Source organism: Odocoileus virginianus, chromosome 28 (assembly GCF_023699985.2).
Source record: "Odocoileus virginianus isolate 20LAN1187 ecotype Illinois chromosome 28, Ovbor_1.2, whole genome shotgun sequence".
NCBI lineage: Eukaryota > Metazoa > Chordata > Mammalia > Artiodactyla > Cervidae > Odocoileus > Odocoileus virginianus.
In genome coordinates, this window is record NC_069701.1 from 20053045 (window position 1) to 20125133 (window position 72089).

The window sequence follows — 72089 nt, forward strand, 5'->3', positions numbered from 1 at the left end:
ATCGATTATAGGCATGTGATTGAAGATGTTGATCACTATTATATCACTGAAAAATCCTCTTACTGAGAACCCTTAATGTATAGCTCCAGAAAAACTTATCTCAGATCTCAGTGCTGGGTAAAACATACTGCTGATAAATTATACAGTCTTATGTCTATAGTGAATGTTAAACCTTGCCTTGTTTAAGTCTGTGCTTCAGCTGCTAGGAAACTTTGAATCAAATAAACGACATTTTTCTAGCAATGACATAGAATTCTACAGCATATATTTTGGGAGCAACTCTTCTTTATTTCTTACTCTAATTTTTCTGTCACCTCTCTTTGTCTCATATTTATGTCACCCAGTGACATCACATGTACTTGTGTAAACTGACAATTTGGAACAGATTGGATGTCACCAATGTACACCACAAGTGGATAATTTTTAAAAGTATGTTTTGCTTTAAATTCATGAACTGAATATGAGCTAAACAAAACTCTAGGTGTCAGACCTGAGTATTATGTTTCATCTTTAAATGCCAAATACCCTTCATCTGTAATCACTCCTCGGAGGTGTCTTTCACAGTTCAGTGAAGCACCCAGGGGTCATGGCAAGTGACCTGTGAATTTACATCCCCATAAATAATAACTCACAAATAGGCTATGTCTCCAGTTCTCACCCTAAGCACAGGGGAGCCTTGCATGGGTTAAATTAACCAGCCGGGAGAACATGTGAGCTGAACATATGGTGAAGTGTTTTGAGGTTTAGAAAAACAAGTTTCTGGTACAAACAGAGTCTGGCCTCTGAGACCCCACTGTCAGCAGGAAAAAAGATCTCCTTTTCTACCAGAATAAAAAGAGAGAGAGCTTTCAATTATTTCACCTCTGTAGCTGTACACAATGAAATGGGAGGAGAAATCGCACTTTCATAGAGAGGAAAACAACTGCCCTAAGTTCCTCAGGGAAGTCAGAGAAGGCTGTAGAAAGCATGTGAAAAGTAGTTTACAGCTCTGATTGGAAGTGGAAAGGGAAGAAATCGGAAGTGAAGCACCACAGATTAAAATTAAATCTGCGGTCCCAACCAGCTCTCTGGTCTCCACGCTGGCAGACCATCCTCCACGCTGCTCTAATTGTGCCACTTCAGACCTAATGAGTTGGGTTTGGGACGTACGGAGGCCTGTAAATGAAACCGTTTATCATTGTAACACTCTTATTAGATATTTGATTGAGCACTTGTTTTGAAAGCTTAGGAATAAAACAGAGAAATTGGCATTGAAGTACCATCTTTTGTATTTAGAAAAAAAAATGAGAAAATATGCTTGCCCTAGGAAATAGTGAATTGTTAGTGACCTTGTTTGGCTGACTCTTTAATTTGTCTTTAGGAAGATTTGAAGTTGGGAATTAATTTTTATTTTGTTAGACAGGATTGACATTTTAGTTTGGTTCTTGGTTGGTTCCAGCATGTGAGAAATATGGGCAGTTTCCTTTAAGGGCTGGGCAATTAGGCAAATATCTTATTTTCTCTACCTATTACCAATGCTATAGAGTTGTGGTGATAATTAAATGATATAATATGAGAAAACTACTTAGGTCAGTGTCTGGTGCATGGCAAACACTTCTCGTGTGGTAGCTGGTACTATTCTTGTGCTGACAGCACTCATGCTCAACCTTCTGGAAGTGGAATAGAAAATCAGCACGTGTTTGATATCATGACATCATTCTACAACCTTCCAAATGAATAATTAAAGGAAGGCAAATTAAAACAAGGAAGTACAATGCTTGTAACACTGACAAAGAATTAATCATTTGCTGGTACTTAGTATTACTGAAAGTAAAGATACTTTTTTTAATATTTATAAGTAAGATGCTTACTGAAACTTTTTTGGAGGACAACTTGGCAATATCTGTCAAAATAGTCAATGCACATACACCTAAACCTAGAGATTCCAGTTTTAGAAATATTGTTTGAGAAATTTTATGCAAAAGTAATTTGCACAATGCCAAAAACAAGTTATAGAACAATACATATAAAAAGCATGAATTATATTAATTTTTCTGTAGTATGCACATATATAAATCATTATAACCATCATATTAACAAGTTAAAAAGTAAAAACTATATGATAATATTAATAGATTCAGAAAAAGCACTTGACAAAATTCAATATCCATCAGTGATAAATAAAAAAATCTCAGCATATCAGAAATAAAAACATGCTCAACCTGATAAAATATATCTGTGAAAACCCATAACTAACATCACAACTATGGTGAATATTTTCTAAGTTTAGAAAAAAAGACAAGAATGTCATCTCTCAACTTTTATTCAGTATCAGATTAGAAGACTTATAGAAGATACAAAATTGTATTATATCCAGTTTACACTAATGTTTACATAGAAAACCCTATGGAACCCACCAAAAATGTTACCAGAATTGCTAGGTGAGTTTATAAATATCATGAGTACAAGAAATATAGAAATATATACATATGTACTTGCATTTTAACAGGTAAATCAATTGTATTTCTCTCTACTAGCAAAAAACAGAAATTTTACTGAAAAACAATAGCAATACAAATATGAAATACTTCTAAATATATTTAACAAAGTAAGTGTTTTTATCTGTGAGCTGAAAACTATGAAATATAGCTGAGAGAAATTAAACAAAATCTAAAAAAATATTATCAGACCTGTAGACTCAAGGTCATTAAGATATATGTTCTGTCCAAATTGACATAAACAATTCAAATTAAAATCTCTATTGACTTTTTGGGTAGAAATTCATAAGCTAACTAAAATGTATATGAAAATGTAAAGGACATAAAGAAACAAAGATAAGTTTGAAAAAGAATAAAGTTGGAAGACTTGCACTACCTGATTTTAAGACTTGATACAAAACTTCTGTAATCAAGGTAGTGTAGTATTAATGTAAACATAGAATATACATTGTGGGCCAAGACAGTCCAGAATTATGCCCCCTCAAATATCCTCTATTGATTTTCAACAGGCACCAAGATAATTCAAAACATAGTCTTTTCTAATTGTGCTGGAAAAATTGGATATCCATGCACACAAAAAATGACCTTCATTATTACTCTATAAGACATACAAAGATTAGCTTGGCTAAGAAAGCTAAATGTAAGCATCATACTTACAAGGACTTCCCTGGTGCTCTAGTGGTTGGTACTTCACCTTCCAATGTGAAAGGTGTAGGTTCAGTCCCTCATTGGGGAGCTGAGATCACACACACTTCGTGCTCAAAAAACCAAGAAATGAACAGCAGAGGCAGTGTTGCGGCAAATTCAATAAAGACTCTAAAGAAAGAAGATGGTCCACACCAAAATGATCTTATAATTAAAAGATCACACATATGAAACTAAGAGAAGAAAACCTATGTGATTCCAGGTTAGGCAAAGACATCTTATCTAGGACACAAAAAAGCAGTAAATAATAAATAAAATAGCTATAAATTAGATGCAATTAAAATTTAAAAATTATTCTTCAAAAGACATTGTGAGGAAAATCAAAAGGCAAGCCAGATTGTAATATTTGGAAAACGTATACCTGTCTGATAAAGGATTTGTATTCAAAATATATAAAGAACTTTTACCAATTAATAACAATAAAAAATAATCTGATTAAAACTGAACAGTTTTGAAGGAACCCTTCACGAAGGAGACACTGGAATAGCACATAAGCATATAAAAGATGAACAGTTATTAGTCATTAGAAAAGTGCAAAATAAAGCAAACATAATGAGACATCACTATATAGGCACAAGAAAAGCAAAATATTAAAGAGACTGACAACTCCAGCTTTGGCAAAGATATAGACCAACTGGACCTTTCATACATTGCTGTTGATGGAAAACATTTTGTAAGTTTCTCACTGACACACACTTACCAAATAAACCAGCAATTACATCTTTAGCTATTTGCCCCAAAGAAGTGAAAATGTATATACGCTAGTATTTGTGCTTAAATGTTCACACTAGTTTTATTTATAATAGCCAAAAACTGGACAGCATCCAAATGTCCATAAGATAATAGGTGGATAAACAAATTGTGGTATATCCATACAATGGAATAATATTTAATAAAAAGAAATGAACTGTTAGTATCAATACATGTAAAACTTGAATGTGCCTCAAGGATATTTTGCTGAGTGACAAAAAAGCCAGTTACAATAGACTACAAGTTGTATGATTTAATTCATTGAATTGTTAGAAAAGGTAAAACCAATAGAAATAGCAGATCCATGGTTTATAGAGACCAGCAGTATGAGACTGAAATTGATTGAAAAAGAATAGCAGGAGATCTTTTATAACAATGTAAATATGATTGTGCCAATGACTATATTAACTATGCATATTTATCAATATTCATAAAATGTTCACTTAACACTGGTGAATATTATTATATGTAAGTTAAATCTCAATAAAATTGATTCATTTTTTGGTAAGATTTTTTTGATATGGACCATTTTTAAGTTTTTATTGAATTTGTTACAATATTACTTCTATTTTATGTGCTTGTTTTTTGGCCACCAGGCATGTGGGATCTTAGCTTCCAGAACAAGGATTGAAGCTGCGTCCCTTGCACTGAAGCCAAAGTCTTAACCACTGGACCACAAGGGAAGTCCCCTTAATAAAGCTGATTTAAAATAAGGTAATTTAAAATGTTTTGATTGTGGAAAGATAATCAGGATATAGAAGGAAGTGTCAAAATCATTATGGAACAATGTGCACAAAATGATCTTTTTATTTTAAAAAATCTGCATGCATATGTATGTACCTTTCTAGAAGTATAAGCAGCTGAGCTATTTCAAATCTTAAAAGATGATGCTGTGAAAGTGCTGCACACAATATGCCAGCACATTTGGAAAACTCAGCAGTGGCCACAGGACTGGAGAAGGTCAGTTTTCATTTCAATCCCAAAGAAGGGCAATGCCAAAGAATGTTCAAACTACCACACAATTGCACTCATTTCACAAGCTAGCAAAGTAATGCTCAAAATTCTCCAAGCTAGGCTTCAAAACTACATGAACTGAGAACTTCCAGATGGACTTAGAAAAGGCAGAGGAACTAGAAATCAAATTGCCAATATCTGTCGGATCACAGAAAAAGCAAGAGAGTTCTAGAAAAACATTTACTTCTGCTTCATTTACTGTGCTTAAAGCCCTGACTGTGCGGATCACAATAAACTGGAAAATCCTTAAAGAAATGGGGATACCAGACCACCTTAATTGCCTCCTGAGAAATACGTATGCAGGTCAAGAAGCAACAATTAGAACAGGACATGAACAACGGACAGGTTCAAACTTGGGAAAGGAGTATTACAAGGCCGTATATTGTCACCTTGCTTATTTAACTTATATGCAGAGTACATCATGTGAAATGCTGGATGGAGTGGATGAAGTACAAGCTGGAATCAAGATTGCTGGGAGAAATATCAATAACCTCAGATATGCAGATAATACCACCCTTATGGCAGAAAGCAAAGAGGAACTAAAGAGCCTCTTGATGAAAATGAAAGAGGAGAGTGAAAAAGTTGGCTTAAAACTCAACATTCATGTAAATCCATGGCTAATTCATTTCAATGTATGACAAAAACCACTGCAATGTTGTAAAGTAATTAGCCTCCAACTAATAAAAATAAATTAAGAAAATAAAAAAAAAATAACTCAACATTCAAAAGATCATGGCACTGGTCCCATCACTTCATGGCAAATAGATGGGGAAACAATGGAAACTGACAGACTTTATTTTCTTGGGCTCCAAAATCACTGCAAATGGTGACTGCAGTCATGAAATGAAAAGACAAGACGCTTGCTTTTTGAAAGAAAAGCTATGACTAGTCAGCATATTAAAAAGTAAAGACATTGCTTTACCGACAAAGGCTCATATAATTAAAGCTATTGTTTTTCCAGTAGTCATGTCTGGATGTGAGAGTTGGACCTTAAAGAAAGCTGAGCACTGAAGAATTGATGCTTTTGAACAGTGGTGTTGGAGAATACCCTTGAGAGTCCCTTGGACTGCAAGGAGATCAAACCAGTCATTCTTTTTTGTCCCATTTTTTTTTATTATTTTTTTTTTTAATTTTTTTTATTTATTTATTTTTTTTTTAAATTTTTATTAGTTGGAGGCTAATTACTTTACATCATTACAGTAGTTTTTGTTATACATTGATATGAATTAGCCATGGATTCTTAAAGGAAGTTAGGTTCAGTTCAGTGCAGTTCAGTCGCTCAGTTGTGTCCGACTCTCTGCGACCCCATGAATCACAGCATGCCAGGCCTCCCTGTCCACCACCAACTCCTGGAGTCCACCCAAACCCATGTCCATCGATTCAGTGATGCCATCCAGCCATCTCATCCTCTCTTGTCCCCTTCTCCTCTTGCCCTCAATCTGTGCCAGCATCAGGGTCTTTTCAAATGAGTCAGTTCTTTGCATCAGGTGGCCAAAGTATTGGAGGTTCAGCTTCAACATCAGTCCTTCCAATGAACACCCAGGACTGATCTCCTTTAGGATGGACTAGTTGGATCTCCTAGCAGTCCAAGGGACTCTCAAGAGTCTTCTCCAACATCACAGTTCAAAAGCATCAATTCTTCGGCTCTCAGTTTCTTTATAGTCCAACTCTCACATCCATACATGACTACTGGAAAAACCATAGCCTTGACTAGATGGACCTTTGTTGGCAAAGTAATGTCTCTGCTTTTTAATATGCTGCCTAGGTTGGTCATAACTTTCCTTCCTAGGAGTAAGTGTCTTTTAATTTTATGGCTGCAATCACCTGCAGTGATTTTGGAGCCAGGAAAAATAGTCAGCCACTGTTTCTACTGTTTCCCCATCTATTTGCCATGAAGTGATGGGACCAGATGCCATGATCTTAGTTTTCTGAACCTTGAGCTTTAAGCCAACTTTTTCACTCTCCTCTTTCACTTTCATCAAGAGTCTCTTTAGTTCTTCTTCACTTTCTGCCATAAGGGTGGTGTCATCTGCATATCTGAGGTTGTTGATATTTCTCCCAGCAATCTTGATTCCAGATTGTGCTTCCTCCAGCCCAGCGTTTCTCATGATGTACTCTGCATATAAGTTAAATAAGCAGGGTGACAATATACAGCCTTGATGTATTCCTTTTCCTATTTGGAACCAGTCTGTTGTTCCATGTCCAGTTCTAACTGATGCTTCCCGACCTGCATACAGGTTTCTCAAGAGGCAGGTCAGGTGGTCTGGTATTCCCATCTCTTTCAGAATTTTCCACAGTTTATTGTGATCCACACAGTCAAAGATTTTGGCATAGTCAATAAAGCAGAAATAGATGTTTTTCTGGAACTCTCTTGCTTTTTCGATGATCCAGTGGATGTTGGCAATTTGATATCTTGTTCTTCTGCCTTTTCTAAAACCAGCTTGAACATCTGGAAGTTAGTCATGAATATTCATTGAAAGGACTGATGCTGAATTGAAGCTCCAATTCTTTGGCCATGTGATGCAAAGAGCTGACTCATTGGAAAAGACCCTGATGCTGGGAAAGATTGAAGGCAGGAGGAGAAGGGGGCAACAGAGGATGAGATGGTTGGATGGTATCACCAACTTGATGGACATGAGTTTGAACAAGGTCTGGGAGTTGGTAATGGACAGGGAAGTCTGGCATGCTGCAGTCCATGGGATTGCAAAGAGTTGGACACAGCTGTGTTATTGAACTGACCTAAAGCTAGAAGACATTTACTTCTGGTACAAACAACTAGCTTTTGAGGGTGGGGAAGGAGACCTTTAATTTCCTTTTTTCTCATTCTCTTCTGTACTCATTGAATTTCTTGTTACCATAACATACTTTACTTTAATGACAAAACGTATAAATTAATAGAAAAATCAACAATGAGTGACTGGTTTGAATATTAATGCCATATTTTTTCATTAAAAATTAGGAGATAGGGACTAAGTACATGGTGTGAAGTAGAGATCTCCCCAATAGTAATATTTAGTAATCATGAATTTTAGTTGTAGTTATATGTATGAATATAACTACAATTACTTATTTTAATGGCATTATGTTAACAATAGTGAATTATTGTTTGTACAATTTAAAAACCCTCTTGACACACACTTGGATGCTGCAAAAATAAGAATGGTGATCCCTGATTTTTGACAAGTCAAGCAAGTATTCACCATTAACAATACCCATTAACTTTGGCTTAATATACTAGTAACCTATCATTTTGGTATAAAGATTAAATCAGGAAAAAAGAAAAAGAAACACTTGTACTATAATTCTGATCATGACTGATAGCACTCTATTGTGAGATGCACTAAATATCCAATTTAAAATGTGGCCTCTAAATCAGCATTTCCAAGAGAATATTTCATGACCTAGTAAATCTCGGAAACACAATAAACAAAATTCAATGACAGACCTTAGAGATTTTAATAGACTTATGACCCTGAGAATTTTCAAAAGAAGTATATGAATTTTCCATACTTTCTTGACTTTTAAACCTCTCATTGGCCAATAATTTGAGTTAGCATTTTGCAATTATATTTTTAGTAAATACTGGGCTAAAATCAGTTCTCAAACATTGGGGAAATTAAAGAGTTGAAAACAATGGTCATTGACTTTTTTCAGGTAGGGTAACTTATTCTCTCCAGAAACATTTTGCTCATAGGTCAAGTATATTACTTAACCTATATTATTACCTTGTAAACAAGATATAGTGGAAAAAGCATGTTTTTGCCATAAAATAAATCTGGGTTTTAACCTGACTTCCATCGACAGATTTATTTGATGTCTTTTTGAGCCTCAGTTTCTTCATTTTTAAACGGGGAATGTAGTGCTGACAATCTCCACAGGTGGCGCTAGTGGTAAGAGCCCGCCTGCCAATGCAGAAGACATAAGGGACACAAGTTTGATCCCTGGGTCGGGAAGATTCTCTGGAGGAGGGCATGACAACCCATTTCAGTATTCTTGCCCGGAAAATCCCATGGACAGAGGAGCCTGGTGGGCTACAGTCTATAGGGTAGCAAAGAGTAGGGCAAACAAGTGACTTAGCACCCATTAAGTGCTGACAATGCAAGGACATAATGACATATTGCAAGCACCTATCATTGTGCCTGGATGTGGTTATTTTTTGCAAATAAAGATTCTCCTTATTTTACAGCCCATTTCTTCAGTAGATGGTAAACTCCATAAAGCAGGTACCAGCTCTCTAGTGGATTCATCCAGGTCTCTATTTTAGGCATTGGCACATAGCAGGAGCCCAATACACATTACTGCTGTTGTTCAGTCGTTCAGTCATGTCTCTTTGTGACCCCATGGATGGCAGCACACTAGGCTTCCTTGTCTTCCACTATCTTCCAGAGCTTGCTCAAACTCATGTCCTTTGAGTCAGTGATGCCCTACAACCGTCTCACCCTGTATCACCCCCTGTTCCTCATGCCATCAGTATTTCCCAGCATCAGGGTCTTTTCCAGTGAGTTGGCTGTTCGCATCAAGTGGCCAAAGTATTGGTTACATTAATTGGCTTGATGTAAATCGACTTTAAGTGTCAGATAAAAGACATGTGACAGCACCCAAATGTTATCCTTTCCTTTTTCCCCTCTCTCTTCTGCTTTCTTTCCTTTTTCTGACTCCAGCTTCTTCTTTTTTCTTCTTCATTGTTTTTGCCTCTTCTTTTTATTTTCTCCCCTTTTCTTTTCCATTCTGCAATCAATTTTTCTCTTTAGTACTTTTTCTGGGCTGGACTTTGTTGAATAATCTTTTCTTCTCTTCAAGAGGAGATAAAAATTAATGTTTTATAGTTTGTGTATGTGTGTGAAAATGAACACAACTACATAAAATTTTTCAGCTCATTGATTAATTCTTGTTTATTTTCTGTGTGACCCTTTAAAAACTTGAAATCTTCTGGAAAAGTTTAACTCCAATAAAACAAAGGAGCCTCATCCTGGTTGTACAACATGAAAATTAAACTATTATGCTGATTTTTTCTTAATGTTGACTGGCAATTTTGGCAAGGGGTCAACAAAAACAGCTTGCTTAAAAGATACAAATCTAGTTCTAAAAGAAGATCTGAATTCTCTTCTTTTTGAAACTCTATTTTTCTCCTCTTTACCAGAAGAATAGATTCTGCAGAACTCAAAGGGAGGACAAGTCCAAATAATTCTAATGGGAATTATTATCTCCCTGGTCTCTTGTCTGATGGTCGTGGCTTTAGATGATTAGTAACTCAATGGGAAATTCATTAGTTTTGGATCACAGCCCAATTCCCAGAAACATTTTATTTTCACCTTCACACCTTTTGAGAAAATTCTGCTCTCAGGTACCTGGGGTTTGGATCTGAGTGAAACTGTCATATCTTAATTATATTCAAAGCTACCCTCTTGACTTTTATTTCAGCTGTGACATTAGCCTTCACACTTGGATTGGCTTGAATTCTTCTGGCTTGAGAGTGAGAATTTCATGTGTTTTCTTTTCATCTGCAGACATCTGTATTCTGTTTAACTCAGGATTGTAAAACTCATGGAGCAGGAAGGGCTGGAGTACATTGTGATCACTGTGGGACTTGTTCCTTCTAGGCCAAAAGCTACAAAAATCCTCTTACTAGTGCTTTTAAAAAATGTCCTCGTAATAAAGCCCAGGGACAGAGAACGTCAAATTATTGCAATTATAGTTTTTAAGACCCCCTTCTCTTTAAAAACAAATATTTTGCTCATTCCTCACTATGTCCATACCTGCTGTATAAACAGAATTATTTAGAAAAAAATAAGTATAATTTTCAATAATATATAACCTCCTTTGATGCTAAAGATATATACATACTACTTCATAACAAATCACATGTATTTACTGAATGTTTGTATTTACTGAATGTATGCTCGGTCAGATAACCTGTACAGAGTTTTCTAATCCATAACCTAAATTTTTATTTGCTACCTCACATGATTCTCATTGCAATTTTATAGAGGAGGTAATGGGTATTATAAATAAAATATATGACACTAAAAGATTAAATGACTTGTTAAGGCTGCATATTAGTGATGAGTTAGGCTGATATTTTTTTGTGCCTTCTTAACAATTATGTCTACAACTTCATGCTTCCTGTTAAAAATATGGTCACTAACTTGAGGAAATAAAAACAGCTGGAAAGATAAATAAAATAATAAAAAATGAAAATCTAAGAGAAACCATGACACTCCACTTTAGCTCATTTAATGAGGTATTGTCAGTCCATTAAACTTGATTTCTGCTTCCAATTTTTGCCCAAGATTTTTTTTTCATTTATTTTTATTAGTTGGATGCTAATTACTTTACAATATTGTAGTGATTTTTGCCATACATTGACATGAGTCAGCCATGGATTTACATGTGTTCCCCATCCCGATCCCCCCTCCCGCCTCCCTCCCCATCCCATCCCTCTGGGTCTTCCCAGTGCACCAGCCCTGAGCAATTGTCTCATGCATCCAACCCGGAAATTTTTGCCCAAGATTTTTGGCATTAAGTTGGGCATTTGACATCTTCACTAGTCTGTACCCTGTTGAAACAGCCATAAAAACCATCTTATACAGCATTAATAAATAGTAATACTGTGTTTTAACATTAGCAGGAGTTTCTGCTGTTCTCCAAGCTAATAACATTCCAACTGGAGTCATTTAGTGAATTCAGGTGATAAACTAATGGAGGACCAGGATAATGGCCACACTGGAATATCATGGTTTTTAATAAACAACTGAAGAATCTAGGGCCATACTAGTATGTCTATGTAGTATGTCATAGAAGTATGTCTTCTTTGAAAAAAAAAGAAGACTCTAAATGACCTGAGTATCACCTTACATTTTTTAAGTGAGCATCCCATGGAAAAGAATATAGATTTAGTCACATACTCTCTATGTCTGAAAAGCAGTGATAAACATTTTGAGTATAGTCAGAAAAGATAAGAAATATAAGATTTGTGTATATAAATATCCATATTATTTTTCAAAATTATCCTTTACAGTAAGTATCTTACAATTTGTAATGCTCTTGAATTATTTTGTAGTCATTGAACTTTCAAGCTTTTCAAAAGTCATTCAAAATTTTGTACCACTAAATTTCATTTTCATGGAAGGATAATACCAGAAATGCGAATTTTTTTTTTCCTGTATATAACTTACAGCCCAAGAGAAGGTATGCATAAGCTGCAGTTTGGATTGAATAATAAATTGGGATTTCTTAGAAACTGGCCAATTCACAATGAAATGCTAAATACTCTGGGTTGCTTTTGTATTTTTTGATAAATCAACAGTGCTGCTCACCATGGATTCTGATAGCTGGCTCTTGCAATCTTAAAAATGAATTCTTTTCCATGATAGATTTTTTTGTTAAATGAATCTGGCATATAAATCTCAGCCTTGAGAACCTCACTTGAGTATTTGTGAATTTCCAGTGATGAGAAACGACTCAGGCAACAGTATGCAAGGAGAATTCTGTTTTTTTATTCCTAGATAAGAAACACCAAAAATATTGGATGAGAGTTATCTGGGAAAGAATAAGGCAGATGAGATTGGAAATGTGATGATGTCTAGGGATTATCAGAGTGGTCGTCCTTCACAGGCATTTGATAAACACTTACTGAATTAAATATATATATAAATGAGTGACTGAATGAGCCATGTCTTCTCAAATTAGAGAAGGAAACTTAAAAAAGGAAACTTGAAAGATAAGTGTGGAGGAAAATTTAAGGAAAAGGCATAGGATGAGAGATGTTATGGCCAAGGAAATGTAACTTTTGAGAGTTTAGCTAAGCTACTCCATGGTATTGCTGCTTCAATATGTGTTTGTTTGGCCAAGAGACCTATAGTGGCCTGAAACTGACACTTGCTGCCTTATGCAAGTTCATTCTCTAAGTAACAGTCCCCAGAGTCACATGCAAATCAGAATGTGAGTTACTGATATGACTCTCCCAACAGCCCTGTGATTAACAGTCTCTTCTACCTGCCAGGGCCTTCCTCCTGTGTGTGCTTCAGTAAGACCCCACGGAGCTTATCAAAACCCTAATTGTTTTCATTTAAATCGACCAATTTGGCCTTAGTCCAAGAACCCAAAAGCGCTATATTCGTGCACCCCAAAAGAACCTGAGCCCAGGTCCAGCCTCTGTTCCTACCTGCACTCTGACTTGACTGCTATATGTGGCCCCTCAAGAAGAGTCCTGCCGTTCCTCCAGGGCCTAAAGTAATGAACTCCTTTATATCAATTTCTCTTGTGGTCATTTGTTGAACAGAGGCTGTCCATTTGTCATCCTGTGCTCCACTTAACAAACATTAATCTAACAAAGTCATAATGGTAACATTATTTGACTACTCCAAGTGTTTTACAGCTTTGGAAAGAAATTAAACATCCCTGACTAGGACAGCATTTTTCCAGGCCAGAGGTGGCAATGCCAAATAGTTTAAGATATTGTATATAGGCAAAGTAACCGGTGGATATGGTGAACAAAGGATGAATGTGGGTAGAAATTGAACAAAACCTAGAAGGCATGGACAAATGTCAGATTTATCCACTGTGAACAGTTCTCTTTTCAATATAGAGTCCATCCAAATCTTATTCCAACTTTCAAGATTTGCATCCTACAGATTTCTCTTGATGAACTTTTGTTTACCCTAGATTATTTGCTCTTTTTTCAAACTACTTGTAAATGTAACTGCTATTCCTTCCAATTGGGATGTATTTCTTACTCTTCTTTTCCTATCTGGAAAACTCCTACTCACTCCTTATGGTCAAATTCAAACATAATATTCAATGTTACTTTTATTCTTCCTGATCCTCCAGTAGAAACATTTTTTTTCCTCCAATATAGTTCCCACGGTGTGTGTGTGTGTGTGTGTGTGTGTGTGTGTGTGTGTGTGTATGAGTCACTCAGTTGTGTCCAACTCTTTGTGATCCTCTGAACAGTAGCCTGCCAAACTCCTGCATCCATGGAATTCTCCAGGCAAGAATACTGGAGTGGGTAGCCTTTCCATTCTCCAGGGGATCTTCTCAACCCAGTGATCAAACCCGAGTCTACTGCATTGCAGACAGTTTGTTTATCATCTGAGCCATCAAGGAAGCCCATAGTTCCCACTCTGACCTCAGTAATCTAACTGTGTCATTCTGTGATCACACATTCACAGCCTTTCCTGCGAAATTAAGAATGTATTTGAGTCTTTCTGTCATCAGTTCTGTTCAGTTGCTCAGTCATGTCCAACTCTCGCGACCCCATGGACTGCAGCACGCCAGGCCTCCCTGTCCGTCACCAACCCCCAGTTTACTCAGACTCATGTCCATTGAGTCAGTGATGTCATCCAACCATCTCATCCTCTGTCGTCCCTTTCTCCTCCCACCTTCAATCTTTCCCAGCATCAGGGTCTTTTCAAAGGAGTCAGCTCTTCACATCAGGTGGCCAGAGTGTTGGAGTTTCAACTTCAACATCAGTCCTCCCAGTGAACATTCAGGGCTGATCTCCTTTAGGATGGACTGGTTGGATCTCCTTGCAGTCCCCAAAGGACTCTCAAGAGTATTCTCCAACACCACAGTTCAAAAGCATCAATTCTTTGTCACTCAGCTTTCTTTATAGTCCAATTCTTACACCCGTACATGACTATAGGAAAAAACCATAGCCTTGACTAGACGGACCTTTGTTGGCAAAGTAATGTCTCTGCTTACTGAAAAACAGAGACATTACTTTGTGTCATACTTATAGCTGAACCTTTGGCATCTATCATAATGCTTGACACAGAGTAAGTCTGATAAGTACATGAATAGATGGTTTGAAGTAGAGATGGTGAATATATACCTTTGAATCACTCTTATGTATTCTTAAGTCACTCATTCATTTATTCAGTCAAGCATGCATTTAGTCAGCAAAAAAATAAATAAAATGTGCGTTGAACACCTCTTATATTATTGCCTAGAAGTACTATTTTCATCACTAGATTGAGAGGATTGATTTTTTCCCCTGCATTCACTCACCATTCTCCTCTAGACCATCCTCAACATTAGGAGCTGTTCTGTCTCCCAGTCCACAGTAGCTAATAGCTTTCTCCCACACTCTACCCTGGCGATGCCGCTGCACAGCCTAGGAGCTGAGTTCTCCAGGGAATCTGTTTCCAGATTTGATTTATGCCTGAGTGCAACTGTGTAGCCATTTGGAGGTAAGGTCAATAGTTCTGTGAGGGTTTCTGCTCTCTGATGCTGTGGAGGGCCAGCTATGAGCAATGTGGCAAACTGGATCTAATAGAAGCTAATGAAGCTAGCATACATTCCCCTGGTAGACACCTCAGCTACAGTTCTTCATTTATTTGAGCTAAGACGCTTCCTGCTTAGCCTGACATGGCTCAGAGGAGATGGCGCTGACTGCTAGGAGTGAAAAATAGGGCAGAGTGAATGAGTATGAAGCACTCCATGCGTGTACTTCATAACCGTGTGAACAGTTCTAAACCAAACAGCATGATACCCCTCTGCCATAGGGAAGACAATCCCGTTAACAGAAAAGGAAAATGGTACAGAGATACTGATAAGTTAGCTCCGCAGCCAGTAAGTGATAGTCAGATCTAATTGATTTCAAAGCCCAAGGGTGCACCATTTTTTTTCCTTGCAAACCACCGACCATTCTAGGAATGCAGATTTCAACCTAATATAAAGCAAGATTTTCCAAAAATGAGTTATGCAATGAATATATGTCTTTAAAACTTAAGGAACTTATTAAGCAGAATTCAGCCAGAGGTCAGAGGAACATGAGAGAATGAAACTGTCAAGGAAGTTGGAAAGTAAATTGTCAGGATGTTATTTTATAGGTTCCTCTCTTTGTCTAAAATTCTACAATTATTTATCGATTATGGGAAGATTGACTCACATATGCACAAGTACATAGGAGATCTTCATGGTGATGAGTCAGATAGTAACAAACTTAAAACAATATGTGCTTCAAATGCAAGTGTACATAATAATTACAATATTATGGCTATTAACACTACTACTAACTTCTAAACTATACCAGGAAGATGTGCTTAACATATTTCATACACTAACTCATTTAATGGGCAAAATAATTGTAGCTACCTTACAGGAATGTTATATGAAGAAATTATACATATAAACATAAAGCATAATGTTTGTTCAAGAGTTACTAATAGTAATTGTTGAACAAACAATTGTTCTTACTATTACCATTTTGCCTTGTACCAAGGAGTATAATAGAATACCTATAAGCTACAAAGATAATGATGTTCATTGTTCTAAAATAAACTTTCATGATTCTATTAAAAAAGTAGTTTAATAAGAATTTATTGAGTATTTATTATGTTATAACCATAGTTGTGAAGGACATCGGAGTACATGAAAACACACAGCATGAGAAAGTCAGAGTATGATGTAGTGGAAAGGACCTGTCTTGGAATCCCCAGTATATGGCATATTATTTATGTGATTTCAGGCAGGTGTTTTAATCACATTGGGTCTCAGCTTTCCCATTCATAAAAATGGGGATAATAGTGTCCATCACATCAGACAACTGTGAAGGTTAGATAAAGTATTCCATAAGTGTTGATGCATAATAAGAATTCCATTTATGTTAGCCATTTGCTTCATTTACATAAATGACCAAAATGCCTAAATATATATTAGATTGCATTGTCTGACAATTCTTAGGTGAATTTATGCACACATATTAAAATACATGAGATCTCAATTCTAAAAAAGGAGAGCTCAATATGCAGTTTACTCTCACTGGATGTAGCCCACACTAATAGCTTTCTGAGGACCAAGATCACATCTCTCCCATTCCACATTTTACTTTCAGGGCTTCACACTGTGCCTATTGCAAAGTCCTTGTTCAATGCATTAGCTGAATTAATGAAAAAAATATAAAAATGATGGTTATAAAGTCTACTGTGGCAACATGAGACATCTATGTTACTCTATTTAAGAGAAAATTACCCAAGGGTGGAAGGTGGGGGTGGGATGAAACGGGAGCTTGGAATTGACATACATACACTATTGATACTATGTATAAAATATATAACTAATGAGAATCTACTGCATCACACAGGGAACTCAACTCACTGCTCTGTGGTGACCTAAATGGGAAGGAAATCCAAAAATGTGGTATATGTCTGTGTAGAGCTGATTCACTTTGCCATACAGCAGAAACTAACACGACATTGTAAGGCAACTATACTCCAATAAAAATTTTGAAGAAAAGCTTGTGCAGGGGATGTAAAACAATAAATCACAACTGGATTTTAACACCAGCCCTTATACTTCTACACCAAAAGAGATGTTTGAATAAAACACAAAATTCATTGTCTAATTGAAGAAGTTTCCCAACTGTATTGCCTATAGATTTCAGCTATGGATGTCTCGTAAAAACCCCATGTCAATCTCTAAGACAAAATGAAACACTGCTGCTTGGCGCACCTGAATCTCAGAGATAGAGAAGAAGTTGGAACTCTTGCCAGAATGCTAGTGGTGTGGGTAATATGTAAGTGTAGCATTGTAAATGCAGATTCCCAGAACACACCCTCTAGAGATTGACAGACCATTTGGCATAAAGCCCCAAGTGTTTCTTCTTACTTTGTACCCTGAGTGAGTCAAGATATCAGGACTAAATTTTTACAGGTTTCATGCTTGACAGTAAGTAGAATCTGGGACAAGTTTGTAATCACAGATAAAATATCGTGTTGTGTGTTTTATGTAATTCATATTGCTGGAATATGACATATACTTATTTTTTAAGGTATAATAAAGAGCTTCCTTAATAGTAAAAAAGAGAACATTGCAATATAGCATTCTAACTACAGATTACTAAATACACTAAAAGGAATTAAAAGAAAAAGAAAGTTGATGTGCTAACACTGTCACATGTTTTGCTTTGACCCAGAGCCTTATTTCATCTTAAATACATAGTGATCCAATGGGTTTATATTCCAGACAAGGAATGAAGCCTAGAGAGGAGAAGTTTCTTATTTCTTGATCTGGGGTTTTTTCCCTACTAGACCACACTGCCTCATTCTAGTTCTTCCTTACACGCATCCTTCACTCTGCACTTGTTCTCTCTCACTCTCTCTCTGTCATACACACACACACACACACACACAAGTACTTGCTTTGAGTAAGTTTTATTTTTCTCTCTTTATCCAAAATTTCTTCATGAAGTTAAGGAAAATATCTCTCCATGTTGCCCATCCTAAATATATATTCGAAGACTGGTTTCCTTGGATGAAAAAAGAATAAGGTCTCAAAAGAAAAGATTTTTGAGATCTAAAAGGAGACAAAGAGTAGAGGCCATTTCAACTGATGAAAATTCAGCAACATTCTCATAATAAATATTTACACTACACTTACCACATCAGCCCCTAGGAACAGAACAGTAAACAGAAGCTCTCACTGTCCCTGATTTCACAGAAACTTCTGCATAGTAGGAGAGGTGGGCATTAATTAATTAGTTTGTACAATCAATCTAAACAGTCAAAGGCTTTGGTATAGTCAATAATGCAGAAATAGATGTTTTTCTGGAACTCTCGCTTTTTTGATGATCCAATGGATGTTGGCAATTTGATCTCTGGTTCCTCTGCCTTTTCTAAATCCAGCTTGACCATCTGAAAGTTCATGGTTCACATCCTATTGAAGCCTAGATTGGAGAATTTTGAGCATTTCTTTGCTAGCATGTGAGATGAGTGCAATTGTGGGGTAGCTTGAGCATTCTTTGGCATTGCCTTTCTTAGGGATTGGAATGAAAACTGACCCTTTCCAGTCCTGTGGCCACTGCTGAGTTTTCCAAAATTGCTGGCTTATTGAGTGAAGCACTTTCACAGCATCATCTTTTAGATCTGATATAGCTCAACTGGAATTTCATCACCTCCATTAGCTTTGTTTGTAGTGATGCTTCCTAAGGTCCACTTGAATATCCAGGATGTCTGGCTCTAGGTGAGTGATCACACCATCTTGATTATCTGTGTCATGCAGATCTTTTGTGCATAGTTCTGTGTATTCCTGCCACCTCTTAATATTTTCTTCTTCTGTAAGGTTCACACTATTTCTGTCCTTTATTGTGCCCATCTTTGCATGCAGTGTTCCCTGGGGATTTCTAATTTTCTTGATGAGATCTCTAATCTTTCCCATTCTATTGTTCTCTATTTCTTTGCATTGACCTCTGAGGAAGGCGCTTATCTCTCCTTGCTATTGTTTGGAACTCTGTATTCAGAGCTTTCCTTTTCTCCTTTGCCTTTCATTTCTCTTCTTTTTCACAGCTATTTGTAAGGCCTCCTCAGACAACCATTTTGCCTTTTTGCATTTCTTTTTCTTGGATGTGGTCTTGATAACTGCCTTCTGTACAAAGTCATGAACCTCTGTCCATAGTTCTTCAGGAACTCTATCAGATATAACCCCTCAAATCTATGTGTCACATCCACTGTATAATTGTAAGGGATTTGATTTAGATCATACCTGAGTGGTCTCGATGGTTTTCCCTACTTTCTTCAATTTAAGTCCAAACTTGGAAATAAGGAGTTCATGATCTGAGCCACAGTCAGCTCCCTGTCTTGTTTTTGCTGACTGTATAGAGCTTCTCCATCCTTGGCTGCAAAGAATATAATAAATCTGACTTTGGTATTGACCTTCTAGTGATATCCATGTGTAGAGTCTTTTCTTGTGTTATTGGAAGAGGGTGTTTGCTATGACCAGTGTGTTCTCTTGGCAAAACTCTGTTAGCCTTTGACCTGCTTCGTTTTGAACTCCAAGACTAAATTTGCCTGTTACTTCAGGTATTTCTTGACTTCCTACTTTGGCATTCCAGTCTCCTATAATGAAAAGGATATCCATTTTGGGTGTTAGTTCTAGAAGGTCTTGTAGGTCTTCATAGAGCCATTCAACTCCAGCTTCTTCAGCATTACTGACCGGGGCATAGACTTGGATTACTATGATATTGAATGGTTTGCCTTGGAAACAAACAGAGATCATTCTATCATTTTTGAGATTGCATCCAAATACTGCGTTTCGGACTCTTTTGTTGACTATGATGACTACTCCATTTCTTCTAAGGGTTTCTTACCCACGGTAGTAGATATAATGGTCATCTGAGTTAAATTCACCCATTCCAGTCCATTTTCATTTACCGATTCCTAAAATGTCAATGTTCACTCTTGCCATCACCTATGTGACCACTTCCAATTTGCCTTGATTCATGGACCTAACACTCCAGGTTCCTATGCAGTATTGCTCTTTACAGCATCGGACTTCACTTCCATCACCATCTCATCCACAGCTGGGCGCTGTTTTCACTTTGGCTCTGTCTCTTCATTCTTTGTGGGGTTAGTTCTCCACTGATCTCCAGGAGCATATAAGGTACCTATTGACCTGAGGAGTTCATTTTTCAGTGTCCTATCTTTTTGTCCTATCCTTTTCTTACTGTTCAAGGGCTTTTCAAGGCAAGAATACTGAAGTGCTTTGCCATTCCCTTCTCCAGTGGACTACATTTTGTCAGAACTCTCCACCATGACCCGTCGGTCTTGGGTGGCCCTACATGGCATGGCTCCTAGTTTCACTGAGCTAGACAAGGCTGTGGCCCATGTGATCAGATTGGTTAATTTTCTGTGATTGTGGTTTTCAGTCTGTCTGCCCTCTGATGGAGAAGGATAAGAGGCTTATGGGAGCTTCCTGATGGGAGAGACTGAGGGGGAAACTGGGCCTTGTTCTGACATCTACTTCTGCTTTATTGACTATGCCAAAGGCTTTGACAATGTGGATCACAACAAACTATGGAACATTCTTCAAGAGATGGGAATACCAGACCACCTGACCCACCTCCTGAGATATCTGTGTGCAGATCAAGAATCAACAGTTAGAACTGGATATGGAACAACAGACTGGTAAATTGGGACAGGAGTACATCAAGGCTGTGTATTGTCATCCTCTTATTTAAATTATATGCAGAGTACATCATGAGAAATGCTGGACTGAATGAAGCACAAGCTGGAATCAAGATTGCTGGGAGAAAAATCAGTAACCTCAGATATGCAGATAGCACCACCCTTATGGCAGAAAGTGAAGAAGAACTAAAGAACCTCTTGATGAAAGTGAAAGAAGAGAGTGAAAAAGTTGGCTTAAAACTCAACATTCAGAAAACTAAGATCATGGCATCCGGTCCAATCACATCATGGCAAATAGATGGGGAAACAGTGGAAACAGGCACAAACTTTTTATGTTTTGGGGCTCCAAAATCATGGCAGATGGTGATTGCAGCTATGAAATTAAAAGACGCTTGCTCCTTGGAAGAAAAGTTATGACCAACCTAGACAGCATATTAAAAAGCAGAGACATTACTTGGCCAACAAAGGTCTGTCTAGTCAAAGTTATGGTTTCTCCAGTGGTCATGTATGGATGTGAGAATTGGACTGTAAAGAAAGCTGAGTGCTGAAGAATTGATGCTTTTGAACTGTGGTGTTGGAGAAGACTCTTGAGAGTCCCTTGGATTGCAAGGAGATCAAACCAGTCCATCCTAAAGGAACTCAGTCCTGAATATTCATTGAAAGGACTGATATTGAAGCTGAAACTCCAAGACTCTGGCCACCTGATGTGAAGAGCCAACTCATTGGAAAAGATCCAGATGCTGGGGAAGATTGAAGGCGGGAGGCGAAGGGGATGACAGAGAATGAGGTGGTTGGATGGCATCACCGACTCAATGGACATGCATTTGAGTAAACTCTGGGAGTTGGTGATGGACAGGGAGGCCTGGCGTGCTACAATCTATGGGGTCGCAAAGAGTCAGGCACAACTGAGCAACTGAACTGAACTGAACTGAAGCAACCTACAGTTACACACAGAGAACAGTTGTCTAACATGGTTCTTTGAAAGCAAATAATAAGGGAACTTTTCACTAGGATGTGATGCTTGAATTTGAGGTCTGAAAGACAAATAGGAGTTAAAGAGGTAAGGAATGAGTGTAAGATGATGAATGAAAGCTCAGTGAGGAGACACTCTGATAGAGTGATGGGTACATGTTGGTGAGGAAATGAGTGTGGGATGAATGATATGGGTGAGAAGGAGGCCAGATTATGAAGGACCATGAGGATCCAAGGAGAATGTTAACAAAAACAGGAGCTGTTAAATAATAGTGAAAATAAAATAATAGAAGATATGTGTGCAATACATTTATACAATAAATTATACTTATGTAATATGAACCAGAGAATGTATGGACATTATCTCCCTTAATGGAATTATCTGTAGTAAAAAACAGGTTCAGAGATGCAAGACATCTTCCTGGAATACACCAATGGATAAGTGCTGACTTCAACACATGCCAGCCTGCATTTCAGGAAAGGTTTTCCAGAAGAGGATTAAAGTGATGACAGCTGCTGATGGCTTGTAGAATGCACTGGAGGAACCAGGGCCAAGGACTGATTCTGAATCCAAACATGAAGAAATCTGGGCCTTAGACCAGGGTATTGGTCATGGGAATGGAGAAGAAGGGTCAAAGTCAGAGGGAAAACCAAAACCAACAACAGCAAAAACAGACAGACAACTGGGTAGATTAGGGAATGAAAGCCAAAAGTTAACTATGGCTTTACTACATTGAATTTGGGTGATTTAAAAGCAGAAGGTACCATTGTCTCTAGATGAAAATTCCGATAAGCTATTTTTCAAAGAGGGAAGTGTTAAATTAGGTTAAATTAGTCTGCTGAAATTAGATTGGGCTAGCAAGACTATAAAGCTTATTTTCAAAACTAGGTTAGTAGCTTATGGTTCACATTTGTCTGAAATGGGCTTTCAAATATTCATCAGTATTTATGAATGAATGCCAAATGCATTCAACTAATACATATGTTAAAATGCACACTACACATCTTACTTTTGACTAATGAGATTTCAAATCCACCCTGATTCACTCCCGTTTACAGAAGGAAATTAAAAAATTGATTGGTTACTTCCTCCGCTGCCTGTGGACACCTTGATTGGTCAGCTGCCGGTGGCTAGGCAACCGGGCGGAGAATCTTTGGAACAAGTAGCAGACTTCATCACAGCAGGAGCCGTGAGGCAAGAAGCTCTGGGATCAATTAAAATGCCAGGCTTTTCCAGGCTGGTTTCCAGAGCATCTGTGCATGATTCCACATAAATTTAGGGAATTAGAGATCAGACAAAGGTAAACATTTCTGTGCTTTGCTTAGCATTGATTTAGAGTGAGAGGGTGAAATATGCCACAGTCATTCAGCCTGGAGGGGGTTTACACCTTCAGCTGATTTCTTTCCCCCTCAATTGCTTTATTATTTTAGGTATGTTGTAATCGAAGGCTGCTTAAATCATCTGTGTGTTCCTTTGAGGAGGGAAAGAGAAAAAGAAACAAAGGGAAAACCAGTTCTTACTTTCATAGACTAAACAGTAGAATATGACTCATTCTTTAAATTCATAGTCACACTTCTCAAAGGGAAAATTATTAATGCTCTTTTATTTTCCAGCTGTTTGGTCTTCTGAGCTTAGTTTAGATAAAAAGCTCATTCATGTCCCCACAGAGAAAGAACGACATTTTCTCCTTAAGAGTCCGTAAAAGTCTGACCTTTGCAGAACCTTCTCCACTTTTATTTTTTGTTTTCTTATTTTATCTATCCCTTGGAGTCCATAGTTATGGCTGTTTCCCTAGGCAGAAGGTCTTGTCTTGGCTGTGTGTTGGGGAAGGATTGACCTTCCATAGACTCTTTTACACCTGGGCTGAGGGTAAGGGGTTGGAAGTGAATCTCAAGCATCAAAACGAAAATAGTTCACAGAGATGAGGAAAATGCAGACAAGAAATTGGAAGTTAGAGACTAGGCAAAAGTCATGAAGTACAAATGATAATATTCTAAATCCTATAGAAAAAGACAAGCATGGACATGGCATAGAATTACATTTTATTAAATAACAGAAAAAAATAGTCATTAGCTTTGCTTCACCAAGCATAATACTCCGGAGGTCCCTCCAAACTGTTGCAAAAGACAGCATTTCATCCTTTTTTATGGTGGAGTAATATTCCATTATGTATGCATATGTGTGTGTGTGTATATATACATTCTTATATATATATATACATTCTTCATTCATCTGTTGGTAGATACTTAGGTTGCTTCTGTATCTTACTAAGTCACTTCAGTTGTATCTGACTCTTTATGACCCCACAGACTGTAGCTTTCCAGGCTCCTCAGTTCGTGGAATTCTCCAGGCAAGAATACTGGAGTGGGTTGCATTCCCTTCTCCAGGGAATCTTCCTGACCCAGGGATTGAGCACTTGTCTCTTATGTCTCCTGCATTGGCAGGTGGGTTCTTTATCACTAGCACCACCTGGAGAAAGACAAATACTCTATGTTATCACTTATATTTGGATTCTAAAATATAAAACAAATGCACATAACAAAACAGGCACAGACTCAAAGATATAGAGAGCAAACTAGTGGTCACCAGTGGGGAGAGGGAAGTGGGGAAGGGTGAGATAAGGGTATAGGACTAGGAGACACAAACTAGTGGGTATAAAATAAATAAGCAAGAAGGAAAAATTATACATAGGGATACATAGCCATTATTTTGTAATAATTTTTAATGGAGTATAATATAAAGTTAGTTGCTCAGTTGTGTCCAACTTCTTGTGACCCCCCAGGCTCCTCCATTCATGGAATTTTCCAAGCAAGAATAATGGAGTGGGTTGCCATTTCCTTCTCCAGGGGATCTTCCCAACCCAGGGATTGAACCCAGGTCTCCAACACTGCAGGCAGACTCTTTACCATCTAAACCACCAGGGAAGCCCAAGAATATAATATAAGCTATAAAAATAATGAATGACTATGTTTTACACCTGAATTAATACAATATTATAAACCAACTATATACCAATGGAAAAGAAAGAAAAGAAAGCCATCAGCTTTAGCTACATATTTAATGTGTAATTAGACATGGGGGCTTACTTCACGAACTTGACCAACTCACTATCTCCTAGACCCCAAGCCAGTAACAAGTGTTGGAAAAGAAAACCTCCAACCTTCTTTTCAGATATACAGTTGTTAAACTTCATGAATTAATTTTTAAAAATTTAAGTAAAAAAGTAAGTTTGTTTAGTATGAGGAAAGAAATCACAGAAATTGCAAGTTTATAACCGCTTACAGGTATTACAGTTTTAGAAATTTTAACTCATCCTAGTGATCTGAACCATTTATCTTATGAACTGACCCACTCTAATATAATGTGTTCTGTCTGAAACTTTACTTTTCTTATAATAGTTACACCTGTTTTGTTTTTCCATGGTATGTCTTTTCTTATTCTTTTACTTCCAACCTTTTTGAAAATCTTTCATTTTCAATCATTTTGGTATAAACAGCCTGTAAGGCATAATGGAAAATCTGTGTCTTTTAACTGGAACACTTAATATTTTAGAATAGCAAGGAAAAAATAATATTTATTGAGCACCTAGATCTGAGTTCAGTGCTGTACTTCTATTTTAGTTTTTTAATTCCCACAGCAAACCTGAGAAGACACCATATCTATTCTGCAAGTGAGGAGCCTGTCCTGTAACATGCTAAAACTTCCACGGTGATGAGTGACAAAGCTCCTGACTCTCTGACTGTCCAGTCTATATTCTTTCTGCCTCATCACATACAATTTTCTCACTCCCAAGAAATCTTATACAATGAGGATTATCTACCTTAGTTAGACTTAAGTTAAATCAATCATTCATTCTGTATGTAATTTAAGCATAAGTATAATATGATGTAAATCTATAATGACCACTTCCAGGAAAACACAAAAGTTTAAGAAAATTTCAGTTTAACTCTCTCCTGCCATTTGGTCTTAACAGAGACTATAAGAGAAATGGCAATCTCACAACAGAAAACAATATGTGAAAAAGATAAAACTTGGACTCTTGAGTCTAATGTTCCAACTCTAGGTACCTTCAGAGTAATGTCATACAATTGTTGCCAAAGTACACAATGAAATATATTAGAAAGAGAGCTAGTAAAGGTTTAAAACTCAAGCAACTTGTAGAAGGGTATTTTAATTTTCTGTCATCCACAAGTGCCTGTAATTAATGCTGCTTATATGCAGTTGGCATATTTATGACCTGAGTTCTCTTCTTCTATCCACTCTTCATTTTTTTCCTACCTATTGGCAGCATTCAGACACATGGGAGCAGCTTACTGAAATTCAGTGGGAGCTGAAAAATTGTCTAAAAAGACATCAATAAAATAATTTCTAAAAAGCAGTGATCACTTCTGCCACATTCTTTGAAGTGATATAAATCAAATTTAGGAAATTTGTAATTCGTTTGGAAAAATTCTGCTTCTTTTTTGAAGAAATTATTTTTTTTTCTTAAAAAAAGAGTTTATCAATAATATGACTCTGGTAAATGATTATAGACTGTGAATTTAGTAGGATATAAATGAACTGGGTATAACAGCATTAACTATTGAGTTTTCAATGATTATCTTGGGTACATTGATTGCAGTTGTTGTTAATTTTGCACAAAATGAATACCTAAGAGGAGACTTCTGATTTAGGCTGCATAAATAATGATCTAACACAGATTCTTCTCTTCCATAAAATATAGTAAGGCTAGATAAAAATTTAGCAAAAATAAGAACATAAATAAAATAAGTAATTGAACTCAGAAGAAATAATAGAAGTCCCAGTTTCCAGAAAACATAAGGGAACTCACAGTGAAAAAGGAAAGCAATTTCATTAATTTTGCAATATCCTGGGGAGGAGAAAATCTTGATATTGGTTCTCTAATTTAGGAGTCTAGGGTTTATTCCTTCCCTAAGAGCTGAAGAGTAGTGACTTAAAGCTGGAATGAAGGCTCTTTATAAATCTAAATAAACTAAATAAACACAATTACAGCAGTCTCCTTCATGTAAGTGGAACTAAAAAAAAAAATCTCAGTACAGAAAAAAGATAAGGAAGCTTGATTCTGAGTGGGGGCAAAAAAAGGAGCTCCATTAGAAACCAAAAATTTGGTTAAAAGAAATTTAGGAGAAAGCGTAATGGTTCAATATTCATGTCATACAAGTTCTTAAATGAGTGAATAAAAAGAATTGAAAAGAGTTAATATTTGAACAAATAATGACTGAGAATATTTCATATTTTTTTTGCCTGTATGGCATATGAATCTTAGTTCCCCAACCAGGGATCACACCCATGCTCCCTGTATTGGGAACGTAGAGTCTTAACCACTAGACCACCAGGAAGGTCCCAGAAAAAGGAAAGATATTAAAGTCATCCATGGTAGAAAAAGAAGTATAACTTATTTAATGCAGTTAAGGTTATTCTACATATAGAAAATAGTAAGGACTTTTTTTTAGTATATGAACTCATAAATCAAATCAGCAAGATTGCAGGATACAAGTCCAATATACACATATTGTTTGTATTTCTATATACTAACAATGAACAATGTTAAAATGAAATTAGAAAATAATTCTACACACAGTAACATCAAAAAGAGCAAAATACTTAGGAATAAATTTAACAAAGTAAGTGAAAGACTTGTACACTGAAAATTATAAAACTACTCAGAAAAAATAAAGATCTAAGTAAATAAAAGGTATTTCATGTTCTTGGATCAGAAGACTCAATATTACTAAGAAGAAAATTCTCTAAATTGATATGTAGATTCAGCATAACCACAATTAAAATCCCAGAGAGAATTTTGTAGGAATCGACTAACTGACCCTGTAATTTATATAAGAATGTACTCTCCCTGAACAGCCATAAGAATTTAAAAAACTATGAACAAAGATGGAAGACTCATTCTACCCAATTTGAAAACTTACTAAAAGCTACAGTAATTAAGACAGTGTGGTTTTACATAAAAATAGACATCTATATCAATGAAACTGAGAATAGAAAAATTAACCCTCACATTTATGATTGATTGGTGTTCCACAGAAGCAGCAAGGCAATTCTATGAGAGAAATTCCATTCAGACAATTGTATATTTATATGCAATAAAATGAATTTAGAGCCATATCTTACATCATACACAAATCTTACCTCAAAATAGATCATATATCTACATCTAAGAGCTAAAACTTCCAGTAGAAAATACAAGACATCATAGGTTAGGCAGATCTGAAAGAGACACGTGTACCCCAGTGTTCATCGCAGCACTGTTTATAATAGCCAGGACATGGAAGCAACCTAGGTGCCCATCAGCAGACGAATGGATAAGGAAGCTGTGGTACATATACACCATGGAATATTACTCAGCCATTAAAAAGAATTCATTTGAATCAGTTCTAATGAGATGGATGAAGCTGGAGCCCATTGTACAGAGTGAAGTAAGCCAGAAAGATAAAGACCATTACAGTATACTAACACATATATATGGTATATATATATGTGGTAACGATATACCCTATATGGTAACGATAACCCTATATGCAAAACAGGAAAAGAGACACAGATGTACAGAACAGACTTTGGGACTCTGTGGGAGAAGGCGAGGGTGGGATGTTTCAAGAGAATAGCATTGAAACATGTATATTATCTAGGGTGAAACAGATCACCAGCCCAGGTTGGATGCATGAGACAAGTGCTCGGGCCTGGTGCACTGGGAAGACCCAGAGGGAACGGGTGTAGAGGGAGGTGGGAGGGGGGATCGGGATGGGGAATACATGTATATCCATGGCTGATTCATCTTAATGTATGACAAAAACCACTACAATATTGTAAAGTAATTAGCCTCCAACTGAAAAAAAAAAAAGAATTCTTAGGTAGGAAAGTGACAACAAAATTCATAAAAAGAAAATATGTAAAGTGGAATTAATCAAATTTTAAACTTTATATGCTTCAAAATATACCATTAAAAAGGAAAAGATTTTTAAAAAGGAAAAGATAACCCATCCACAGCACAGATATTTGGAAATCATATATTGATAAAGGGGTTTTATAGGATTATATAGAAAACTCAGCAATATGAAAACACATAGCAATTTAAAGTGGTTAAAGGCATAAGCAGACATTTTGCTAAAGAAGATAAATGGCTAATAAGCATATGAATATATGCTCAATATCATCAGTCATTGCTGCTGCTGCTAAGTCACTTCAGTCGTGTCTGACTCTGTGTGACCCCACAGATGGCAGCCCAGCAGGCTCCCCCATCCCTGGGATTCTCCAGGCAAGAACACTGGAGTGGGTTGCCATTTCCTTCTCCAGTGCATGAAAGTGAAAAGCAAAAGTGAAGTTGCTCAGTCGTGTACGACTCTTAGCGACCCCATGGACTGCAGCCCACCAGACTCCTCCATCCATGGGATTTTCCAGGCAAGAGTACTGGAGTGGGGTGCCATTGTCTTCTCTGCATTAGTCATTAGGTAACTGCAAATCAAACATACAATATGATAATACTTCACACCCACTAGAATGTCCATAATAAAAAAGACAGGTATCATCAAGTGTTGGTGAGAATGTGGGGAAAATGTAGTTCATATACGACTAATAGGAATATAAAAATGGTACAAGTATGGGAAATTATTTCAGTTCAGTACAGTCGTTCAATCGTATCCGACTCTTTGCGACCCCATGGACCACAGCATGCCAGGCCTCCTTGTCCATCACTAACTCCCAGAATTTACCCAAAACTCATGTCCACTGAGTCGGTGATGCCATCCAACCACCTCATCTTCCGTCATCCCCTTCTCCTCCTGCCTGCAGTCTTTCCCAGCATCAGGGTCTTTTCAAACGAGTCAGATCCTCTCATCAGGTGGCCAAAGTACTGGAGTTTCAGCTTCAGCATCAGTCCTTCCAATGAACATCCAGGACTGATCTCCTTTAGGATGGACTGGTTGGATCTCCTTGTAGTCCAAGGGACTCTCAAGAGTCTTCTCCAACACCACAGTTCAAAAGCATCAATTCTTCTTCTGTGCTCAGCTTTCTTTATAGTTCAACTCTCTTATCCATACATGACTACAGGAAAAACCATAGCCTTGACTAGATGGACCTATGTTGACAAAGTAATGCCCCTGCTTTTTAATATGCTGTCTAGGTTGGTCATAACTTTTCTTCCAAGAAGTAAGTGTCTTTTAATTTCATGGCTTCAATCACTATCTGCAGAGATTTTGGAGCCCCCCAAAATTAAGTCTGACACTGTTTCCACTGTTTCCCCTTCTATTTGCCATGAAGTGATAGGACCGGATGCCATGATCTTAGTTTTCTGAATGTTGAGCTTTAAGCCAACTTTTTCACTCTCCTCTTTCACTTTCATCAAGAAGCTCTTTAGCTCCTCTTCACCTTCTGCCATAAGGATGGTGTCATCTGCATATCTGAGGATATTGATATTTCTCCCAGCAATCTTGATTCCAGCTTGTGCTTCCTCCAGCCCAGCATTTCTCATGATGTACTCTGCATATAAGTTAAATAAGCAGGGTGACACTATACAGCCTTGACGTACTCCTTTTCCTATTTGGAACCAGTCTGTTGTTCCATGTCTGGTTCTAACTGTTGCTTCCTGACCTGCATACAGGTTTCTCAAGAGGCAGGTCAGGTGGTCTGGTATTCCCATCTCTTAAAGAATTTTCCACAGCTTGTGGTGATCCACACAGTCAAAGGCTTTGGCATAGTCAATAAAGCAGAAATAGATGTTTTTCTGGAAATCTCTTGCTTTTTCGATGATCCAGCGGATGTTGGCAATTTCATCTCTGGTTCCTCTGCCTTTTCTAAAATCAGCTTGAACATCTGGAAGTTCACGGTTCACGTATTGCTGAAGCCTGGCTTGGAGAATTTGGGGAAATTATTTGGCAATACCTTAAAAAGACAAACACAAATTTGCTGAATTATTTCAGTAGGGCTGCCAGAAAAATTATTGTTGATGGGAAGTTTGAGCAACAGATATGTAGTTTCTTATAATTCTGAAGTCTGGAAGACTAAGACCAAGGTATGGGCAGGTTTGATTTCTTCCAAAACCTCCCTTTCTGACTTGCTGCTTGCTGCATTCTCTCTGTGTCCTCACGTGGCCTCTCCCCTATGCACAGGCATGCTCAGTATTTCTTCCTCATCTAAAAAGGACATCAATCATGTAAATAGAACCCCATTCTTATCACCTCATTTAATCATATTTATTTATTTCAAAGCCTTATATCCTCATAGAGTCATTTAGAAACTTGGAGGAACATAATTCAGTTCACAATACCTTCTATTGGACACAACTTGGTGACTGAACAGCAAGAAACTAGTTCCATTCCTTCTTATCTACCAAAAAGAAATGTAAATATATGTTTATGCAAAGACTTGTATGTGAATATTTATAGACATGTCACTCTTAACAGCCATAAATATTAAACAATTCTAATGTCCATAAATTGGTGAATGAATGAACAACATGTAGTCTATCCGTTCAATGGAATAATGCTTAGCAATAAAACAGGAAAAAAGTTCTGATCCTGCCCCAACATAGATGGACTTCAAAAACATTATACTGAGTTAAAGCAACCACTATTTTGTAATACCTTAAAATGAATTATAATTTATAAAAATCTTGAATTCTTGTTTCAAGTACATCACTATATGTTGTACACCAAAACTAATAAAATGCTGTAAATCAAACTATACTTGATTTTTTTTAAAGCAGCCAGATATAGAAGACTACATTTTGTAGGATCATATGTGCATGAAGTATCCAGAAAAGACAGAGCTATAGAGGAAAAAGTCAAACTAAGGGGTTACCTGAGGCTAGGTGTGGAACTGGGGGTTAAACTGCATAGGCTCACAAACGAACTTTTGGGAATGATAAAAACTTCCAAAACTGGATTGTGGTGATGGTTGCAGAATTCTAGAAATGTACTAAGAACCATCTAATTGCATACTTACAGTGAGTAAATTTTATATTATGTAAACTATATCTCAATAAAGTATGGGGGAGAAACTTCAGGAAAAAAAGAGTGTAGGAATTCATGGTAGAGTTGGTTCATGAACTCTAGCACTTTCTCCTTCCTCATATGCCACATTCCTTTTTGGAAATGGTATGTTTATTTTACAATGGTTTAGAGTCACTAAAAAATACTTTGAAATGAGCTATTGATCATGAGACCTTGGTTTTCAAGACAGGTCAAACATAGTCAGAGGTGACTTTCTATTATGGAAACATTTGTTCTTTAGAATCACTTTTTCAGCACTGGTGTTGATTCAAGATCACAAAACTAATTTCTTTCAAAGTTTAAAAGGATGTTGTTAAGCATTAGATCCTCTCCCTACCCCCAAAAGCCAATTAGAGGCAAAATATACCACACAGTTCTCATTCTCATTAAAGATCAAGGCTACAATAGAAATCATACTACAGGTAAGATGTCAATTAGTTTTAAATTGCATGTTGATGATTGCATTCATTTATGAGTTTTCCTTTCAGATTTTGTCCCTTATGGGAAAAACAATAAACAATGGGCTGTTCTTTGTTCTTTGACTGATATTCTCATTTCAATTAGAATTTTTCAAGCAACTGTAGAAATGTTAATGTCACTATGATGCTTTTTTAAAGTACAAAGTCTTCAAAATATTTTTGGATCTGGTCCCACTTCCTAAGCCAAAAGTCACTTCCAGCTTTATGCTAGGAACACTTAATTGTAGTTTTTGATTTGTACTGTGCCACATAAATTTCATATAATTTGGGTGTATACTTGCATCTAAAGCCAGTTGGTGTCTTGGTCCAAACCCTGAGTTGAATTAACTTACCATGAACTCTACGACCCCAAAATTATATCAAACCATAATATCAGTGCCCAGTTTGCAAAATCAAAGTAAGGCATGCAGCAAGAATGCATTTCTGTGTCAGCTAATGAGGCATTACTTTATAAAGTCAAAATCTCCTAACAGACAGACACTTTTAATCATTTCATTGTTACATTGCAGGTTTCAAAGTTCAAATTATAATTGCCACAGGACAACCAAAGGAATCAGAACTTTTTTTTTTTAATGTCTCTAAACTGCATGGAAAAAACTTAGATGCCAAGTAATAGAAAACATTGAAAAAAACAAAACTAGATATCAAGTTGTTTAGTATAACTGAATTAGGACCTAATTCTAGGTTTAGTTTCAGAATTACTTTTCATCAATTGCCACCTTAAATAAGTCATTTCAATCTATAATCTCAGTTTCTTCATTGGGACAAGGATGTAAGAATACTTACTTTTCAGGATTATTTTAAGAACTGAGAAAGATATCATAGGGAGTTCTTAAACTGAGATATTTGAACCACCTTCTGACTGATTGTGAAATCCTTAAAACTACAAGAGAACTTTCGTATACACGGTCTCCATAGTTTTCATTTGTTCTCAGAGGAGTTTGTATGCTCAATATTCCCTGAGATGGGATACACAGGTACTTGGTAAATACAAGTTTGATGATAATTTTTGAAAATAAGTTTATGATATCAATAATCTCTTTCCTTCTCCTCTCTGGAACCCATGATTAGATTAAAATTCCACACAGGATAGGAGTCCATTCTGAAGCCTCTTTTATGCCACTTGTGTAGATGTACTTAACAGACAATGAGAGGCAGTACAACTTGGCGGTCAGAAATATGACCTGAGCGCCTTGACATGACTCCCCAGCTTACTGAGTCTGACCTTGAGCAAGTCGGCTCCAGTTTCCTCAGGTGCTCGAATTTCCTCATCTGTAAAGTAAGGACAATAATAATAACCATCTCATAGTTTAGTCTGAGCAAGAATGTGAGAAGTGTTCAAGTCAGTGACTATCTCATGGTAAACAAAGAGACCTGAGAAATACATGATCTGAGCCCTGGAACCCAGTGGAATGGAGACTATTTAAATGTTTTAGCCCACAGGGTCTCCAGCCCTGTGGGGTTGACTTTATAAACAATACAAAACAAAACAATAATCTTTTGTTACTATTGATGCTGACTAGATGTGGAAATATAAGATAGTTTAACCTAAAAATATCTTTCTATTTGCATAAAAGATAATGTCCTATCTTCTATATAAGAGGTCTCTGCTCCTATACCCTTTTATTGGCCACAAACTTTTGTCAGTTCAGTTCAGTTGCTCAGTCATGTCCAACTCTTTGTGAACCCATGGACTGCAGCACGCCAGGCCTTCCTGTCCATCACCAACTCTTGGAGCTTGCTCAAACTCATGTCCAACAAGTCGGTGTTGCCATCCAACCATCTCATCCTCTGTCATTCCCTTCTCCTCCTGCCCTCAATCTTTCCCAGCATCAGGGTCTTTCCCAAGAAACCTCAGGTAGTACCAAACCCTGTATATCCTATGCGTTATGTGTGTTAGTTGCTCAGTTCTGTCTGACTCTTTGCAACCCCATGCAGGGAAGTAGCTTGCCAGGCTCCTCTGTCCATGGGATTCCTCCTCTTGTTCATGGCAATAATACTGGGGTGGGTTGCCATGCCCTCCTCCAAGGGATCTTCCTGACCCAGGGATCAAACCTGAGTCTCCCACATTGCAGGTAGATTCTTTACTGTTTGAGCCACAATGTACACTTTATTGAAGAGCTTGAAAAAATAGCGATGGAGTCCAGGTAGGTGAACCTATGAGGGTGGAAATACAAGAGGGAAACACCTGGAAACAGGGCCTTGTGCTGTGACCAGAGCCATCTCCACTCTGATCACCCCATTCTGCAAGGTTAGGAGATAAACACTGGCATTGCTATCTTTGTACCATGACCTTTCAAATGTAATTTTATCCTACAGGTAAGATCCATGGATATAGCAAAACAGCAATAAGCCGAAATTGCATTTAAACTATATTCATTCAGGGAAATTATGAAAGTTAAAATGGGAAACAGTGGAAACCCTGTCAGACTTTATTGTTTTGGGTTCCAAAATCACTGCAGATGGTGATTGCAGCCACGAAATCAAAAGACGCTTACTCCTTGAAAGGAAAGTTATGACCAACCTGGATAGCATATTTAAAAGCAGAGACATTACTTTGCGAATAAAGGTCCATCTAGTCAAGGCTATGGTTTTTCCAGTGGTCATGTATGGATGTGAGAGTTGGACGGTGAGAAAACTGAGCACTGAAGAACTGATGCTTTTGAACTGTGGTGTTGGAGAAGACTCTTGAGAGCCCCTTGGACTGCAAGAAGATCCACCCAGTCCATCCTAAAGGAGATCAGTCCTGCGTGTTCATTGGAAGGACTGATGCTGAAGCTGAAACTCCAATACTTTGGCCACCTCATGCAAAGAGCTGACTCATTTGAAAAGACCCTGATGCTGGGAGGGATTGGGGGCAGGAGGAGAAGGGGACAACAGAGGATGAGATGGCTGGATGGCATCACTGACTCAATGGACATGTGTTTGAGTGAACTCTGGGAGTTGATGGTGGACAGGGAGGCCTGGTGTTCTGCAATTCATGGGTCACAAAGAGTCAGACACAACTGAATGACTGAACTGAGCTGAACTGAACTGAACTGAAGAATTAAAAAACTTAACCTTGTTTGTACAGCAACTAAGGACCTTCGAGATGCAAGATGGGAACAGGGGTTCACTCCTGACTAGTTTGGGACAATGCTCACCGGGGCTAGAGGGGAGTCTGAAACACTTTAAGTGAAAGTCACTCTGTCACGCCCAAATTTTTGTGACCCCATGAACTGTATAAGAAAGACCCCATGAATTCTCCAGGCAAGAATACTGGAATGGGTAGCCATTCCGTTCTCCAGGAGATCTTCCCATCCCAGGGATCAAACCCAGGTCTCCCACACTGCAGGTGGATTCTTTACCAGGTGAATCACAAGGGAAGCCCAAGAATACTGGAGTGGGTAGCCTATCCCTTCTCCAGAAGATCTCCCTGGCCCAGGGGGCGAACCCGCATTTCCTACATTGCAGGCAGATTCTTTACCGGCTGAGCCAACATGTGTTTTTCTATTTATACATACATCTGATCAATTTTAGTTTATTAATTAGACACTGTAAGAAAGTAACAACTAAAAATATAACTAATAATACAATAGAACAATTATAACAATATACTGTTGTACAAACTCTCCATCTTAACTAACCACTTATCACACATTGTAGCCATAACTTTGCAGTTTGAGATATGACAGCACAACTAGTATGAATTTATTTTCCCTCCATGATCTCACAAATAGATTTGTTCCATCCTCAGCATACAGCCTTCTTTGTTTTCCTTACTAAGTCAAGAACGTTCACCTTGCACTTAAAGGAACCATTTCTCTTTGGTATATCTGAATTGCCAGCATCACTGCTCTTGTGCTTTCAGACCATTATGAAGTGAATAAGGGTTACTTAAACACAAGCACTTATATTTAACTTATATGCAGAGTACATCATGAGAAATGCTGGACTGGATGAAGCACAAGCTGGAATCAAGATTGCCAGGAGAAATATCAGTAACCTCAGATATGCAGATGACACCACTCTTACAGCAGAAAGTGAAGAAGAACTAAAGAGCTTCTTGATGAAAGTGAAAGAGGAGAGTGAAAAAGTTGGCTTAAAGCTCAACATTCAGAAAACTAAGATCATGGCATCTGGTCCCATCACTTCATGGCAAATAGATGGGGAAACAGTGGAAACTGACAGATTTTATTTGGGGGGCTCCAAAATCACTGCAGATGATGACTGCAGCCATGAAATTAAAGACACTTGCTCCTTGGAAGAAAAGTTATGACCAACCTAGACAGCTTATTAAAAAGCAGAGACATTACTTTGCCAACAAAGGTCTGTCTAGTCAAAGCTATGATTTCTCCAGTAGTCACGTATAGATGTGAGAGTTGGACTGTAAAGAAAGCCAAGTGTCACAGAATTGATGCTTTTGAACTGTGGTGTTGGAAAAGACTCTTGAGAGTCCCTTGGACTGCAAGGACATCCAACCAGTCCATCCAAAAGGAAATCAGTCCTGAATATTCATTGGAAGGACTGATGCTGAAGCTGAAACTCCAATACTTTGGCCACCTGATGCGAAGAGCTGACTCATTTGAAAAGACCCTGATGCTGGGAAAGATTGAAGGCAGGAGGAGAAGGGGATGATGGAGGATGAGATGGTTGGATGGCATCACCGACTCAATGGACATGAGTTTGAGTAAACTCTGGGAGTTGATGATGAACAGGGAGGCCTGGTGTGCTGCAGCCCATGTGGTAGCAAAGAGTCAGACACGACTGAGTGACTGAACTGAACTGAAACACCAGCACTGAGATCCTCCGGCAGGTGGTTGATAACTGAGACCGCTACTCAGTGACTAATGAGGGGAAGGTGTTGGACAAAAGGATGCTTCAAATCCAGGGCAGGATGGAGTTAGACCTCCTGAAATTTCATCTCACTACTCAGAAAAATGTGCAATTTAGAATTTGCAAGTTGTTTATTACTTGAGTTTACCATTTATCATTTTCACAGCAAGGTTGACCATGAGTGAAACCCTTTCCTTCTTCTCTGCATTCCATCTTGCATTCCTTAAGCTGTCTTTGAAAAATCAAGCTGCTTGAAAGAGCTCAACCCATCTCTGGTTGTATAGAAACTGGTATTCATGGAACTTATAAGAATATATTTAGCCTAAAAATTACTGGACACACAAAACAAATAATCATAAGCACAAAATAGAGATTATAGAAGCCAAAGCAATTGTAATCAAACTCCTCTATCACAAGGTTTGTCCCCCAATACCTTCTCTGCCTATCTACTATACACAGAACACTCACTCAGTGGGCTTATTGAAAGAGAAGAGGGGATGTGTCAGGGTGAAATGGGTTTAGTGTAAATAGAAAATCCAACAAACCATAGCTTTAAAAGGGAAAGGATTTATTTGGCTCCTGCAAAGGGATGCCCGAGGTCTTGAGTGTCAATGAAACATTAGTTTCAATGTAATGATGGCATCAAAGATCTTTTTAATCTTCTATCCTTAACATGAAAACTTTCAGCCTCTAGCTTGTCTCTTCTCTCTAACATCGGATGAACTATGTGAGCCATGCTCATTCAACTCTAGTAATTTGATTTCTCCCTTTAAATTTCTTTCAGATTTCCTTAATGGCTCTCGTGGACCAAATATCTCATGTTCAGTCCCAGAACACTCACCTGCTTATCATTATCATAAATGCTGCCACAGTCTTGTGCCGATTTTTCTCTATCAGAAGGGTCTCCGTATCTCATGGGTGACATTCCCCACACTGATGGGGCAAAAATCAGGCACACAGTTCTTTCCTGTTCATTTGCCCTTCTTGGTGGAATGCATATTACATTATGTTGCTCTACTGACTATTATGCTCATTATGTTGAAATTTAATAAATTTTTGCTAACTCCTTTTCTTTCTCATAGGATATGAAGAATAGTTTCCTCTATTCAAGAATAACAGACACTTAATGAAAGGAATGACAAGCAATGCCATCCCCCTTGGGCACAGACCTCACTATGTGGGAACATGTCAGCCCCAGATTTGGGTCCACTGGAGAGAACAGAGAAAGAAGAAAAACACAGTATTTCCCTCAGCCTCAGAATCAGGCAACTGCTTGCAAGTCAGAAGATACAATGCTTTTTTCAGAAAACAAGAATGTTCTGCCTATGCACTCAGGGTAGTTGCATCAGCTTCAGAGGGAATCAGGAATCTGTCTCTCTGTGCCACCATCCTAACTCATTTCTCTTTTTTCATAGTTACAAAATGGCTGTTGAATCTGTTGGCCACCATTTAGGGGGATTGAGTAGGAGCTTTCTTCCCAGAAATTTCCAGCTGATTCCCTCCAATATCTCTTTGGTAAGAACATTTTCATATGGTTACCCCTAGTTACAAGATCAGAGAAGGCGATGGCACCCCATTCCAGTACACTTGCCTGGACAATCCCATGGACAGAGGAGCCTGGTAGGCTGCAGTCCATCGCTCAGAGTCGGACATGACTGAGCGACTTCACTTTCAATTTTCACTTTCATGCATTGGAGAAGGAAATGGCAACCCGCTCCAGTGTTCTTGCCTGGAGAATCCCAGGGACGGGGGAGCCTGGTGGGCTGCCGTCTATGGGGTCCCACAGACTCGGAAACAACTGAAGCAACTCAGCAGCAGCAGCAGCAACAGTTACAAAATAATCTGGGGAAGGGAATATTTAGTAGAAAATTTGTCTTCTTTTAATACGGAAAGAGAGGGTAGGTGTTGGGCTGTTAACTAGCAATGTCTGCCATGTGATAAACTGGGAAGTGGAGACTACACTAGCTTTTATAAACTATTAGCTATTATCACACATCGATTATTTTTTTGTGTGCTAAATCCAATTAATAGACTTCAAGTACCACTTAAGTTTTAAAACTGAGATGAAAATCCCATATTTCTTCCATTACTCTGATCAGTTCCTTCATACCCCAAACTCCTCCATTCCTCACCAGTGGGTGCCTTGCCGTCATAGCCACGTCTTCAGCTAAAATCCATTGAAATCCATAGTAGTCAAAGGGTTAAAACCAGAGTTCCTAGAAAATTCACCTGTAGGTGATTAGCTAAAGTAATCTGCACAAGTAAGATATTTCACTGCCTGCCACATAATGTTTCTCCAGTCCCAGCCCCTGTTAAAATAAAATATCTTTAGTGGAAGCCAACTCATTACCCCATAAAATTACTACAGCACATGTGCTTGAAAATGCAAGACAGATATTCTTAACTTGGCATTCCATCGTGAACCACAGAAATGTTCTCCAAGAAATGATTTCATTTTGCTGGTTTTATATTTAAAGTCACATTTTTGGCAGGCAATCCCACAGACAAAATTTTGAGAGCAGATTGGTTTATGGAATAGAACTCAGGCTTTTGGCTGTTCTCCTCATTTGTTTGAATAGCTTACCTGTCCTGGGTACCTGATACAATGTTCTCAGACCCTGGTACCATACTTTCTAGCTGATGATCTCTTCTTCCCTGCTTTCCTCTGACCCTCCATAGTCAGTATTATTGATTAGTTTAGCACACATATGTGGGGTTATAAAATGGTCTGGATCTGAATTGCTACTCTGGCACTTAATACTAGAATGACTTTGGACAAATTAAGTAGCCTCATTTTGCCTCAGTTTTACTCATAAGTATCACAATAACATCTACCTCATAGAGCTGATAGGAGGACTGAATGAGTTAATATATTAAACTTCTTAGAATAGCACCTAGCAAGTAGTATTAAAGTAAGCATGTGCTCAGTAGCTCAGCTGTGTCTGACTCAGTGTGACCCCATGGACTGTAGCCTGCCAGGATCCTCTCTCCATGGAATTTTCCAGGCAAGGATACTGGAGTGGGTTGCCATTTCCTTCTCTAGGGGATCTTCCCAATCCAGGGATCAAACTCTCATCTCCTGTGTCTCTTGAATTGCAGGCAGATTCTTTACTGCTGAACCACAGGGGAGAAGCCTGGTAATAGCTCTTATTATTATCATCCTGCTGGATAGCAGGACATGACCCAACTTAGCCAACAAAATGACCCCTCAAAGTAAGCCTTTCAAAACTAAAATATAAGTATTTCATAGAATATGTGTGAAGGGGACAGATATTGGTAGAATGAGGCTGAGTGATCATGGAAAGTTGCCTGGAATTCAAATTCACTATTTTTCCTCTGGATGCTTGCTTGCTAAGTCGCTTCAGTCATGCCCGACTCTTTATGACCCCACGGACTGTAGCCCACCAGATTCTTCTGTTCATGAGATTCTCCAGGCAAGAATACTGGAGTGGACTCCATGTCCTGCTTTAGGGGATCTTCCTGGGATTGAACCCGTGTCTCTTACATCTTCTGCATTGGCAGGCTGGGTCTTTACCACTAAAGCCACCTGGAATGCTTAGCGATTATAAAATTTTAGAGAATAGAAGAAGCTCAGAATTTATCCCATACAGTTATTTAATTTTACAAAGGAAAAAGATACACGATTTAATCCAAGTTTACTTCAGGAATTAGTGAAGAGCTGGAATTATAAGCCAAGTGTCCTGAGCTCTGGTGCTGTAATCTTTTTTACCACATCAAGTCAAGAAAATATCTTCATTTCTTTTCAGGTGACAGTGGAAAGAAGAAAAGAAGAGTAACCGACATAGGTTACGAATCCCAGAGATATCCGCTTACAGAGAGGCCCAATCCAACTCAGCAATATGACCACAACATCTTGAAATCTTAGAAGTCTTTGGGCTTGGATCTCTGTTGCTGTTTATTCAGCTGATTCTCCACTCTTACTGTGAAATGTGAAACTTTTGAAAAAAATAATAATATTTGGGCAGCTTGAAATCTTCAATGTAGGCCAAAAAATGTCAGGGTTAGGTTTTCCCTTTTGGAGACCAAATTGACAATCTTATCTTGTTCCTGTTCCCATCTTTGCTCCAGGTGTACAAATAATGTCCAGCTCCATAATATACTTTTGTAAAGTATTTTCATTTCCCGAATTGTCGGTATCATCTCACTTAGGCTTCCCAGCAATGTCTCAGTCTCAGCAGCAGCACCCCCACTGTTGACTGATGAGGAAATCAAGGCCTAAGAGGAATTCAGTGACTCTCCTCCAAGATCATATAATGAGCAAAGGGGAAGCCCGATTAAAAAAACAACTGAACAGCAACGACGACAGAGCAGATTTTCTGAGTCATTCCCTCTTTCAATTATTTTTACCAAATATTAATGTGTGCTTTCCAGCTGTACCAAGTGAAAAAGCCATTCAAAGCTCTAGCTTTTGAAAACTGTTTACTTTAGTAAGATTTTTTGTTCTTTAGAATAATTTTAGATAATTTTTAAATGTTGCATTCCATTTATAGCTGTTACAAAATCTTGGCTATATTCGCTGTGTTGAACAATACATCCTTGAGTCTGTCTTACACCCAGTAGTTTGTACCACTCCCTCCACTGCTATATCGGCCCTCTCCCTCTCCGAATTGGTAAACCAGTCTCTATATCTATGACTCCGTTTCATTTTTGATATATTCACCAGTTTGTTACATCTTTTATACTTCACATAGAAGTGTTATCTTTCAGAATTTGTCTTCCTTTATCTGACTTATTTCACTTAATACAATGTCCTCCAAGTATATCTATCTTGCTACAGATGGTAAAATTCTGTTCTTTTTTGAGGCTAAGTAGTAGTCCGTTGTGTGTGTGTGTGCGTGTGAGTGTGTGTGTGTACTATATCTTCTTTATCCATTCATCTGTTAATGGAGAAGGTCCTTGTTTTAGGAAGCTTATCTTACACCCAGTTCATATAAGTTCCATTCTAACACATAGTAAAACTGTTATTCATTGCTGCCAAAGAGCGTGCAAACTAGTCAAAAAAACCAAAATACACTATGAAGTATGAAGAATGAAGAAATAGGAATATACATAATATAAATTAATATAAAACAACTTGTAAATATGCTAAGTTGAATAAACATATGACCAAATCATCAGAATGGTAGAAATAACTGAAAAAGACTCCTTGAAGAAGGTCAACATCACTATTTCCCTTCCAGCCTCCCTGCCCTGGCCACCACACAAACTAGCCCTGCCACAGCAGACCACTGTTATATCTCAATACTTCTGTTGCTGCTGCTGAGTCACTCCAGTCATGTCCAACTCTTTGTGACCGTATGGACTGTAACCCTCCCAGGCTCCTCTGTCCATGGGAGTCTCCAAGCAAGAATACTGGAGTGGGTTGCATTTCCTCTTCCAGGGGATCTCCCCGACCCAGGGATCAAACCCGCGTCTGCATTGCAGGCAGGGTCTTCACCAATGAGCCACTTGGGGAGCCTCTCCTTAGTACATCCCATGCAATTTTACCCTGCCAGGCTACTATTCCTGTTCCTTGTACTCCTTCCCCACAATTTTCTTTGTAAATAATTGATTTACTTCTCATTTTATTCATTCTTCCAGGGCTATTTCAAAAGTTCTCAAGACTGATAAAAATTGCTACTGTTTAGGAACTTTCTTCTAGTAATTAGGGCCTTTTGACCAATGTAAGAGAAAATAGGGAATAAAACAAAAATCTCAGTTTATAATAACTCAGAAAAATTTTCATCTCCATGAAGTAAAGAGATTTTGTAAGAGAGAATGATACAGTGTCTTAGGTTCAGTCACTAATTCATCAAAATTTTACAGGATCACCAATTATTACCTTTTTCTGAGTAAAGATAGGTCATTCAATAATACAAGAGCCATCCTCTTGTGAAACTTTAATTATGGGGGAAAGATAGACAATAAGTATTATTATATTTATATGTATTTATGCCCAATGTCTCAGCCATGTCCAACTCTTTGTGGCCCCATGTACTGTCGCCAGCCAAGTTTCTCTGTCCATAGAATTTTCTAGGCAAGAATACTAGAGCAATTTGCCATTTCCTACTCCAGGGGATCTTCCTGACCCAGGGATCAAATCCACATATCATGCATCTCCTGCATTGGCATGTGGATTCTTTACCACTGTGCCATATGGGAAGTCATATATATACATATGTATGTTATATATGTATATATACAAGAACAAAAATGATGGGCACTGGGGAATATGCATCCTTGTTAGTGTTATAAATGCCCATAAGTAGGGATATAGGCAGAGAAGTTGTGGTTTTAAAGAATTAATTAAAAACAAATGAAAAAGGAAAAGAGAAAATCAATATCCAAAAGTCCAAATTTCTGAGGATACAAACAACTCTGTAAGGTAATTTTAAAATATCTAGACCTGAGTGGAGAAGGAGATAGAGCTTATCTTCATAGTTCATTTAATAAGTATGAAGTTGCCTCTCAATCCTTAGCATACCTTACCCTACCTTATATCATCATTGTAACACTTACTTGTACTTATTTTTTTTCACACCTAATATTTCAAACCTATCTTCCCCAAGATGTGAGTTTCTGGTAGAGTAAGACAACTTCTAAATCTCTTTTGTATTCCCTCATCAGGTGACACTTCTATCAATATAAAGAATCTCAATACATTTTTGATAATTCAACGGTTCCTTAATGCAGAGCAGATAGAAATGCTGAGATTTCATTTTTAAGTAATTATATCTTATAGAATGCATACTATGTGAGCTCATTCCAGAAACCTGTGACAAAATTTTACATAAAGGAAGGATTCTCTTCTGGTTTTTGAATAACTGAGATTTACTACTTATCTTAGAAGTTTGACTGCTGTCTGAGTTTCTGAATCAATCTTCATTCATTACATTAGAGCAACTGCTATAAATTGCAAACATTTGTTTTAAAAAAATACCCTATTTCACATTATTTTTCAAATACTAACTTCTTTTAAAAATCAGTTCCTGGTACTCAAAATTTGATTTTACTGTCCTTCCTGTTTGTTCTCTGAGCAACCTGGTTTAGATGACTCAGTTTAAATGGCTCAATCTTATTCTGGTAAATAGGTGATATATGTTAGGTTAAATAGTAAAAGAATTGGTGATGTCCAACATTCTCCCTAACTGAGAGCTCTTACCAGGAAGTTAATCAATAAAATAATGTTTGATATATATCTTCAATACAATAAAGAGATATGTATGTTTTAGACATTTGTAAAGTAGCATACACTATGCTCAGAGCATTTGTACATATTATTTCATTTCATTTCATCCTCGAGAACATTCCCTCCAAATCCAGTGATCCTTTCTATATTCTTCACGACACCCATTTCAAGCTCAAGACAATGAAAACTGAAACCCAAAATGATGTTTGTGAAGGGTTCTGGAAACAAATATATTTTAAACTACTAACTTATGTTTGTATACTCTACTCATTGAGTCTAAGAATTCCTTGAGAACAAGGGTGGAGAGGTGGGCAATTTATTTAGGGTAGTCTCTTTAGCCTCCTACCTTCATGGTCAGAATATGCTGTGTCCCCAATAAAAGACAAGTTTGAATTTAAGGAAGGAGGATTATTCCTTTAGGAAGATTTTCAACAGCAAGACTACATATATAAGAAAAGGTAGTTTATTTTCCAGCTAAATAAAAACTTTGCTTGCTCTAGTATTTCTCTCCTTCAACTGTTTGTTTAACCAAGATTTATAAAAAATATAGCCCATTAATTAAAATAAAATTCTCTTGCAGACTCTCATATTTTACTTTCTCTTTTTTCTTCATCAATAGCTTTAAAGTCAGCTGTATTTTTATATTCAAAGCGGAATATATTATCATGTTTATCTTACTAGTTGTTGGACATTTTAACAAGCAAACTTGATTCATTATCAAGCTTTTAACAGAAAATGTTCTTGCAGCTGCTGGGTGATCTTGAGAGAATCAGGACTAGCTTGCACAATTAATTTCTGAAGCTTTATACCTGTCAAAGAGAAATAGCAAATGACTTAATGTCTGGAAGAATGTCAGTGTCCAGACTATCATTATCTGCCAGTAAGCAACCTTAGTCTTTTGTTCCAAATGAGGTAAAAATAAAAGATTCTGGATCTGTTTCTACATGTTCCCCTTCTCAGTGATAAAAATTACTAAATTATTGAAGTCTCAGTTGGCTCTATAATGGATATATTTTAAATTGTGTGCTCACTTTTATTTAAAATATCATTGTACCCTTATAAATATAATGCACTTTTAAAAGTCCTTGGAAGTGCAGGTTTAGATTTGCCATTATTGAGTTATTTGATATTTAATAAGGTGGAATGAAAAGATTTTTATCTGTTTTAAGCAAATGAAGATATAAAAGCTGTTGCCATTTTCCGTGATTCATTATGTAGTTGCCATTATACAAAGAGAAACAAATTCATCATCAAACATCTCTAGTTAAACATCCACGGTCAGTTCACAAGCAAACAGAAATGAATTCATGAGTCATATGGAACTGCAGGTTTGGATCTCATGTGGGATCCATCTCCAGAATTCCTTCTGAAATTTATGAAATCATTCTGGGAAAATCATTTGTGATCTAAACAATGAAAATAGTATTTTGTTGTTAGTTTGGTTTTTCCCTCAGAAAGATATCCTTAGCTTCCCGAGGAGTATGAAAGCAAAGTCACATCAATCCAGGTGGAGTTCTTTACCCCTAAAGCCAGCCCAAAGGCTGGGACTGCACTGTTGAATTATTCCCTTACAAAGAGTTCTCTGATTAAAGTGGCCATTTGTGTATTTCCTTCGAATTTTTAATTTTTTTTTAAAAATAAAGCTGCCCAGAATTGTTTTCATTGTTGCTGTCAGACTTTATATCTGGCCAGCTGTATTCTCTGCCTCCCTTAAAACATCTCTGTGTCACTACAATAAGCTACTTGGGTATCTTTCTGTTCCCCAAAGTGGACACGCACATGTCCCATGAGAGCCTGAATAGGTATCAACAGACAAGGAAATCAAGGCTGTACCCTTTACCACAGAATCATGAGTTTAAAGGCCTTTGAAAGCGTGAGTCGCTCAGTCGTGTCTGCCTTTTTGCGACCCCAAGGGCTGTAGCCCTTTAGTTCATGGGATTCTCCAGGCGAAAATACTGGAGTGGGTTGCTGTGTCCTTCTCCAGGGAATCTTCCTCACCCAGGGATCGAACCCGAGTCTCCCGCATAGCAGGCAGATTCTTTACCATCTGATCCACCAGAGAAGCCCTGAAGGGCCTTTAAGGACCACCCAGCCCATGTTTTTATTGTACAGACGGAAAACTGAGGACCAGGTTGATTCAAGCACTTCTGCAAGATCACAGAGTCAATTAGGCAGAAACCATGTTTTCTAAGCCCCGAGATTTGTTGTTTCTAAATCGGTTTGCCCTCAGACCTTCTCCTTTCCATTCTCCTGTTCTTCTATGAAGAGCTGGCCTCTCCCAGGTTCCATTATCAGCTGACTTCACGAGTTTAAGCCACTGGGAGGCAGATTGTTGGAAGACTGGAGAAAGGGAGAAGCAAAGAGGGTCTTGATAACATCCATGAATGGCAAAACCATGATATTTTATCTTCCATTCATAAACATGTTGATGAAAATCAAGATCTGATCTTTACATCAGGGATGCAAAACTTCATGTAATAGTTCATCTAAATCAGTAGAGCAGGCCCAGTAGGCACCACAGAAAGTATCAGCCCACCTAAGGGAGACAGGCTCCTGCATAGTTCTAACTACTGTTGGTGAAAAAGCTGCCTTATGCTGCCAACAACTCTGTTTCTTTTTTTCTTAACTCAAATAGGATATCCAGAACTGTAAGTGAAATTTTCTTACATCTGAACTATAGAGAACATTTCGTTATTTCTTGTTCATACTCTGTAGGCCAAATACAGCCTGGCTGTGGGAGGAACATGGCAAACAGTTCGTGGTCCTCATCTTAGCACAGCAGCTCACCTGAGGAGGAATAGTGCATTTCAAGTTTTCACGGGGACTTCCCTGACGGTCCAGTGGTTAAGACTTTGCCTTCCAATGCAGGGCAGGATGTGGGTTCAACCCCTGGTCAGGGAGCTAAGATTCCCGCATGCTTTGTGGCCAGAAAACCAGAACATAAACAGCAAGAGTATTGTTACAAATTCAATAAAGATTTTGAAAATGGTCCACATCTAAGTAAAAGAAAAAGATGAAATCTTCACAATGAAGCGCAAGGTTAAAACAATTCTGGGTAGTTCCCTTCCTCCCTGCCCTCCTCTTCCAATGCTTGTTATTTCCCATCATCATTGCATCTTGCTAAATCATCTCAGCACAGGTCCTTAAATAATTCTCCTTCACCAGGTATGTTTAATCACGGCCCAAGCATGAACCTGCAGAGCTTGTGGGAGTTAAAGGGGCAGCATTTGATAAAGAACATGGAAGTGAGTGGCTAAAGAGTAAACACATCCTGCTGTAAATCCATGGCATACCTTTGGTTATTATCTGCAAATAAACCTGGTAATGAGGTTTGGGGTTCCTCTTGGTGGCATGTTGATGATAAATTCTCCGAGGAACTGACTCCAACCCATTAAGCAAGCTGGCTCCTGCCGCCGTGGCTGTTAATTTGACAGGACACTGTCACATTAAGTAGAATAAACATGTTTTCGCCCAGTCGGCCATCCAGAACCGACACGGCTGTTACTCGAACAACTGGATACTGATTGGAATCACTCACCCCTCCCGACCCTCCACCAGGAGGAGGTGACTAAGCTCAGACTGACTGAGGATTTGCTTCTTGGGCACATATGGGTAACATTTTAAGGACAGCCACACAGTTTAAGCCCTTTATTCCCTGTCATGTTCATCTTTCAGACACTGTCTCTTTCTCATTCTCATCAACGGGGCAACAGATTCTGAATAAATCCCTGTGTTTATTAATCTTATGGATCTACACATCCATCTTGGAGTGCTGTTGTTTTTAGCATTTACAGCTTTATAAATGCAAAACAGCAGAAGGCACCAAAAAGGATTATAATCCTAAAAGAGACTCAGAAATGTAAAATTCCTTGAATTCTAAAAAAGAGGAAGGAGGAAGGATTCTTTTTTTAATCTGTGTACTGGGAGATATCTCCTTTGTTTTCAAATGACCAACCCATTTGCCATATACACTCCTTTCTCATATTGAAATATAGTAGATTTACAATATTGTGCTGATTTAAGGTGTACAACGTGGGGATTGAGGTTGGGTTTTTTTTTTTTTCCAGATTATATCCCATTACAACTTATTACAAGATATTGGGTAAAATTACCAATGCTATATAGTAAATCTCTATTGCCTATCTATTTTATGTAGTTTTGGGGATTAACTTTATCATATATGCTCTTAAAGTTTTCCATAAATCAGAATCACAGAAGTCAGATCTGATATTTAATTCATTTCTAACTTTTGGTTATATTAAACTTGTTAATTAATATGTGTACCTAAGATTTAGCAGAGCTGGCTTTTCACCCAGTAATTGATTTATTATAGATGAAATTTAACCTGTGCAAGCACTAGGCCCCCATTTAACTGTGCCTCTGTGACAACCTGAGCTTATTTTGTGCCCTGCTCTAGAATCTGCTGGTCGAAAGGTCCTTAAAGGACTTTAATTCAAATTGCTCACCGGTGTCTCTTGTCTGCTCTGGAACATTCCTAAGTGAGAATCTGATACTTTCTTGAATACCTCCAGCAATGCAAAGCTTGTTATATAAGTTATTACCATAGAGAATTCTATTAAAATGTTATTCTTTTATTTTTTAAAAAAGTTTTAATTAATATTTTTGGAGTATAATTACTTTACAATGTTGTGTTAACTTTCTCTGTACAGCAAAATGAGCAAAATGAATCAGTGATACATAAGTATCACTGGGACTTCCTTCCCATTTAGGGCATCACAGAGCCTTAAGTAGAGCTCCCTGTGAGATTCAGCATGTTCTCATTATTTATCTATTTTAGGCGTGTGTCTGCTCAGTCCTTTCAGTCATGTCCAACTCTTTGCCACCCTATGGACTGTGGCCTACCACACTCCCCTTTTCCATGGGATTCTCCAGACAAGAATATTGGAGTGAGTTGCCTTGCCCTCCTGCAGAGGATCTTCCTGACCCAAGAATCAAACCCATGTCTCCTGTGTCTACTGCATTGCAGGCAGATTCTTTATGCACTCAGTCACCTAGGAAGCCCCATTTTATACAGAGCATCAGTAGTCTAATAGCCAGGACAGGGAAGCCTGGCATGCTGCAGTCCTTGGGGTTGCAAAAAGTTGGACACAACTGAGCAACTGAACAATGAACAAAATCAATAATATATAGGTGTCAATCCCAATCGCCCAATTCCTCCCATCCCATCTTTTCCCCCTTTGTAGTCTTTTACCTGGAAAAATATGTTAGCACAAAGCTTCCACTCCTTGGTTTTAGATCCTCTGGTCATATGGTATAGGTCAAATCCCTCTTCTGTATGAAATTCATTACAAATTTTGAAAATAGATATGCTGTTCTTCTTCTGACTTCTCTAAACTAAGCATAGGTGATCTTTTAGATGTTTCTCCTGAATGAGGGGCCAGCAAATTGTGGTCTGAGGACTATATCTAGTCTATCACTTATTTATATAAGAAATTGTCTTAGAACATGTTCATTCATTTACATATTGCCTGTAGGGTCATTCATGATACTGTGGCATAACTGAGGAGTTGTGATAGAGACCTCATACCCCCCCAAAACTGAAAATATTTAATTATTTGATCTTTTATGTATATAAAAATTTTGCTAACGCCTGTCCTACACCATGGCATGTCCTGTCCCCTCATCATCTTTATTTTCTCCCAAATGTCTTCCAAAGGTATTTGAGACCTTCCAAACCCTGAGAAGCTTGTGTCACTTTTCCTGGATACACTTTCAATTAAAGCCAACAAAAATCCACTGCCTTACAAATATTATCCATATAAAGCACAAAAAATCCTCAGTTAAACCAGTGAGATTAGCTCTATTTGTGGTAGAAAAATATGTTTTTATAGTTTTTCTTCAAATCTATTCCTATTTTAATGTATCACTGAGTCTTTAAAATATATTTTTGAGTACCTACTTTTGCATAGTATTATTCTAGACATTTTATGAGTTGTTAAATAAGCCAGAGCCGTTCCTCACAAGAGCTCATGTGATGCTGTATAGAGGAAACATTTATAAAATAGCTTACTTTGTTTCCTTTTCTCCCTTTCCTAGATAGCTGCAGCACTTTAACAGGCTGCTTTGTTCTACTATCTCTCCCTAGTGCCAATAGCAGCGCCTGGCACGTAGTAGATGCTCAGAAAATGTTGGTTTGATTAGGGAATTAATTAGAAGAGGAAGACAAAATAGCAACATCTAACTATCAAATTATGTGTTCAAGACTATGAAAAATAGCAACCCTTGGGTAGAGATAGATCAACAAGGTCTGGACACAGAGCTGGAGGGTAACCTAGTCATGTACTCTAACTTTGAAACCCTGCTTGTAGTTTTCAGATTAATATTTCTCACCTGCATCAGAATCTTCTAGTTTACTTATCAAAAACAAGAGATTCCTGGTACCGACTACTGACCTACCGAATCAGAATCTCTGGATGCCAAGTCCAGCTATGAACATTTGCAATAAGCATACAAGAGTCTCTTGGACCTTCAAATGTGAAAGCTACTGATACTACTCTCAACAAAAAGTGACACAATATCTATATAAATGACTCTAGCAACAAAGACATCCCACTTTGCTAACTTAAGTTGCTGGGGAAAATTTGCTATCAAGCTGTGATCACCTTCTATAATTTCCCTTCATTAGGCCCAGTTGCATCCTTCAGAGATGTATGGAGCAAATTGTCTTTTTTTTTCTCTTCCACAAGATAACCTTTAAAATGTGTGAAGAATCCTATGAGGTTTATTTATTTTTTTTTTCCTTAAAACTAACCAGTTGTTAGATGCTTTCATTTTTTGTTTTTGTTATCCATTGGCAGGCCTATCCAATGTTTACTGGTTACTCCAAGATTTTCGATTTGCTGTCAGAGGAACCTAGCCTTCAGAACAGACAGTAAGTGGTTCAAGAATCCATAGACAAAGCGTTCTTCCTTCCACTCCAAACAAAACAGTCCACTATTGCCCTGCTTCTCATCCATACCTGAAGCCACACTATGTGCCTCCCACTAGAACCCGATGTTGAACCTCAACAGACTCATTGGAAAGGGTCAAGAGGAACTTGGCTCATGGCTTCCAGCCTCCACACCGTCCTTGGCATTCTGCTGATAAGTTCCACATATTTAAAAGTTTATTTTTTGTTTATTTTTTGTTTTAAATGCATCTCCCGGAACAGACTAGTATAATGGTCAAGCTATAAGTCAGAAGCAAACTTAACCACTCATTAGCTTTGCAGCCTTAGGCGATTATTGGTTAACCTTTCTTAGCCTCTATTTCTTTATTCTGTAAAAACAGGGCAGTAAAATCAGGAGTCGATATATATAAAGGATTGAAAATAGTACCTGGTATATTGCGAGTTTTCAGTAAATGCTGGCTTCTATCACTACCCTCCTGGTAGAATGAGAATATTACTTTTCCGCCCTGTGATTATTTAAATTTTTATTTATATTCCTGTCTCCTCTTGCCAATGGTGAACCTCTCATGGCAGGAATCACATTTGACTATTTCTACCTTCAACTCTTCAATGTCCATGAGGGAGAGCTCAAATAATCCAATGCTCTCTAAATAAATTTTCAGTCTTTTCAATACTCAGCACTTTGCCAACCCTGTAATTTATGATTCTAAAAAAAAGAAACAGAAAAAGCCCCCATTGTGCCGGCCCAGTTCTTGGGAACTGTCTTCTGAAATACAGCTTCCCCGCGCTTGCCCTTGCTCTTCTGCTGAGTCTGTCCCCGTGTTACACCTCAGCCTCTAGCTTGGTCACAAGGTTTTAGTTCTGCACTCGTCTGCGGACATAAGGGTGTATTTTGAGCTTGCTCTCTGAGTCTCTCTGCTTCTGACCCTGAGAATATCTAGGCTGCCTGCCTTGCAGTTGCTAGAGTCTAGAGTTGCACTTCCCATCGGACATCTGGCCAGCACTCCAGCCATGCCAGCCTTATCACCCCAGAGCAAAACAAAGCAGGAGAATGAGGAAGGTGCCATGATACAGGGCTGGCTGTAGATCAGTCTGATCTGACCTCATCATGTCATCTTGGTTTCAATTGTTGAGCTATGCAGATAGACGGTGAGAGGAACACATCACCGATGTTTCATTGCATCGTTAGTGATGAAGTGTCGATATGACTGATTCAACAACGCACAGGGTTTATGTAGGTAAATTCCAGAAAATGTCCCTATTGTCAGCTCTGGAGGTCAGAAGAGATGACGATGCTATTGGGTCTTAGCATTGGTGCTGACATTGACCTCCTTCATCTTTGTGATGGTGGCCCAACACCTAATCAATCTTAGAATGGGAGTGTAATGCTTTACACAGAAGAGGCTGGCGCAATCCAGCTGAGTGGGTGGGTTGATGGAAAGTGACTCTGGCATTGCTGAGTTCAAATGGAATTAAGGATTCATGAGAGTGCTGCACCGGCAGGCAGGCAGAGAGCTCGGGTGAATATAGAATGAGTCACAAGGGAGACCCAGCTGGGCTCCACGTCCCAAATAAGCAAGGAATTGCTTTTTGATGATGCCAAACTATTAATATCCTCACCTCAGAAAACCAGGTTCTCCTTTTACAACATCAGGAATGCGCAAAGAAAACTACAAGGCCAAGTATCTATGTTATAGACAGCCATAATGTTTTCCATAAATAATGTTGCCACTTCGAAGCTATTCTTGAAAAAAATTTGAATGTATTTTTCCTAGGCTGTTATTTTAATGATATTTTAATCATACTAAAAGTCATGGATAGAATTCATACAAACCCCATTTCTGTGGGTCACTTACCAGGTGGTGAAATTAAACGAATTTTCTCTGATCCTACTCTGAGTTTGGCTATGGGATTTCTGACACTTTAGTCTCACGTGTCATAAAAATGACAGTGTGATTCAGGATTTCCCGTAGTGCTTGTCCCTCTAGCCCCTTACATTCTTGAATTTCATTCTTTCCTCAACTGAGGACAGAGAGAAGGGAGATAGTAATTGTATTTTTGCCAAAATTTTCTTTTTTTTCAGAATTTTCTTGAAAGCACCAAAAAGAATGTGCTCAGAATCCTAGGGTTTTGAATCTTTGACACTGTTGAGCTGGTCAAGAGTAGCTCTCACAAAATCCTCACTGGAGGACTTCACAAATTCATGCAGATCTTGCTCACAACCTAGGAAGTTGTTAAATGTAGGATCTTCAAGATCCATCCAATTCTACTAAGGGAAGATAAGCCTCATTTTCACAAACACAGTGCCCAAATTATTTGCCAAAATAGAGGAACCTGAAACCCTGCTTATAATCCAATCCTGTTCTGCATCCATCATGTGCCAAGAGGAAATGGCATGCCTTAACATGCTCTAATTACATACAGAGACACATACATCCATAAATCTGCTGCAACACTGTAGTCTCACCATTGCAGCTTTCAATATAATGTGTCAAACAAAGGGAAATAAACAAGATCTAATTTAGGGGAAATAAATTATGCATGGAGGGGCCTGGATCAACATGGCTATATTCGAATATTTGGAAGCTGATTAAACCAGAGCAGGTCTGAGCTTTGGACTACATGAACAGAATTTTATTAAAGTTGACTGTGCATTCTCAGGGCAGAACCCATTTGCTTTCTCTGATCTCTTCCAGTTTCTGACTGTTCTCTCTGTGGTTGTTTGTGGACTCAAGGGAAGGAGGCAGTGCTGCTGGCTACTTCATGTTCCTATCTGTACAAACATCTACTAAAAAAAATTCCAGTACCCTACCAGACAAATGCAAATAAAGTATTATCTATTTGATTAATCACAGCAATATCAGGGAACATTCATCTTCTATGAAAAAGAATCATTGGTTTTCCAGAATTTTCTCGGCGCTGTCATTGTTTTCCTCATTTTCATGGTAATGCAAAGGAAAGGTATGTTTTATGAATCTAATACTTCTCTTTTCCTTAGATGTAATTTACACTATGTAAACTTAACTCCCTTTCAATACTTTAAAATTGCACTATAGTCTCTTCACCTGGGATTTTTATTACATAAATAAAACACTCTCAGAGTGTAAATGTAAGTATGTATATTTTCTCTTCTCTGAAAAGAATTACAACTTGGAATGTGTAGTAGTATATATACATATATATTTTCAATCTTTTCTTACAATGTGTCTGTACATTAGAATTGGGTTTTGGCTTTACTGAAGTCTATCTGTGAATGTCACATGTATTAATGAAAAATTGTTAATTTTTTTCCCTTAGAATAAAAGAACCTGAAAATGGCTTGGATCTAGGCATGAAAATAACAGAAATGTTAATTTCTAAGAAAGTGAATCTGGCAGAAAGTGAAGAAGAACTAAAGAGCCTCTTGATGAAAATGAAAGAGGAGAGTGAAAAAGTTGGCTTAACTAAGATCATGACTCCAGTCCCATCACTTCATGGCAAATAGATGGGGAAACAGTGGAAACACTGACTGACTTTATGTTTGGGGGCTCCAAAGTCACTGCAGATGGTGATTGCAGCCATGAAATTAAAAGACGCTTACTTCTTAGAAAAAAAGTTATGACCAACCTAGACAGTATATTAAAAAGCAGAGACATTACTTTGTCAACAAAGGTCCATCTAGTCAAGGCTATGGTTTTTCCAGTAATCATGTATGGATGTGAGAGTTGGACTGTGAAGAAAGCTGAGTGCCGAAGAATTGATACTTTTGAACTGTGGTGTTGGAGAAGACTCTTGAGAGTCCCTTGGACTGCAAGGAGATCCAACCAGTCCATCCTAAAGGAGATCAGTCCTGGGTGTTCATTGGAAGGACTGATGTTGAAGCTGAAACTCCAGTACTTTGGCCACCTGATGAGAGGAGCTGACTCGTTTGAAAAGACCCTGATGCTGGGAAAGATTGAGGGCAGGAGGAGAAGGGGACAACAGAGGATGAGATGGTTGGATGGCATCACCGACTCAATGGACATGGGTTTGGGTAGACTCCAGCAGTTGGTGATGGACAGGGAGGCCTGGCGTGCTGTGGTTCATGGGATTGCAAAGAGGTGGACACAACTGAACTGAATTGAACTGAAGAAAGTGAATGGAATACCAAGATAACACTAAAGGCCTTGAGATTTAGCAAAAGGGAAAAAGGCCTCTCCTTCAGCATGGTTATAGACTCAAGCTTATTTGACCACCATGTGGCCTCAGTCTGTCTTCTCAGCTCTCCCTCCCCTCTCTGTTCCTTGCACCAACTTACCATTCTATACCTATCTGGCAAGTCTCAGTGTTTTGGAAGTTCTAGACATGGCAACGAGAGAAGAAAAAGAAGCAAAAGGAATCCAAATTGGAAAAGAAGTGTCGCTGTTTTCCAATGACATGATACCCTGCATAAAAATCCTAAAGATGCTCTCAGAAAACTACTAGAGCTCATCAAAGAATTCAGAAAAGTTGCAGGATACAAAATTATTACACAGAAACCTATTACATTTCTATTAATAGACAGTAGCAATGGAGGACCAGAAAGAGAAATCTAGAAAACAATCCCATGTACCATTGCATCAGAAAGAATAAAATACCTAGGAATAAACCTACCTAAGAAGGCAAAGGACATGAACTCTGAAAACTATAAGACACCAATGAAAGAAATAAAAAATGACACAAATTTAAAGATCATATTCTTGGAAGAATCCATATGGTCAAAATGATTACACTACCCAAGGCAATCTACAGAGTCCGTGCAATCTCTACCAAATTACCAAAGGCATTTTTTACATAACTAGGATAATTTTTTTTAATTTGTATGGAAACACAAAAAGCCCCAAATAGCCAAAACAATCAAAAGAAAGAAAAACTACAGTACATTGGGTCTCAAAGAGTTGGATATGACTTAGCAACTAAACACTAACAAATATTAATATATAAGGCTATGTATATGTGTATCTCTATCAAATCAGGCACTGGTAAGTACTGTGGAATGAAGAATTTAAAACAGATTAATGTGTTCCTCTGTTGATGGACATTTAGTTTGCTGCCTGGCTGTTGTAGATACTGCTGCAATGCAGTTGAAGAGGTTGGAGTAGGAGAAATGAATTACTAGGGCCTTGCTGACTTGAGTACTGTATGTGCTTGACTTAGAGTGTGGTGAGGAACTGTTGGAGGCACTAAAGAGAAAGAGTGACAAGATCTGATTCAACATTTTGGAATGAGCAATGAAACAACTTGATTGAGAACACACAGGAGATGGTCAGTGGAATCTATAGATAGAAGACTATTACAATAATCTACAAATGAACTTTAGATGACTTGGACTTGGGCAGAAGCAGTGGAGGTGGTGAGAAGTTGTTTGATTCATTTTTATCTTGAAGGTAGAACTGTTAGCATTTCTCCATAGATTAATCATGTGCAGACTGGCACAAAAGGAGTTATAGACTTGTTCACAGCCTCAGAAAGGAGCAAGAGTTGGCACTCAGAGAAAATTGTAGCAGGAACAGAAGAAGCAGGTTCAGGCTGGCAGGAGTATTCAGAAGTTTAGATTTGGGCTTCCTACGTGGCGCTAGTGGTAAGGAACCCACCTGCCAATGCAGGAGACAAAAGAGATGTGGGTTAGATCCCTGGGTCAGGAAGGTACCCTGGAGGAGGGCATGTCAACACACTCAGGTATTCATGCCTGGAGAATCCCTGGTGGGCTACAATCCATATTGTCACACAGAGTCAGACACAACTGAAATGACTTGTCATGCTAGCAATTTTGCAGATGCCTTTTAAACATCCAAGTGATATATGAAGTGGGCACTTGAGTAAGAACTTGGAATTCACGAAGGAGTTCTGGGTTAGATATACATTTTGAAATGATCAGGATAGAGAATGGATTTAATTATATGGGAATGGATCAGAACATCAAAGAAATGAATGTAAATAGAAAAGTGACCCAAAAATTGAGCCTTGGGGAAGTCTGAGAATATGGCATTAAAATGATGAAGGGGAACCAGGTAGAGATGAAGGAGTGATTAGTGAGAGGAGAAGAAACTCAAGAGATAACATGTCCCAGAAGTCAAATTGAAACAGTGTTTCAAGAAGCAGTGCATGATAGACTATGCCAAATGTAGCTGAGAAGCTAAATGTGGTAGAACTTACTCAATTCTCATTGAATGACTGGGAATCTGTTTCTAACTGTGATCATTCTAGAGTATCAACCAGGGACACCATATTCTCATCATGGTCAGTGTGAGCTCATGGGCCCTGGAGTCATGCAATGCACATGCAGATACATGTGGCAGCCTGTGCCAATTATAAGGGGCCAGCAGAACCTTTCTGCAAAGCCTCTTCATTCAGCATGGACAGGTGACTGGATGGTAGTCAGAGGATGTGTTTAAAATGTCTGCAAGCACTTCCTCTCTCCTTCACCACACACACAGACGTTTGTCATTCTAAACATAAAGAATGGCATATTCACCTTGCCCATCTTCTGAAAAGCCTGAAATGGGCTTTTTATGGAAAATGGCACTAGTTGTTGATATAACAGTTGTGTCATCATTTATTAACCACTCATGCATATTGAGTGATGAACAAGTACGAGGTTTTATTTTAATCATTTTACATACATTTTGCTAAATCCTCATAACATCCTCTGAGGTTGGTGTTAGTATCACCATGATTCTCAGAAGAGGTATTAAGCCTTAGAGAGAGAGTGGCTTATATCTGGTCATTCAGCAAGTAATGGCAGGCTCTGTTTCCACACCCCCAAATCGAGGGTTTCCCCAACGGCTCTGTAGGTAAAGAATTTGCCTGCAATGCAGGATACCCAGGAGATGTGGGTTCAATCCCTGGGTTGAGATCTCCTGGAGGAGGAAATGGCAACCCACTCCAGTATTCTTCCTTGAAAATTCCCATGGACAGAGGAGCCTGGCTGGCTACAGTCCAAAGGGTCACAAAGAGTCTGACGCAACTGAGTGACTAAGCATTCACATGGGCCTCTCAGCCAAGACATAAGACTGGAAATGCTCAGTTCTCCTAAATTGCCTGTTCCTTGGATAATACATGTATTTTGAGCTATCTATTACCAACTGTTTCTTTTCATGATTCCCAAAAAGGTTGAGTTATCTGGAACCAAGCCCAGTATATTCCTGATGCTTTGAGATCCAGGCAACAGCTGAGTTTGACATCTCCTTAGACTGTTACTCATTGCTCAAACAAGCTATCTCATGGTCAGATTGACCAAGGAGTGGCTAAGAGTCTCTTGAGCAGTAGTCCTCCACTCCTTCAGGACTGTGAAATTAACCCAAACAAGGTTCTTAACTTGCATTTCTGGAATCAAATCACCACAAGATCACTAGCCTCTGAGTTCCCTTTTTTGTCACATGCTAAAGGTTAGATACCAGACCTCCAATAACTGGACAGCAGTTGGAACTTAATTATCATCTTTATTATAACAACTATCAATTTGCCAAGAAATAATATAATTAGTTTTGTGTAAGTGACCGGTGGCTGAGATGGCTGCTTTATTAAGAATAAAAATCCATAAATTTGAGATCTCAAGTCATTTGCTAGAGAGGGGAAAGAATCATTCAAAGTTCTGAGTAAATAGAAAGAAATTTAAAATGTCTGTGATACTGAAAACAACTGGTTTAGAGCCCCTTCCCTCCCTGAAAAACAGACATACATAGAAGTTTAGCTTATATGTTTGCCTCCTTATCCACTGAAGTGATATTTTTTTGGAAAATCTTATTTCATGGAGGATATGGTGAAATGACATTAAATCCGTGAATTTAATGGATACCAGAATACTTTTCTTGGACACTTTCCGTTATTCTTTACCCTTTTTCATTCCCTGTGACAACCTCTATTACTTCAGGTAAATCTGTGAAGTGTTAGGAAAGAGAAGGAAAAACTGACTCATTCTCAGCAAGGCAGGTTGTAGAATTAGATTTCCTACCTGTCTAACCATCACGATTGTCATGAGTCACCCATAACCTCATCTGGCCTCTCCTATTCCTCACCCAGAACCTCCCATATCTTTGGAAGGAATTTCACTGGGATCAAGCATGTTGTTTCTAGCTGTAATTTATTATTCATGTGCATGAGTGTGTGTGGGGGTGTGTGTGTGTGTGTGTGTGTATGTGTGAGTGTTCTCCATGGGGAACAAACCTAGGTTCCCCACTTCATCAGCAAAATAGTCTCCATCAAAGAGAATTGCATGAAGCAGTTTGAACCTGGGCTCTGATCTCATCTTTGCTTACTCAAGGACATCAGGTAACAAAATCACTGGGTTTGAAATCAGGTACAATCAGGGTCAAGTTCACATGCTACGGTCTCATTCCTGAGCCATTTTAGGAAATAATCTACACCCTGAGCTTTGGTTTTCTCACCTGATCTAGGGAAATAAATAGACCTACAATATGTGAGATGTGTTATATATAACAAGTGCACACATGGTCACAACTTTAATTTAGACATCAGTGAGCTTGAACAGTGGTATCTTCAGTCACTTTCTTTAAAATTATCATCCTGTTCTAGAAAATAAAGCTACCAAGCTGCTTTTTTATAAAGTGAGAGAATTTAACTCATAGCTGGTTCTGAATTTAGAAACCACCTCAGAACCAGGTTAAAGCAGTAACATGAAATGTTTTTTCCTACTATTGCCAACTGGGGAGCCTTATGGGCTCCAATTATGAGATGGAAATGCTCAGGTACCTCAAAGGGACTGACTGCCACAACCACTGACGGTGAATAAATATAACAACAGCTTACATTTCTTGAGTGCTTATTGTATTAATCTACTGCTGTATAACAAACTACCTCAACACTTAATGCAGCAAAACGTTAAAAACATTTATTAGAATATAGTTGATTTACAAGGTTGTGTTAGTTTTCTGCTGTACAACAAAGCAGATTAGTTATACATATATCTACTCCTTTTTAGATTGTTTTCCCATATAGGTCATCACAGGAATTGAGGAGAGTTCCCTGTGCTATACAGTAGGTCCGTATTAGTTATGTGTGCGTTTGTTTGAGGGTCAAAAATCCAGAAGCAGTGATCTGGGTAGTTCTGGCCCAATCAAGAGATGGCCTGGAGGATATGCCTATCAAGTCTTTCCCTTGGTTGCTGACAGAAGAATTCAGGGTCTTGTTTGCTTTTTGCTGAAAGCCTTAGTTACTCACCACATGTACTTCACCATTTGGAAGTTTACATGTCCTAGCAACATGGCAGTTGGCTTCTGCCAGAAGCCGGAGACCCAGGTCAGCAACTGACACAGTGCCAAGTATCAGGGAAACGGCCCATCACTTCCTCTGCAATCTACTCATTGAAAGTAAATCACTAAGTCCAGTCTGCTATTCACAGGATGGGAATTGAGCTCTACCTGTTGAAAAGAGGAAATCAAAAGATGTGTGGATGTATTTTAATGCCATCTTCCTTAATATGCTGAAAATTATTCTGAGTATGCAGTGTAAATTATTCCTATGTAGTTTGTACTATAATCCTCTTCGATTAGGAATTATTATATCTTCCATTTCACAGAGGCTTGGAAAATTTAAGATACTCACTTAGGGATGGGGTAATTCTGGGATTTTAAGCCAGCCAGTGAATTGAGAACCAAAACATTTTGAATTATGGAAAAAAAAAAAAGATGAATTCCCTTTGGTGAAAGTCTTAGTGATTTTATTTTAAATTAATACTCTATATACAGTATTTGACAATGCCTTAGTAAATAAAACATCTTAGATTAAGCAGAATATATCAACCTCTGACAATGTCAAAAAGTTAGTCACGTAGTCATGTCCGACTCATTACAACCCCATGGACTGTAGACCGCCAGGCTCCTCTGTCCGTGGGAATCTCCAGGCAAGAATACTGGATGGGCAGCCTCTCCCTCCTCCAGGGGATCTTCCTGAGAAGGGAATGAACCTTGGTCTCCTGCTTGGCAGGCAGACTCTTTACCATCTGAGCCACAAGGGAAGCCCTAATTAAGAATTTACTGCTCATGAATCAGAATCCATTGTGACAGGAAAATATAAGTCTACACTATTTTGCTGTATGGGTTGTCGTTTCTTCTCAAACAACATCAATTCCAGAGGAATAATTTTTAAAATATAAAAATATTTAAGTAATTTGATGATTTGTTCAGTTTATTCAGCCAGGACCATTAAAAGTTCTGAGTCTAAGGGTCTACATAGTCTGATGTGAAATGATCTTTGTATCTGTTTCACTCTCCCTGTTTTTCATAGTCTCAGATTTATTTCCAATTATCTCATAAATGTGAGCAGTGGGGTGGGGGGACAGCCCCATCGAGAAATGACTTACACTGTCATTTAAGAGCTGCTTTTCTGCCAACTACGCTTTAAGTTTAATTTACTAGGGGATAAAATTGCAGTTGGTGAGCAAGTCAAAGCAGAAGGGGCAAGAGGCAGTGATCCGGATCACAGCTCCAGTAACAGGCGAGGAGAAATGTCAGCAAGATATTAATCAAATAAATAATAGATGAGAAGGGGCGGGGGAAGGGAGAGGGAAGGAGAGAGGGAAGAAGGAGGGAGGAAGGGAGGGGAAAGGATGACGAAGGAAGGAAAGAATGAATAAATGGATGAGGAAATGTGGGGCTGAACAATAAAGAGGGCAAAGAGTGGTGTGGGCAAAGGTCTCTGCCAAGGAAGAGAGAATAATGGCCTCACAGTTTTCAAAGCATTTCAGGGCTCTGCACTCTCCGGAGCAAGGATGGGGAAAGGACTGTGTATTGCCCAGCTCCTGCTGCCTGACCCCCAGACAGCAAACAGCTGAGGGCTGACAGCCAGAGCCTCCCAAGCTCAGTAAGTTCCCCATTTCTAAAGAAAGATCTTGGGCACAGGGCACAGAATCCTCTCCCCTCTCTAATCATCCTTTGCTGCCTTGGACAGTACAGATTTTATGCTGCTACATCAATAAAGGGAGATGTTCTAACTCAAGGATACTGAATCCAAAACTTATCTGATAGCTAAAAATATGCAGGTTCATCAAAACTACTATAATGAGGATTAAATGAGATAAAGCAAATTAAGCATTTAGCATAGTATCAGAGTGTCACAGCTGCAAACATTGTTATTGTTAACCATGTTTCAGACTTTAGGCATTCATATTTCCAGCAAATGTTCCAAAGTTAAAAATGAATATGTAGTTTAAAAGATACAGGGGCTTCTCTGATGGTCCAGTGGTTAAGTATCTGCCGTCCAGTGCAGGGGACATGGCTTCAATCCCTAGTTGGGAAACTAAGATCCCACATGACATGGGGCCACTACTGAGCCCGCACGCCACAACTAGAGAAGCCTGTGCCCTGTAACGAAGATCCAGCACAGCCAAATAAATAAATACAATTTTTAAAAAGATATAAAAATTCAGGCTACTGAGATTATTAGGTATGCTCAGTAAAATGGCACATCTGTAATCAATCCAGGAGCTGAACAAGCAAACAAAAAAATTAATAAATAAGGCCAAGGACTGGAAGAGGGATGACCAATTATCACATTATGACAGACAAAGTTACACCAAGTCAGTTAACATGTGTACCAGGGAATTAGGCAGATGCCCCCCACCCCCAGTCACAGCCACGCTGAATTGGGGTGAGCCTCCCACTCTGCCCTTCAAGGGGCAGAACCCACACCTCATCAGCAGAGCAGAAAGACTCTGTCCAAAAAATAGAAGGCAGTGTCTGAGCAGAGTACCCTTATGTCCCAGTCACGCCTCTCAAGTGTATGGATCAGGTAAGTCACTTTCTCCTCTGGGTCAGAGTAAGGAAGAGGCAGGCCAGAGGAGCTCCTATCACCCGGAAGGAAACAGCTGGACCTGGAGAGAAGTATTTCCCCATTCGAGTGACTTCACAAAGAAATTCTGTTCAAACTCCAGGCCGGAACGTGAGGTCTGGGAATGGAGACACAAAAGATCAATTTGAAGGTTCTTAAACTCTCTAGGTTATAATATGGTATAGACTCCGTAACATGTTCTGTTTGTTTAGGTGATGTAGCTTCATTTTTTTACATTTTTATTGGGGAGTTTATCACCTTCTGAAAGTCTAAGAATTACTGTGTGAACAAGTAATATCTATATATTTACCAACCAGGGAAATAATTGTGTGATCAATGATCACAATCAGTTTTATACCTGATGATCTGATTTTCAGTCCAAACTCAACCCTTTTCTAGCTAAATATTCTTGACCAGTCATTTAAACTAAACCTCAGTTATCACATCTTTAGAAGGCAGAAGTTTCCAGGTTGCCTAAAGAGTTTCATATGATGCTGGCCAGATCACTAAAGGATATATGTAAACACACTTTGAAGGTACTGTGTGTGTGAGTATGACATCTCTAAGGGCTTCAAATATATTTTAACAGAAAAATAAAAGGATCCTGTACCTCGGAAACAGGCAAAGGGAAAGAAAGTATCATTGTTTTAGCAGTAAGTGACAGAAAAGCAAAGAGAGGAGAAAAGAGAGATTTGTTTTCTTCCACTCATAAATCCATTAATTTTTCATGATGGGCTCAGCCTTGAAGAGATTTCACATATGAGAGGCATTTTTGGGGACTCAATGAATCACCAAACAATCAGATATTTCCTATAGATGAAAAGCCACAATGTTTATTCTTTTTTAAAAAGTCGGGCTGAAATCTACCACATGTATCGTCTTGAAAATGATTTTCATTCAAAAATGAAACAAAAGATGTGCTACTGCTAAGAGCTTCAAGGTCTAGAATGCCTATGTGCTTCTTATTATAATTCCTTTCTTCAAAATAGGCATTGTGAGTCCCTGAAGGGCAAGCCTTGTTTTCTCTCGGCTCTAGGAATTGATTAATGTCTCAGGATGTGATGTATATTTAAGCCAGACTTGTGGCCTATTAGTAATTCACAAACCATGACGATGCATACTTCTGTGTTCAACTCCATTTTGCATTACAAAATGTTTATAAATCTGCCTTCATTCCCAGAATGGTATATAAACACATCAACAAATCGCATGTGTATTGAGGGGAGAGAGGCAGAGGTTATGAATTTAGCACAGCCTTAGGCTGTTCAGTGACAAATTAAATATATCACCCTGGCTGCCGAGGTCCCTACCAGCAGCTGGTCAGAATGAACTGTAGATAGAACCTCTCTTATTGGAGACAAGTCAGCAGCTCACCCAAATATTATAAGCTGAATCTACCACGCTAGAAAAAAAAAAAAAATTACACTATGTGAAAGGCAAGCCTCTTATTTCTGTATAATTGCAGTCTTATGATTTCATTAGAAGACAAAGGTTTTATGGCAAAAAGAAAATCAGGAGACAGGTAGATGAGGGATGGGGGAAACACTACCGTAATTCCTAGCCTTATCATCTTGGGGGTGAGTTTAGATTAATTACATATATATTAATAGATTAATTTAAAAGTAGATATACATATTCTGCTCTGGGAGCTTCCATGATGGCTCAGCAGATAGGGAATCTGCCTGCAATGCAGGAGACACAGGAGATGTGAGTTCGATCCCTGGGTTGGGAAGACCCCTTGGAGAAGGAAATGGCAAACCACTCCGGTGTTCTTGCCTGAAAAATCCCATGGACAGAGGAGTCTGGTCAGCTACAGTCCAAGAGTCAGACGCAACTGAGCTACTAAGCACGCACACAGCAGATGGTGTTCTGGAAGGTGAATTTTTTCCCTTCTCTTTGGTATCTTAACTGGCAGCAAGAAGGAAATAGAAACAGACTCCCCAAGCAAAGGGCTCATAAACTTGCTCTGAACTGGCCCCCTCTCCCAGAAATTAACTGTCCAGATTCCAGTTTTCAACAGGATTTGGTCACAGGCAAACCTCATTTTCTCTTTTAATTCAAAGTTATACAGTCGGGCTTCCCTGGTGGTTCAGAGTTTAACGTGTCTGCCTGCAATGCGGGAGACCCGGGTTCGATCCCTACATGGGATCCCTACATGGGCTACAGTCCATGGGGTTGCAAAGAGTCGGACATGAGAGCCCCTACACTTCAAAGAAAAGTGAGAGACTTCACTTTCTTTCTTTCTTTCTTATACAGTTGGACTAAAAAATACAAGTGGTCTCTTTTTGTCCAATGATTGGTGTGAAAATAAACTTTGATATGAATCAGCTACCCTAACAAGAAATCCTACAGCTAATTAGAAGGTTCGTTCCTTAAAGTTTTGGCTTATAAAATAAGGTGTTTTCTGTTATATAAATTTTACCACAATAAACAAAGAAAAAAATTAAAAGGCATTCTCTTTCAGAGAGTCACACATACTAATCAGAGACAGGGAAAGTTTTCAGAAACTGGATCATAGAATTACAGACCTTCAGAATTGTAAGGGCTCTTAGAAAATTCATCCAGAACAGAGTTTCCCAGAATGTAATTCTACTGGGTGAAGCTTTTGCAGTAAGAAAGGGTTCCAATATCATAGTGGTCATTGGTTCTGCTCAACACCCCATCCAGTTCTCTCCTCTCCACAGTTTCCATTGTAGCTGACTGAGGTCATATGACAAGGTTTGGCTAATGAATTGTATGTGGAAATTGTGTGCATTATATTTGGGCTGTAACATTCAAATGGCTGGTTTGAGACCCTCCTAAATTTCATTTCTTTCTGGCGCAACGACCTGCAGTTTTCATGATGATGTCTATTCCATCAGCTGCATCCCTAAGTGATTATAAGAAAAAGCCCCTCTCTACTGCCATTAAACCATATTGGAAATGTAATGAGAGGAAATCAGAAGAGAAAGAGGGAGAGAGAGAGAGAAACGGATGCACAGAGAGATAGTGAACCTTCCTTATTTTAAGCCTATGAGATTTGGATGTGTTTTTTCTCTCAGCATAACCTACTCTGTCCTACCCAACACAATGATCAGTTAAGTTTGAAGAATACAGGTCTTTTTACTACTGAACTGTTAAAGGCTTAAATGCCAATAGGAAATATGAATCTTCACAAGAAGAATATATTGGGAGCATTTCTCATACTCATTCTACCACAGTTCTGTTTCTTTGTGTTGTGCAGAAGACTGGTTACCATGTCAAAGATCGTGGTATTCCATAGGGCAATTAGGGAGAACACCTTTGGTCCCTACTCTGCGGTTTGTAAAACAGTCAAACAAAGCTCTAAGGAATGAAGTATTCTCCAAGGTCATCCTCAAGGACGTGGTCAGTTAAGTGGCAGACAGGGGAACTGATGCCTGAAGTCCACCTCCCGGACCTGGCAAACTGGGGTGGTTTCACAGGCGAATCTAATTTTCTCACCTTTTACTTGAGTCTCCAAAGAACTAGCCCAGTGGAAGCACCCACACCACCATACAATATAAATTAAAATCAACATCAGGTCACCATTGGTCCACAGAGAGGTAAAACAAAGAAGCACTCATCAGAAAAGCTGAAAAAAAAAAAAATTCCCAACCAAGATGAAAGTCAAGACATAACATCTTGTGGGAATATAAGGACAAACCCTCTCTGCTGATTTTCTGAACCAGGATCCTACAGTCCTCTGTGAAAACTAAGTTCTCTGGCTGAAAACTTGGCAGTGAGGACCTCACGACAACTGCTTTTCCTTAGGAAAAAGGCCTTGGCCAAAAGTGATATTTCAACCTGAAATGAGGGGGAAGGCATCTGACTCCCTGAGCTTGTTGTTAAGCCACTGATGATCCCTCTCTGCTTTGAAACAATTTATTTTGACTGGTGCTGGAGGTCCTAACAAAACCCCAGTAGTCAGAGCGATAGCTTTGAAATTGTGGGAGTATAGGTCTACTGCAGCACCCTTTGTATTTAATCTGAGCTGGAGGAAAGGACTAAAAGCTGCTTGAAAGAAATTTGGAAAAACAAACAAACAAAAACATGTAAGCTACTACATGAATGTTGCCAGAAACCGATTTTAAAAAGCTCAGAGAGCGAAGTCAGATAGAGGAGAAATAGCGTATGACATCCCTAAAAAGAAATGATACAAATGAACTTGCAAAACAGGAAGAGGCTCACAGACTTGGAGAACAATCTTATGGCTGCTGGGGGGTGGGAAGGGATAGTTAGGGAGTTTGGGCTGGTCATGTACATATCACTATATTTAAAATGGATAACCAACAAGGACCAACTCTATAGCACATGGAACCTTGCTCAATGTTATATGCCAGCCTGGATGGGAGGGGCGGTTGGGGGAGAGTGGATACTCGTATGTGCACGGCTGAGTCCCGCCACTGCTCACGTAAAACTACCACAAAATTGTTAATTGGCTATACCCCAATAGAAAATGAAAAGTTTAAAGTCTGGAAAAAAATAAATAAAATGTAACTAATTTAATACAGTCTTAAAAATGCTCACCAATAAAAACAACTTTGAATTCTTAAAAAAAAAAAAAAAAGAAAAGCTCAGTGAATTTCTTAAATAAATATTTATTATTTATTGCTTAATAGCAACTCCAGATTTGATCTCTGAACTCCACTGAAGAACTTTATCCCACAAACTGGCGGAGGTCCCAATGGTATGGCCTGTATCTTTCTTGAAATATGGCCCCCAAATGCAGATTCTCTGTGGCTGCTTTGAAATCAGCCAAATCATATTAGGTTTGTCACCGGAGTAAAATGAGATCTTTAGTTTAAAAAGTAATGAAGTGTAATTGGAACATAAATTATTTTCAAACATTTTGGCCTAGGCCTGAACACTGTTAGCATGTGAATAATTTTGAGTCACGCCCCAGGGATCGTACTGGTAGACACAGGTGGGGAGCACGCATTCCAAATGTTGCCTTGAGGGTCCAAGCCTAATGATGAGGGCAGACAAACCCTCTGCTTTTCCAGTCAAAGAGCCTCTCCAGAAAGCCTTATGCTATCTTGCTTACCCCCCGAGAACAGAGGCCCCACAGGCTCTCTCTCAGCCACAGAACAGGAGCAGCTCAGCTCATCAAAGCCCTCTCTGCCTCAGCAAACATAAATACTCGTAGAATTCAGCCTGAGAGCTGCTTCCCCACCAAACAGGAGGTGAAACTGGGATAAACAGGACTTGGGAAAAGAATGGCTTGGAAGCTACTGTATCAGCTTCCTTGGAGGAGTGAAATAGAGAGGGAGCCACCAACTCGTACACAGAAGGAAACGGAAAACTAAGCCTGGACACCACAGGACTCCCTTCACTGCTGAGTTTTGGTATCACCCCGCTCCTCCCGAAATAGGACATCCATACTCACAAAGGTACTATTCGTCAAATAGAAGTGACTGCACAATGAGTGGGCTTCCCTGGTGGCTCAGTGGTAAAGAATCCGCCTGCCAATGCAGGAGACCCGAGTTCAATCCCGGGCTCGGGAAGGCCCTCTGGAGAAGGAAATGGCTGCCCACTCCAGTATTCTCGCCTGGGAAACCCTAGGGACAGAGGCCTGGTGGGCTCTAGTCCAAGGTGTTGCAAAAGAGTCGGACATGACTTAGTGACCAAACAACAACAATGGCTCAACAACTAAGGATCTGCCTACCATATAAAAAATGTGATTTAAGGAAAAACGTGGTTGGAGCCTCTTTCTTGCCTCCTCAGTTGTCTTGTTGTTCAGTAGCTAAGTTGTGTCCAATTCTCTGTGATCCCACGGATTGCAGCACTCCAGACTTCCCTATCTTTCACTGTCTCCTGGAGTTTGCTCAAACTCATGTCCATTGAGTCAGTGATGCCAGGTGATGGATGATGTCAGTTGTCTAAATCTTACAAAGAGGTTCATCCCTGAGTAAAAAACTATATCATCCTTCCAGCTCCTTTTCTTCCTAGTAGTCAGTTCTTTCGTTTCCTCTTTGTCTTTGATTTGATAAATACATTCTCAGGAAAATGTTTTGGATTTAATGGCTTAAACTTTCCCAAGCTGCAGCTTCTAAAGAGATCATGAGAATCCTGATAATCCAAAATGATGAATCTGGGCTTTCTAGACTCACAGTCATTGATTGATAGAAGTAGGGAGGTCTGCCTGCAAACTATAGACTGAGAGTACCATGTGTTCCCCCAGGTTCATTCATTCATTCAGTCATTCATTCACATAACAAACATGTTATGAACTCCAATAAGCAGACCACTGTGTTCATTATTGACCCCATCTATCCATGTCCATATAACACGGGAGACCAAAAAGGCACAGACCCTGATTTAAAGAAACTTGGAGTCTGGTAAAACAGATAAGCATGTAAACAAAGCACAAAGATATAAAATATATGATAGCAGTAAAAGCAACATACTGTGTTTAGAAACCAGAGAGAAGGTAATTCTGATAGGAAGATGTGGGATTTATTCAAGTCTTGTACTAAGAGTATCAGTGGGGCAGTGTTGGGGGGCAGACCTACTGGGGTGAATAAATAGCATGAGGGATGCACAAATGGTTTGAACGTGGAAGGAGAATCTGGTCAGAGCATAAGAAGTCAGATCCCTGGATGCCATGCTAAAGAGTTTGGAAAAGTCCATTAGCAACTGTGTTCAATAAGGCTGCTATAGCAAATTAACATAAATTTATCTACTATAAACAATAGGAATTTATACTCCCACAGTTCTGAAGTCCAAAATTAAGGTGTCAGGATTGCAATCTCTCTGAAGCTCCAGGAAAGAACTCTTCGTTGCCTCTCCCTAGCCAGCAAGTCTGGACATTCCTTTGCTTATAGCTGAAATGCTCAAATTCTGCCTTTATTTTCATGGCTGTCTGCTCTGAGCCTATCTCTCTTTCTCTGTTTTCTCTTCTTATAAGGACACCAGTCATTGTATTAGGGCCCACTGTGATCCAGGAGGACTTCAGCTTGACTAGTTATATCTGGAAAACAGTATTTCCAAATAAAATCACATTTCGAGGTCCCAGGTTTACATGAATTTGAGGGGAACACTGTTCAATTCAGTACAGAGATTGATGTCATGTACCACTTATGAGGTTCATATCCAAAGGGTCAGATAATCTATCACAGCTTCAAGGAGGCAAGATTTATGTCTAATTAAAATCTTCCTAGTAAAGACAAGTTCACTAACTACTTCAAAAGTAGCATAGACTAAGCAACCAGTCAAACACAGAAGGATAAAGGAAGAGGGAGGGATCAAAGACAACACAGGTTTCCAATGGAGGTGATAAGAATACGGTAAGGAGATGACAGCACCCAGCGTTTGATAAGTGCTTCTGTTATGCTAGACACTTTTCTAACTTCCAGGCAGCAGCGGTGGCTCAGATAGTAAAGAATCCACCTGCAAGGCAGGAGACCCAGATTAGGGGTTGGGAAGATCCCCTGGAGAAGAGAATGGTTACCCACTCCGCGTTCTCGCCAGGAGAATTCCATGGACAGAGGAGCCTGGAATGCTACAGTCCATGGGATCACAAAGAATTGGACACAACTGAGCAACTAACCCTTCCACTTTCTAACTTCTAGTACTTCATTCATGCTTATAATAATCCTAGTGACAAGAAACAGTCTACCATTTTACAGGTGATAAATTGTTCACCCTTTTGCAAAGCGATAAAAGAGGCACAGAGAGGTTAAACACTGCCTAATCGGCAATGATCACACAGCTAACCAATGGGCAAGCTAGAAAGGGAAGCTAGACAGTCTAGCTCCAGAGCCTGTGGCATTAACCACTACACTAGAACTACTTGGTGGTACTATTTTTAGCTAAGAAAATCCAGGCATGTGTGCTTAGTCACTAAGTGGTATTTTACTCCTTGCATCACCATGGGCAGTAGCCTCCCAGGGCCCTCTGTCCCTGGAAGAATACTGGGTGGGTTGCCATTTCCTCCCCCACCCTATACAATAGGGTCTTTTGCTAAGTCTCCTCTTCTCACTTCTTGAATTTATTCCTCTATCCACAGTAATCCATCTCCCACCCCCAATATTGTACTGCTTTTGCCCCTCTTTGATGATCAGTGCTAAATCAGAGGGTGGCTTCTAGTGCTGTGTTTGATGATGACCTTCTTGACACTCACTGTCTTGATGGTTTGGAGAACATCACCCCTTTTTGGTTTCCTTCTTACCTCCATAGTTTCTTGTGTCCCAGTTTCCTTTTGAGTACTGTTTTCTCTGTTTATAATTTAAGTCAATGACTATCAAATGGAACATTATGAAGCCCTAATGAGAGGATGCCACGGGGATAAGGATTTTGATAGGCAGCCTCAAAAATGGCCCTCAGGGATCTCTGCCTAAGAGTAATCATATTCCTTGTGATTTTCCATATACAAATTTTACTTGAACAACTATTTCTACAACTAAACAATAGTTTGAAAGCCACCAAATGCTCTAAATGTTGATGTTACTCAAGGTTCCAACTTTGGCCAGTTTCTCTTTTCACCATACCCATTCTCCCTGGGAAATCATATCTACATCCATTCACCTTCCCCTACTCTAATAGTTTTTAAATGCACATCCCAGACTTACCACAAAATGTAAATACCCCATGGTATTCATCTTCCTCATATGATCCCTTTCTCTTGAGGCTGAACTGGTGGACTGGACTTACTGACTTACTTCTAAGGAATGGAAGACTGCAGACCTCAGGGCTGAGTAGGCTATAGTCTCAGAGGACTGCAGCTTCCATCTTGAAATGGTTCTCTCTTGCCCTCTGTTGGAAGGTTCAACATGGATAAGCCAGTTGTTATAAGGATAGGCCTGTGTGAAGAGGGATAGAGACCTCAAAACTCAGGTGAGTGAACTTGAAAGAAGATACTTGGCCAGACAGACTTTCAGATGAGACCAGGCACGGTCAACCAAACTGGACTGCAGCCTGAAAGACGCTGAGCTAGAGGCACCCAGGCAACGCCTCACCCAGATTCCTGACCTACAGCAACTATGAGATAATAAATGCTTGAAATTGGTGTTTCTCAAGGTTCCATCCTTGGCTTGTTTCTCTTTTCATTGTCCCCTTTCTCCCTGGGGA

At 38.7% G+C, this 72089-nt stretch overlaps 1 long non-coding RNA gene across 1 annotated transcript; it reads left to right on the forward strand.

Annotated features, from left to right (window-relative positions):
* Positions 1–22993: 22993 nt before the first annotated feature.
* LOC110130548 (uncharacterized) lies at positions 22994–41715 on the forward strand. The gene is made up of 4 exons (XR_002311879.2): positions 22994–23121; positions 38220–38473; positions 38553–38652; positions 40905–41715. It is a non-coding gene; the product is annotated as an uncharacterized lncRNA (long non-coding RNA).
* Positions 41716–72089: the final 30374 nt, after the last annotated feature.